Source organism: Mugil cephalus, chromosome 11, assembly GCF_022458985.1.
Source record: "Mugil cephalus isolate CIBA_MC_2020 chromosome 11, CIBA_Mcephalus_1.1, whole genome shotgun sequence".
Classification (NCBI taxonomy): Eukaryota; Metazoa; Chordata; class Actinopteri; order Mugiliformes; family Mugilidae; genus Mugil; species Mugil cephalus.
The window spans coordinates 10,313,080-10,365,457 of NC_061780.1; the positions used below are offsets into that span (position 1 = coordinate 10,313,080).

At 42.2% G+C, this 52,378-nt stretch overlaps 5 protein-coding genes across 8 annotated transcripts; 4 read left to right on the top strand and 1 right to left on the bottom strand.

Moving 5' to 3' along the window:
* The first annotated feature begins 487 nt into the window (after nucleotides 1-487).
* Nucleotides 488-5,258, top strand: gpr20 (G protein-coupled receptor 20). Its single transcript, XM_047599120.1, has 6 exons — nucleotides 488-1,769; nucleotides 1,865-2,131; nucleotides 2,231-2,475; nucleotides 2,603-2,687; nucleotides 4,349-4,474; nucleotides 4,633-5,258. The coding sequence occupies exons 1-6, from the start codon at nucleotides 1,572-1,574 to the stop codon at nucleotides 4,810-4,812; spliced, it is 1,101 nt and encodes a 366-aa protein (XP_047455076.1). The 5' UTR covers nucleotides 488-1,571; the 3' UTR covers nucleotides 4,813-5,258.
* Nucleotides 5,259-8,301: 3,043 nt separating this feature from the next.
* LOC125016863 (solute carrier family 45 member 4-like) lies at nucleotides 8,302-19,284 on the top strand. Of its 2 annotated transcripts, none has more exons than XM_047599611.1 (13): nucleotides 8,302-8,648; nucleotides 9,883-10,773; nucleotides 13,874-14,062; nucleotides 14,151-14,330; nucleotides 14,624-15,282; nucleotides 15,509-15,658; nucleotides 15,753-16,001; nucleotides 16,132-16,251; nucleotides 16,398-16,497; nucleotides 16,583-16,663; nucleotides 16,811-16,941; nucleotides 17,273-17,341; nucleotides 17,431-19,284. In XM_047599611.1, the coding sequence occupies exons 2-13, from the start codon at nucleotides 10,548-10,550 to the stop codon at nucleotides 17,722-17,724; spliced, it is 2,448 nt and encodes an 815-aa protein (XP_047455567.1). In that variant the 5' UTR covers nucleotides 8,302-8,648; nucleotides 9,883-10,547; the 3' UTR covers nucleotides 17,725-19,284. The 2 variants fall into 2 exon arrangements, with proteins under 2 accessions (XP_047455567.1, XP_047455568.1); XM_047599612.1 differs by having other exon boundaries at nucleotides 8,310-8,648; nucleotides 15,512-15,658.
* An 807-nt stretch (nucleotides 19,285-20,091) lies between these two features.
* On the top strand, nucleotides 20,092-33,823 carry LOC125016363 (DENN domain-containing protein 3-like). Of its 3 annotated transcripts, none has more exons than XM_047598818.1 (28): nucleotides 20,092-20,246; nucleotides 22,865-22,961; nucleotides 23,175-23,328; nucleotides 23,432-23,524; nucleotides 23,782-23,897; nucleotides 24,073-24,197; nucleotides 24,379-24,490; nucleotides 24,689-24,808; nucleotides 24,900-24,998; nucleotides 25,152-25,271; nucleotides 25,463-25,578; nucleotides 25,684-25,839; nucleotides 25,964-26,060; nucleotides 26,160-26,263; nucleotides 26,496-26,683; nucleotides 26,836-26,995; nucleotides 27,143-27,338; nucleotides 27,439-27,607; nucleotides 28,407-28,666; nucleotides 28,750-28,920; nucleotides 29,085-29,208; nucleotides 29,641-29,748; nucleotides 30,376-30,515; nucleotides 30,853-31,013; nucleotides 31,100-31,236; nucleotides 32,082-32,200; nucleotides 32,325-32,462; nucleotides 32,945-33,823. In XM_047598818.1, the coding sequence occupies exons 2-28, from the start codon at nucleotides 22,875-22,877 to the stop codon at nucleotides 33,191-33,193; spliced, it is 3,819 nt and encodes a 1,272-aa protein (XP_047454774.1). In that variant the 5' UTR covers nucleotides 20,092-20,246; nucleotides 22,865-22,874; the 3' UTR covers nucleotides 33,194-33,823. The 3 variants fall into 3 exon arrangements, with proteins under 3 accessions (XP_047454774.1, XP_047454775.1, XP_047454776.1); XM_047598819.1 differs by having other exon boundaries at nucleotides 32,867-33,003; XM_047598820.1 differs by lacking the exons at nucleotides 20,092-20,246; nucleotides 22,865-22,961; nucleotides 23,175-23,328; nucleotides 23,432-23,524 and having other exon boundaries at nucleotides 23,785-23,961.
* A 134-nt stretch (nucleotides 33,824-33,957) lies between these two features.
* LOC125016364 (potassium-transporting ATPase alpha chain 1) lies at nucleotides 33,958-42,854 on the bottom strand. Its single transcript, XM_047598821.1, has 24 exons — nucleotides 42,127-42,854; nucleotides 41,840-41,941; nucleotides 41,523-41,582; nucleotides 41,200-41,403; nucleotides 40,916-41,029; nucleotides 40,647-40,781; nucleotides 40,052-40,169; nucleotides 39,646-39,914; nucleotides 39,423-39,501; nucleotides 39,067-39,186; nucleotides 38,857-38,966; nucleotides 38,069-38,203; nucleotides 37,777-37,969; nucleotides 37,393-37,568; nucleotides 37,139-37,275; nucleotides 36,885-37,035; nucleotides 36,542-36,710; nucleotides 36,308-36,462; nucleotides 35,933-36,056; nucleotides 35,543-35,688; nucleotides 35,296-35,429; nucleotides 34,484-34,585; nucleotides 34,268-34,359; nucleotides 33,958-34,147 (listed from the first exon to the last, which is right to left on the bottom strand). The coding sequence occupies exons 1-24, from the start codon at nucleotides 42,136-42,138 to the stop codon at nucleotides 34,119-34,121; spliced, it is 3,066 nt and encodes a 1,021-aa protein (XP_047454777.1). The 5' UTR covers nucleotides 42,139-42,854; the 3' UTR covers nucleotides 33,958-34,118.
* A 2,290-nt stretch (nucleotides 42,855-45,144) lies between these two features.
* tbrg4 (transforming growth factor beta regulator 4) lies at nucleotides 45,145-50,981 on the top strand. Its single transcript, XM_047599553.1, has 11 exons — nucleotides 45,145-45,259; nucleotides 45,733-46,259; nucleotides 46,338-46,652; nucleotides 46,967-47,141; nucleotides 47,332-47,489; nucleotides 47,601-47,711; nucleotides 47,813-47,957; nucleotides 49,214-49,450; nucleotides 49,585-49,696; nucleotides 49,817-49,931; nucleotides 50,455-50,981. Exons 2-11 carry the CDS (start codon nucleotides 45,837-45,839, stop codon nucleotides 50,554-50,556), a joined length of 1,893 nt encoding a protein of 630 aa, XP_047455509.1. The 5' UTR covers nucleotides 45,145-45,259; nucleotides 45,733-45,836; the 3' UTR covers nucleotides 50,557-50,981.
* The last annotated feature ends 1,397 nt before the right edge of the window (nucleotides 50,982-52,378 follow it).

Sequence of the window (52,378 nt, forward strand, 5' to 3'; positions counted from 1 at the left end):
CATGGAAGGATGAAGTAGCAGGTTAGCCTCCAACCAATTATGGGGTCGCGCTCATTGAGAGGCTACAGGAAGCAGAAAATGTGATGTTTTGGCTTGTGTGACTTAGCAGTTTTTTCTATAAGTTTCAGCGGTTCAACCTGTGGGTTTATTCCGTCTTTTTCATCTTCTTCACAATCCTCATCTCACATTGTTGCCCTCCAGTGTAAATCCTCAAATCAGCTCAGTTGGACCAATAAATTTCTGGTGTCTGTACAGTCCATTATTATCCATTGCTGTATTATAGAGTATATTATTGTTGTCTAATATTCACACCAGGTAGATTCTGTGTCATATTTACATAGCCTATTTTCCTCTACACAGCTGAATGCATGGGGTTACACCGTTAAGCATCAAATTTTGTAAAATCTCACAACATTAAGCTTTATGTTTGGGCAATCTAAGACATCATCACCAAACTGTGAGAAGGCTTCAAGGTAATCAACGCCGTCATCTATCTGTAAGTGGTGCACATGCTGCAGTGTTTACTTCACTTCTGTCTATTATCAAATATTTTAGGACGATCATAAAAGGTTTCATATGGTGGAATGCAATGAAAAATATGCAGCAACCAGCTACTGTGGGGTAATGAGTCAATCTGATGTCTTATATAGCCGGTACACAGTATGTTATTGAGGTTGTAATGGTCTCAGCGTCTGACTCAATGAATGGAAGTATTCAAATCATGTAACACAAAAACTGAGGCCCACAATATCCTGTCCACACAAACAGATTGGATCCAGTTTTCCCAATTCCACAGTGTTTATTCCAATTATAAGAAGAATTCACCATCCTTCTTAGATAAATAAACATGCACAGTCCACAGCTCTGAAATAATGAGTGATTCATGCAGCCGCGCACTACTCTCTCAATAGAGACTGGGGCTGTTTATATGAGAAGAAACCACACAATATCCCCCCATCATGATTTCATAAGAAGCCCACATAATGACCAGAATAAAGTACATGTATTGTGTCAACGCTGACTGTGCCAGTACGACTAACAATCTTAATTTTCAATTTTTAATAACAGCTTGGACTAGATATACCCACCATCCCCTGGAGATTATTGCTGTAGCAATAAACAAATACAGTAACGTTATAAACAGCTTGACTAAATAAATCAGTTTAATGTGGCCATGGCAGTGAGACTGTGCCAACAACAACAGCCACTCTCAGGTCAGAGCAGAGGGGTGAAAGTGTGTGTGTGGCAGATGCCGAATGCAAATATTGTTAACAACCTCTTTAACCAGATAAGCGATAAAGTTTCGAGAGCGCTCAAAAGTGTAACGATGTAGCCTGGATCCAGCCCGACTTCCCCTGACCACAACATGTAAATTCATGTAAATTCTAAATGACGTGGCTTCCCTGGGCTTGTGTAAAAAAACTGTGACTGTGTGTACTGAAGCAACCATTTGTTGAACATTTTAAATAAAGACATTGTGTTGTGTCTGACAGATTCAACACCCCATCCGCGCCATCCTCCCAATCTTTATCACCGTCATTAAGGAGGGTCATCGCTGTCATTTCATCATCATGATGAACCTCAACAGTACTGATTCCTGGCTTTTCATCAATACTTCATTTCCCATTGCGTCTGTAATAGCCAGTCCGACGAACAAAAGTGGCATGGAAGCATATCTCCAGAGACTGGCGCATTTAGACGAGGGACTCTACAATGACTTCTATGGCCTCTGGATTGCACTGATGGTCATAAACTCTCTCATTTTCCTGGTAGGCCATTTTTACAGAAACCCTTTACCCTTCTGCATTTCAACAAAGCTTATCTCACTTGCCTTTGCTCTAAATCTCACCTTTTTTTTTTCCAGGTGGGCATGGTGCTCAACATAGTTGCACTTTATGTTTTCTGTTTCCGCACCAAACAAAAGACCACCTCAGTGATCTACACCATCAACCTGGCGGTGACTGACCTCTTGGTGAATCTCTCTCTGCCGACTCGCATTCTCCTCTACTACAGTGGAGGAGCCTGTCTCACCTGCTCCTACCTGCACATCTTCAGCTACTTTGTCAACATGTACTGTAGTATCTTGTTCCTAACCTGCATATGCGTGGACCGTTACCTCGCAATAGTGCAGGTGAGATTTGTCTGTACTTTAGTTACCCTGCTGGTCTCAGTCTCTTCTGAAGGGGAAATAGACTGTCTCGAACACTGAAACAGTCTCATTTTCTTGCAGGTTGAAGCCTCCCGTCGCTGGAGGAACTCCAGTGTGGCCAAGTGTGTGTGCATCTCTGTCTGGCTGTTTGCCATCGTGGTCACCTACTCCTTTCTCTCCTCTGCTTTCCAGCACACAGGCTGCTGCCTCTCAAAGCTCCTTTTCCTTACCATCACAGAGTTCTTTCTGCCTCTCGTCATTATTGTGGTCTTCACGTTGCGCATTATGTGGGCCCTGGCCGACCGTCGCCTGATGCAGCAGAGCAGGTTTGTCCAATATCCAAAATGATACAATTCACATACTGAAGCTTTTGGACAGAGAGAAGCATTAAACGCACTGGAGGCCCAGGAATGACCCCATGTCACAGAGGCTGTTTTAACCGTGTTTCCTCAGGGACAGGAGAAAGAGGGCTGTTCACCTTTTGACCACTGTGCTCATTATCTTCACCGTCTGCTTCACACCCTTCCATATCAGACAGGTGAGTGAGCGATAAGTACAGCACGTTGTTTTACAAGTCCTCTTATTTTGTCACCCTCCAATGCTGAGTTGGTCCCGAGACAATTCAAGTGGCCAGAGAAGTTAAAGAAATGCAGCAGGGTTTACCCCATCCAAAGACAGTTGAAATAATCTCAAGTGCCCATGACCTACAGGAACAACATTCGTAGATAATGGGTGGATAGATGGATGTACTGTATCCCAGCCAGCATGTCCATGTGGGGCCCATAAGGGCTGCAGATAAGAGTCCCAAGGGGGTTTATCTGCAGTTTCCATGTTGGCCCCACCTGTGTCTCAAGTGCGTTCTGACTGGGTTTCATGTGGGGCCCAACTTGCTGAGTTGCACAGGACCCATGTAGGCATCATATCTTTGCCCACATGGACAGACTAGACCTTAAAATGGGGCCCAACTTAGAATTTGTCCTGTTTATGCCTCAGCCCACTTACCCCAATTATGTACCTATGGGGCTTATACAGCCGGCCCACATGAGTTTCACATGTGGGGACCACGTACCTCAAACCACAAGGGACCTGCAAAATTTACCCAGTTCAACCCCATGCCCACTCAGTATCCACATAGCCCATATTTAACCCTTGTGGGCCCCACATGGACATGCTGGCTGGGATACCAGAGGGATACCATAAGGGATTTGGGAGTTACTGCAGGGGGGTGTGACAATTTTTCATGTTTTTTTTTTTTGTTTGTTTGTTTGACAAATTTTAATTTCTTTAAATTAATATGAATGTAACATATTGTAGCACATCGATAAATAGATGTAGTAGACGATGTCTTTCAGTCAGAATAGTGCACACATTCCCACAGCAGCTCTCTCAAGCTGGACACGAGACTCAGCACAAGACTAGTCTGGACCACTGAATGCATATAATACCTGTCCTTTCACGGCTCCTGCACGCAAAGAGGAGGATCCTCCCCTGGTGATGCTGAGCCAATCATGATGCTGCATGTTACTTACAGGCTCTGTCAGGTTCCCTGTTATTAACAGAGAGCCTATTCAGTCCCCAGCTGACAAAGATCCCAGACGGCTGCAGTGTTATTGGAAAAGATGATATCATTGTAAAATAAAAAAAAATAAAAAAATAAAATGACTTTTACTTCACCCACGCATCATCTTCAAGATATTCCTGACTTAATAACACTGCAGCTCTTATCCACAATCACGAACTACTGAGGCCAGTATATTATTATATCAAGTGTATGGACATTGTTATGAGTCAGAATGGATCATTTTATAGCTCGACCAAAGAAATTCCTCAAGCACAAGAGATGCAAGATAGCCGCTAATAGATAGTACTATATATATACTGTATAATAGGGGGTCCCTGCTCAATCTCTTTTCATTTTCATTTTTTTTTTTTTTTTATGTCCTTTCACAACACAACCAAAAAAGAACTTTAAATGAAACTAAAAAAACACTTTTTAACTGAGTTACTCATAACTCATGTCCACACTCAGGTGATAATCAGTCACGAGCATTGCTTCATTTTAAGAGGCTGCAGGCTAAAGCTTTTGGATCAGATAAGATGTGTAGATAATAAAGCAGCATTCATTAATATGAATGTCTTGTTCGGTGTAAAGATTAAGGTTAATGTGTGACAGCATGGAAACTTGGTTTTGTCTTTTAGGTGGTGGTATATTTCTATCCTGAAATGCCTCATCATGTGATAGTGTACCACTTAACCGTCACTCTCAGCAGTTTGAACAGCTGCATGGATCCCATCGTCTACTGCTTTGTTACAAATAATTTCCAGGTAAGTCACCTCTCTTAGCACGCCCCACCACCGTTCCTCATCCCACGCATCCCGATATCCCTCCTGACTGTCACCTATCCATCCTTCCCTCTAGCCATAATTTGTCCATCCATCGCTCATTCATTTTCTGAATAATTCACTGCCCTTTCTGCCCCCAGGCCACTATGAGACATCTTTTCCGACGTGCAGAGCCAGAGCATACCAGCGGTGACATCGTCAGTATGCAGCACAGCTCCAAGGCCTCAGGAGGGAACGCCAACACTAATAATGTGATTATGATGACAAAGATTCCCACTGCATTGCAGAGAAACAACCTGGGGAATAACAACACACAGTAAAACTACTTCTTTACAAGGACTGCATGGAAGTAAAGTTACAGAGACATCACAGCCACAGAGATGTTTCTGGACCCTGTAACATGCTGACCAGTGACAGGAGCATCTTTGTGTAATGTCACATAAAGTGCTAAGAACTGTGACTGCTGCCATTAATTTTCAGTATTGAACACCAAACAGTTCACGAAATGCAACACAGTTGGCTCTGGGACCTAAACACTTACACTCTGTACTTGAATAAACTTTAACATTGACAAGAGACATGTTGTGTCCGCAAGTAAACTTCCTCATCATGCCAAGAAACATTCTCGTTATTTTGGACCGGTGTCTTTTCTCCTGTATATACAATAGATTAAAACGTCTGGGTCTTAATAGGAATCGCACAAGAAAATTATTCTTTTAAACTTGCCTTCACATAAGATTAAACTACGCAATCCACAACTCAGACATGTATGTTTCCTTTTAAAGTGCTTCAGAAAGGCCCTAAACAGAGGTAGTTTTAATGTGGCAAAAGAAGCAGTGACTGCTGTGAGTTATGTATTGCAGAAGATCTGGCAAGAGTGGTGCAAAACACAAGGGCTGCAAATGGAAAAAAACGAGGATGGGTGTTTTCTAGATACCTGCTCGGGTCCACTTTGTCATAGAAGTTGTACTGGATCCACTTTTTACAGTAAAATAAGAACAGGAGGAAATTCATCAATATACACCCGTAACAGTTTGAAGGAGATTGGTGTGTTTTTGACTGCATTAAACGTCCATCATAAGCTAAGAGAGAATGACCAGGTTTGTGCTGCAGGCGGCAACATTTCCTTTCAATCCAAGACCAAAGGAAAAGTTATATCACTCACATGGAAGCTGCTTAGATGTCTGGAAGCAGGAGTCAGTACAGTCTCCACTAGGGGGCAGTATCCGCCCACCTCATTCCCTGTGCCCAGTCACCTACATAAAGCATGACAGTGTTTTCTCTGCCATCATCTTCAAAGGATAACTGAGGTGATATGAGGGAACATTTTTGCTCTGTAACAACCAGAAAATAATGTTCTGTCATAAATTACACCGACTGCTCTTTGTTTTGAATTTATAAGTAGTTCCTCTCGGACACAGACGACTCAGACTGCCCAGATCCGTCTGGACTCACAGCTCTGGAAATCATCGCTGTGACCCGGCTGCTAATTATGACAGGATCTTGAGGAGATGGCTCCTCGGGGCCTCCGATATGTTATAACACTGACATACATTTCCTCCTCACAACATTGTGTCTTTGATATGTCCCAGAAAAGTTACTGTATGTTTTTCTCAACACGTTAAAGTCCGAACCGACAGCTCTTAAACGCGAGTGAAGCTGTTACCTTACTCATTTAGCTGCAGGAAATGTGCAAATAACATCATAAATTTCATCATAAATCTGATGTACATACTCATAATCAATGTTCATTGACGTTCAAGAAAGAAAACATTCATGAAGAAACCTGGTTTATTAAAAACTTATTTTGGTTGCATTGGTTTCATCAAGTGAAACATTGAGAAGTAAGACAGAAAAAAAATTGTTCACATTATTTGATCTGTGGCAAATATCTTATATTTGCAGAAACTTCATTTAGATTGGATCCAGTAATCTGGTGGATAAAGTCTCTGAGTGGCTGAATATTCATGTCTAATCTGTGTTCTTATGCTGGTGAATTTAATTCTTCCTCTGATGCGCCTCCTCTGTAATATATAAAGTACATAAAACTGTGGATGTACTTCATCAGGATCCCCACCGAAGGTTGCAGCTCAGTCACTAACAGTTATTTTGGCTCTTCTGTTTCATTCGACGAGAAATCATCTGGCAGCGTCGGGTTGTGGATGCTTGTCTGCTTTTTCTCATGGAATATTTTGTTTTGATGTGTATTAATCACTTAGAGTGAAAATATTCATCCATGTCATCCATGACATTAATAAACCCTTTTAACGGCAGCCGTTTTGACCTGTAGGGTAAACACAGGCTTGATTGATGACATTAACCCTCATACCTGATTTTAAAATTGTTCCGTTGTTACCATTAAGGGACAAAACTGTCCTCTACAAAAATGCCCTGAAAATAGTATATGTTAAATATGCGAAATATTTTAATCCACTTCAATACTAATCACAAATACCAAAAATTTGATATTTGTCTGATTATTTGTGGAAAGTAGATTTGCAAAGTTCACGCATTCCTCTCCATGGGAGTAAACTGAACTCACACACACGTGCGTGTACTACACATGCATGTTTGTGCACACACTTTGAAATGTTGTTTACTAAAAATAAAATGTTACTGTTGCCCTACTGCAGCTGAGATGATGTCACCCACGAGCAGGTTCATAGTGATCTCTACATTGGCCTGGGTTTGCATGAGTGTGTGTGTGTGTGCATTTGCATGCATGTGTGTGTCTATTTGAGGTTTTTTGAGGGTTATTCAACCATATCTTTTGACATGCTACTTGAAAGACAGAGAGAATGAGTCTGAATGTGGAAAAAAGCCAAAGTGCAGCTTGCAGAAGCAGTTTCAGTGGGTTTTCAATGGGTTTTTAATGAGAGAGATTTTTTTGAATTGGGCAATATAAAAAAATAAAAATCCATCAAAATCATTATTGCTACTAATCATTGCCATGTCCAAGGCTCTAATAATCCACCCAAATAAAAATTCACTTTGCATTTAGATTATTGAAATCTTTTAATTTTTTGAAAAAAAAATCGATGTCATCACAAACACCGGCATATATAATAGAACAAAATCATGATTCATGTTATCAGTGACACCTATGATTACCTGCTGTAAGATGTCAGAGTGGCTGAGCAGATGAAAATGTTGATGGTGCAATGGTCCCCCACTTGATATTAGAGATAAAACACTGGTGTTGTGTCTTCATACAAAATATATGGCTGTCTATCCAAAAAAGTGGGAGCCCCAGCATCCCCTAGCATCCTAGTTTTTTGAGCTCCAGTGTGGAGACATCTGGCAGCGTTTGTTTGTGGAGCCTCCGGCTGTTTCTAAAATTAGTTTTTTTTTTCTGAGAATATTTATGAGTGTTTTGATTTGTGTCTGTTTTTCATCTGCACCACCTGTTGTATTGTGTAAATCCCACAGATCCAGAGCAGAACTATAATTACGTCAAGCTCTTGAAGTGATCTAACTGCAATGAACAAATGACATCGTCGTCAGACATCTGGCAGCATGGACAGTTCCTGTACTACAGAGACATATAGACACCCTTATGGACTCTTTATGTCATACTGTCCTTCAGAGTAATTACACACGGCCCATTGTGGTGGACATAAAATGAAGTCAGAACCCTCTCGGTTTAGTTTAGCATCTAGACATTGCCTCACAGTACATAACAGTGCAGGTGTCAAATGAGCAATAAGTGCATTGGATTTGCTTTATCTCCTCTGCCGGTCTGTTTAGTCTCGGTGATGAACTAAGAATAAGTTATAATGTATAATTTAATAAAGTTATTAAATGTTCAATAATTAATATACATATTAATATATCTATGCACATCAAATATTAATCCATATAACTAAATGTATATAATATAAATGTATTGATGAAAGAAGTGATGATCCGATATCTCTTGTAATTCCTGTCGTAGGTAAAGTAATGGGTGACGTCACATGCGTTATCTTTTGACCACGCCCCGCTTTGTTACTGTGGAAACCAATGAAATTGATGAGCGTGGTGATCCAGATGGCACCTCAGTTAGCTGGCGAAGTTTAGCTGTATTGCTAGCTCAAAGCAAGACTTTTTTTTTTCCCCTGCCGACCCCACATCGCGGAAGTGGCTGCGCTTTACCACGGCGGAGTAACACCCGCAGGTATGTTCCGTCTTTGTGCCGTTAATATGATATAATAGTATACGCGGGTCACCCTGTCTTAACTCGCTAACGTTAGCTGCCTTAATAAATTAGCCAACCTAGCTCGCTAAGGTAACGTTAGCCTCACAAGTAAAAACTCTGTAAAAGTAAGGTCAACATGCATGAATGTGCGCTGAGTCAGGTGTTGGTAAGCTCTACGGAGGAGAAGACTCGTCCGTCTCTCCGTCCTCGCACGCTTATTGAACGATAATGTCTCGTTATCGTAGTATAGACAAGTAGGTAGCTCAGCTCTACAGGTATGTCCGTTCAGAACAAAACATGTCCTAACTCGCTCCACAGCCCTCCAGACACACACGAGTTTTACATTCCTGAGAAACACGCATGCTTCTCCACTTAAAGGATGTTCACATTCTATTTAAAACAATAATATGTACACGTGTGTATATATATAATCATTATATAGGAACGGTACGTCTTTAAATATTAACTTATACATGAGGAAGCTTACCCATATTTGGGCTAACCCCAGATAAGTCAGGGAGAGAGTAGAGACAGGAGAAAAAGTTGCTTGCTCTCGACTATGTCCCCCGAAATACCATCACATGGCTGTTACACATCCATTGTAGAGGTACTTACGGAGATGGGATGTGCCTACTTTAACTGTTGAGGCTTACGCAAGAGCTGTTGTAATAGGGGCTGATTTGTTCATGTAGCTTTTGTTCCTGACTCTGATTTCAGTTCTGTGGTTCGAAGGTTGTGGTTAGCCAGATGTCAGAGCAATCTTGCACACTCATGAAACAATGACAGAATTACTTTTTACTTTATGTCTTTCTTTGTCATTTGGTGTTAATCCCCTCTTTGAGTAGTTTTCTCTATGCCATATAATTGGTTGTATAGTGAGCTTTCACTTGTCAGTGGACCTCAGGAGTTGTTCTCAAGCCAAAAGATTTTTTTTCTTTCCTACCATGGGAGCCAAGTGCACTAGAGATATTTTGTGCACATGGGAATTTTCTAGTATTTGACCCTTTCCACTGTCCCTACTAAAAAAAGGATTATTATAAATAGACTTGAATCAGTAAGTTATCTATAGAGAATGAAAAGGGAATGAGAAGTTGTGATGGATTGTTATTTTTTTAATTGTATTTTTAGCAACTGGTCTAACTGGTGTGTGTGTGTGTGTGTGTGTGTGTGTGTGTGTGTGTGTGTGTGTGTGTGTGTGTTTTTTTGTTTGCAGTTTTCCATGTGATAGCAACTGCCTGTCTTTGCCAAAGAATTTCCAGATGTCTTATCCGGGATCGACCTCGTGTGCACTCAGGCGTACATCCAAGACGTCCTTTGACTGAGGATCTAACCTTGGACAATCCTAACTGAACGGTCGCAACCTCCAATACACAGACGGAGATCTGTTCAGTTATTTGCCGCAGCTTACCAGAGCCACCTGAACCCAAAACACACTTACACTTTCCTCACCTATCCTGCTCTTCCCTGCTCCTCCTCTCCATATACTGGTGGAGCTGCACAAAAGTTATCTGCTCTTTTTGGATTTTTGAACTACCACGCCTTCAGCTGTGAGGACACCACCCCCGTCCAGCTGAGCTCCTGAGCTGTACTGACTTGTCATTCATAACATGATGGCTGCAGGATAAAATATTCTCACCACAACAAGTTTAGTATTATTGTAATGCATCCTTCTAAGTTACTTGCAGTTATTTTGAACACTAGAATTGCTGTTTAGTCTTCCTGGGTAACTTCGGCTTTCTTCACACAGTGAGTGATCAAAATGAAAACTATGGACCTACTCTATTAGCTTATTTTAACATAGTTGTCATTACATTTATTTGTAAATAAATAATAAACCGTAATCACTGATATATACTCCTGAAGTCACACCAGTCTAAAATGGAAGGGGAAGGACAGGAAGGCGATACCTCAAGCCTAACAGGGATCAGAAAACCCGAGGAGGAACTAGAAGATTTCGAGAGAGACAAAGATGTGGAGGAGGAAGAAGAGAAAGGAGTGCGGATCCCACTGCATCGCTGGGTAATGCATGGAGCAGTGATGTTTGGACGTGAATTTTGTTACGCCATGGAAACAGCCCTGGTGACGCCAGTGCTGCTGCAGATAGGTAAGGAGATGCAATACAGTTATACAGTATACACAGAAGGACTAATTCTTGCTCACCACATGCTTGATGACATGAAAAAAATGCTGATCGTCACTATGAATATGTTTATAACTGTGCTGTATGGAAGACATTAACACAAGAACAACTTGTCCATAAAAAATGAAAGAGAAAATGACACTGCTGAGCTCACACACCAGTGTAAATATGCACTTCCCAACCACTTAGAGGTGGCGTTATTACACCTCTCCCGCATCAGGTGCACAATGGTATGGCAATGGTTCCCAAACATGTTTTCACACTGATGTTGACACAAGCTGTAATCTGTAAGCCAGGCTGTTTCCCTTGTCAGGTAGTGACATTTTTGTGCCATTGTTCTGCTGGTTAGTGTCAAGAAACTGGAAGTGTGCGCAAATTGAGCCATGCTAGCGTTCTTATTGTAACGGTTATTGACAAGGCATTGCCTAAAGTCCGCAGTTGCATCAGTAGTCGGTTGACAGCAGCAAGACTGTAGAATTGGATTGTCATTGCGTTAACCAGGCTGAATCCATGGATTTTCTATGTCATGTAAACGCCATCAGTAGCCAACTGGGGACTATGCAGTTACATGTCAAGTTTGCCACCATAGCAGAAATGGAACAAAGGCATGTTCCCCTGGCCAGGTATGACAGGAATGCCTAACCCAGCACATTTTTGTCACACGGTTTTCCTCCCTGTTGACAATATTCTAAGAAAGATTGTTTGCAAAAAACGCTCAACTGGACACCATTCAGTTTGTTTTTGAAGGACTGTCTGAGCGTGTGGCTTTGTTACCATGTCAATAGTTTCAGCTCTTTCAGCTTGTGATTTAATTTAAGGATTGCAGCCTATGTCTTTTTTAGTATCCTGAATCCAAGGCCAGGGCCTACAGGTTATGAACTGGTATAAATGGTTTTTATAGTTTTGGTACAGTCAGCAGTTGACTTTGGACATAGCCTCACTGGTCTGAAATGGTTGAACTAAACCTGTTAGCCCACTTGCTTGAGATGAATCATTTCTAAATGGATTACATATAACAAGGACTGGACAGCAAAAAAAGAAAATCCACTTGTTGTCTTTTTGCGTCTCAGTCTTGTTAACGTTTGTGGAAAACTCAGCTTTATAAACATTAACATGCTAAATCTGTATGAAGTTAGTTTTCTAATTTGAACAGTTGACATATTAGCTATGTGTTTTTTTTTTGCAGTCTACTGACTTTGCCATAGCTAACTCTTTACAGATGCATCCACAGTACATGCAGTACAGTTCATTTGTGTGTGAGCAGAGTTGCAGTGTAATATTGCCCAATAAACCTGTCTCTACTTTGGTCAATTTTCAAAGCCAGCTTTTCCAGCTCGACCACGATAACGAGACATTATTGTTCAATGCAAAGACGGATAGACAGACGAGTGTTCTCCTCCGTAGAGATTATGGAGGACCTGACCTGACTCAGCACACATACTGTTGTTTACCTTACTTATACAGAGTGTTTGCTTGTGAGGCTAACATTACCTTAGCGAGCTAGGATGGCTAATTAATTATAGCAATCCCTCTAAAATGTGTGTCATTCCTTTACTTGGTGGCACCAAACATAATCAATACATTTGCTTACTTGAAGCAAATAAAAATGGCCGGAGTGCTACTGGTGTCCCTCAAACCAATGCTGCACTTGAAAGGGAACTAATGACTGAAAAAACACCTATGTGTTTTGGCTTGCACCTTCTACACGTGTAAGTTTTTTTTATTTTCAATGACTCCAGCCTGTTAAATCAAAGTCCTTTTACATTCTCAAACCCATTTGAGTGCCTGGACCAGGATTTTTCTGCATGATTTTTCCATTTTCCTCAAGGCGTTTGCTTATTTGTTGCACACACTTCTGACATATCCCACACATGAAAAACTGCTTCACCAAAAAATTAAAGCCATCATGCACATTTAAGCCTCGCTGTGAGGCCGTTGACAAACGAGTAATGAAAAGAACGAACAGAAAACAAAGTACGAGGGAGTCATCATATGTTTTGTTGACTTAAGGAAGCAGAAACGTAGGAGCAGAGCAAGGGAGTAATACTTGTTCCCGTGAGAACCAGCCAGCTGACAGAAATCTAAAGAATTTTAAATTAAAACCAAGAACTGACTTCTTCATGAGGCTGTTGTTATTTAAATTGTAAATGACAGCTGATGCGTCTCTTATTCACTTTACATATTTGTGAGCCACTGTTCAAATGCTGAAAAGGATTAAAGAGGAGTGTTTCCTGATCTCAATAATGCTGAAGCATACTTCTGTCTTGTGACAGGACAGAGGAAGAGATTTCAACACTTTCCTGTCTGGTTGTTCCATATTTTTTGTCCGTGTTGTTCTATCTGCCTCCCGTATGATCTGAAACGATCCTGCCTGTCACCTGTAAGGCATCAGAAGAAGAAGAGCATTGGAGTTCCTGCAATGACTGGCTACAGCTGTCATCTGCTACGGTTTCAGAAACAATAGAGAAAATTTACAAAAGCTTCTCTACTCAGACTTATGCCCAAGTAGTTATTCTGACATGTCCCTGCATGATAATTGGACGAATAGGTGGGCTTAACTCATTCACAACAGAGCCTGTTAGGGAAGTAACGCATGACAGAAAACATCAAAACTCATTGTCTTCTGAAAGTGGTTTTGTTGCTCAACTTAAAAACATGATTTGCACAAACGTTTGCTACTACTAAATTCTACCAAGTTTGCTTCCTGTTCAGTGTTGCCTGAATAAAAACACAAATGGAGCTTTTAGCCTTTTCAGTGTAACATATAGTATTTGTCTTGATGTCCTTTGGCTTTATACAACTTAACAGGAAACTAAAATTTAACTCTTGCATCACACATCTTCTTGTGGCTATTATTCCATTTAACTGTTATTGTTCAAGAAAGAATAAGCCTTCAAAAAGGCGTACTGGATGTTGCTGTAATCATGTAGTTATTTAACAGTGCGGTCCAAAGAAAACTAAGGCACACAGGAGGTAAAACTTGGTCCATCTGCTCCAACAACAGTACAGACTCTTGGCTTTAGTCTGATTACATGTATTCATGTGAATCTACTGTGTTTTTTAGGTCTTCCTGAGCAGTACTACAGTTTAACCTGGTTCCTCAGTCCCATCCTGGGCCTCCTCTTCACACCTGTGATCGGCTCAGCCAGTGACCGCTGCACTCTGAGATGGGGCCGGAGGAGACCGTTCATTCTGGCTCTTTGTGTGGGTGTGCTCCTGGGAGTGGCACTGTTTTTAAATGGGTCATTAATAGGTGAGTGGAAATTTCCACAGTTAATCACATACACATTGTAATGAAGACAGTTTATTCCTATTTGTGTACATTTTGTTTGAATTTTCAGGCCTTTCCATCAGTGACAGCCCCAACAATCAGCCGGTTGGCATAGTCCTGACTGTGTTAGGTGTGGTGGTGCTAGACTTTTGTGCTGATGCCTCTGAGGGACCAATCAGAGCGTACCTGCTTGATGTTGCTGACACCGAGGAGCAAGATATGGCCTTGAATATTCATGCATTTTCTGCTGGTAGGATATTTATTGAAAGACAGATTTTATTTTAAAGATATGTATTCACTTATATTTTGGCGATTACATTCAGTTTTTCGTGTACATATATTTGCATATTCAATTTTGAACAGAACACAGACACAGTTGTAGAATTGTGTACACACAATACTCACTACGCTTGCAAATCTGAATGCATACAGAGTTTTTGTACATCCACAGCTAGACAACTCTCCACACAAACACACACTTACACTCAATATTCATTTACAGATAATATTGCTTTAATTATACTCTTAAACGTGTCTCTGTAGGGCTCGGTGGAGCAGTGGGATACATGTTGGGAGGTCTAGATTGGACTGGTACAGCTCTGGGCCAAGCATTTAAATCCCAGGAACAGGTCCTCTTCCTGTTTGCAGGCATCATCTTCATCATCTCTGTCACACTACACATGTTCAGTATCCCCGAGCGACCTTTCACACCCTGCAACCTGCATAAAGACACCGGAAGCGCGGGGTCTTCCAGCCAGCTGTCTTATAGGCCCACCGGCCACCCTGCACTTTTACTGGATGTGATTGCAGAGGAGGACACTTCTGCTCAAGCCATGTCCCGAGAGGACAGGGAATCCGATCCTGAGGAGGGGGAAATGGACTTCCTTGCTGTGGAGCGAGTGCGGAGTAAAAGTGATTCAGTCTTAGCCATGCCTGATGCTACCATTGAGTTGGATTCTGACCTTGACCCGGACACACAAACGTTCTTGCCAGATGAACACTTTTTTTCGGAAATTCATGAAGATCAAGAAAATGCTTTCAAGGCTTCGGATCACAGTTATGGGTCTTCGCCTCCTCCTGGTGGACCACACCCGGAGCCGATACCTATGAGTCCAGTTTTTCCTGAACATAAAGACCCGACAAATGGTCACCCTTCATTCCTTCCGAACAGCTCTGCATCAGAGGACTCAACTCTGAGACAGGTGAAACCAGCCGTTACAGCAACATGTGTTATTTGTGTTCAGTTTCAAGTCTGTATCGTCAATAGTCTCAATATCGGCAAGTTGATGTAAATACTTTTATATATTTCAATGAAAAATACTCTTCAGAGACGAAAGAAATCTGTTCAGTGTTTTAGATATGAGTCCAATGGCTTCAGTTTCCGTCTGGGTCTTTATTCTGTCCCTCTGTGCCTCTTTAATGTCTCAGCAGATCAAAGCCGCCAACGGAGTCAGCTCTGGTTTGCCTTCCTCCGACCTCTCTAACGCAGCCAGAGGCCACGCCTCCACCAAGCCAGGAAACCGCGCTTCTAATACTTCAGTTTCATCACGGCCACACCGGCCCACCTTCTACAGACAAGTACAGTTTCATTTGCCTTTTTTTCTTGTATTCTCTGCTCATGTTGTACGTATTCTGTTGTCACAGCCATTCATTTTGCATTTTTACTCTCCAGCCTTCCTTTACATTTTCATACTACGGTCGAGTGGGATCACAACGGTTTCGACCGCGCCGCGTGGCACTTTTCACCCCTCGGCCAATCACAACCTCCCGCAGCTTGAACGACCTGAGTGACATCGAGCAGCACCCGAACAGACCTCGGCTGCAGCTGTCAGTCGGTAGTCTGTCTTCAGAAGCCTCCAGCAGCGAAGAAGGACCAGACTTGGGTACAAGTGTACGTCTGCTTTGGCTGTCCATGTTGAAGGTAAAGAAAATTGGAAATTCCTGTTCTTCTGTTGCACTGGGTCACATCAACAATACGTCAGAGATGTGGCCTCTGTCTTCTTATGTTTACCTGAGTTTTGGCTCCCGGTCTTTATTTCCCTCCACCGTAGATGCCGAGGCAGCTCTGGAGATTATGCATTTGCCACCTCCTCACATGGTTCTCCTACATAGCTGAAGCTGTGTTTTACACCGATTTCATGGGCCAGGTCATTTTCGAAGGAGACCCCCAGGTACACACACACACACACAAACACACACGTACCATCATTTGACATTTGGTATACTGTGGAAACCACACAGTAGAGGAACACAGAAACATAAACACAGCATTAATCAGTCTGTTTGCCAAGTTTACAACAGCTTTGCTTTCTTTTAGGCACCAGCCAATTCCACAAAGCTACAAAATTATCACAGAGGAGTACAGATGGGCTGCTGGGGACTGGTGGTCTACGCTGCCACTGCAGCTGTCTGCTCTGGTAAAACACTGTTTCAAGACTCAGAAAAAAAACCCTCCCCTCTCCTTTTTTAATGTCTCTTAACTGATCATTTGTCTTCACCCAGCCATCCTTCAGAAGTATCTGGATAATTTTGATCTGAGCATTAAGGTCATCTACATCATTGGAACCCTGGGATTCTCAATAGGTGAGTTAATGTATCTGCTGGTAACCATGTAGATTTGGGAGCAAGTTGGATGTGGTTAACAAAAAAAATGTTTTCCTTCAAATGAAGGAAAATGTACTTCACATAAAAGTACTTACAGCTTTTATTCTTTTTTTTTTTTTATCTTAGGAACTGCAGTCATGGCGATCTTTCCTAATGTTTATGTCGCCATGGTGATGATAAGTGGCATGGGCGTCATCTCCATGAGTATCTCCTACTGTCCCTACGCATTACTCGGCCAGTACCATGAAATCAAAGAGGTATGATCACGCACATATCAGTGACACACAATGAAAGAGAAGAGAATACACAATTAAAACACACAAAGAAAAAGATGTTGGATATTTTCTCATTTCCATTTGTCTTTTTGTGCGATGTTGTCCTGTCTGTAAAGTTTTGTCTCCTGAAATGTTTTCTGATGGTGTAACACAAATCAATGTCAATTATTTTTCATTTTTATTGTAACACTTGGCATATGTTACAAAGTATTTAAAGAACATTTCAAGTTATGTAATATTGGAAGAAAATCAATGTATTAAGAAGAAAACTTTATAATTGAAGTCACTGTTTTGCTCATGCTCCTTTCCTCAGTACATTTACCACAGTCCAGCCAACACTCGAAGAGGTTTCGGTATCGACTGTGCCATCTTAACCTGCCAGGTGACAGTTCACTCTCTTACCACTCTTTAGGACCAAACTTAACTCTTGAATAAATCTCCAGTGGTCACAGTGTTTTGTGTCATTTCCAGGTGTATATCAGCCAGATTTTGGTTGCGTCGGCCCTTGGATCCGTGGTAGAGGCATGTCGCAGCGTTCGTGTAATTCCAATGGTGGCCTCTGGGGGCTCCTTCCTTGGCTTCCTCACTGCCTGTTTCCTCGTCATCTATCCCGATGTGGAGCCCAGCAGCTCGGAGCAGGACCAGGACATGGTGGGTTTACCTGAAGAAGAGGAGCAGAATGAAGAAAGCAGCAGTGACCAGAAGCGATCTCTGCTTAAGCTGGCAGACACTTTAAAGAAGACAGAAAACCACTCTGTTGCCTGAACATTAAAATGCAAAGAATTGTCAAAGTTTATCGTCAGCATCTGAGGATTGTACCAAATCTTCATCTTACAAATTTGACGGCCGCTTATTTCGTAAGGGCTGAGATGATGAAGGAGGGAAAACGTGATAGAAAGTTGACCAAAATCTGGTTGCAGTGGATTTGAATAGATTATTTTTGAAGAGTAGAGGACTGACCTGTGTCCTGGTCTTACCTCAAATCTAATACACATAAGTGTTTGGCTGTTCAGATGTGTACAAGTAAGCCATTAAAAGACAAATATCCACATGACCAGGATTTGGTCAGACTATTGAAAATAATTTAGCTCAGACTACTGAAGCAAACCCTTTATAACAAAAAGAGAAATGGGAAGCACACAGAGCACTTTCTGTCTCACCTCTGAACAGTACTTCGGCAACGACTCTGCACAATGGTGTACTGTTATGTGTGAAGTTCTACTTCACCGAAGCTGCTCCTTAACTCCTTAATGGACAGTCATAATGCTGTAAAAGTGTTTTCATATAAACCTGCATTACCTGTGGGCTGAATGCTGCGGGCCTTAACGTTATATTTTCATTTTATAAATGCCAGAAAATGTAAAGCAAGAAGGGCAAGTAAAGCCGTCTGCGTTTGTTAACAGATACCACACAGCTTTTATACCTAGTTGTGACGTTGAAGCTGGTTGCACAGCAAGCTAATTTATTTTTGCCTCTAGAAAATCACTACCGTTTTTTAATGCCATACTCAAACACCAAACTGTTTTCATTTACGCTATAAATGGTAGTTTATTGTGGCCTCTCAAACCTCAGGGGGTTTTGGATTTTCTTGTGATTGTATTGCTTTAAGAAAGTTATTTTAAAATTTAAATTTAAAAAAGAAAACAAAAAAACGTGTTGCTCTGGTGTAGAGATACTTTAGAGTCCCGTTGAGTTGAGCACACATATTATTTGAATTACTGGATTCACTGTGGAGTATTGACGTCACATTGCATATAATCTGTCCAAGATACCTGTCGTAGAGAAGCCTGAAAGGTAGCGTGGACCACGTCTGTGCAAGGTCAAAGACTGATCTACGCAAACCTAAAATGTTCTCATTGTCAAATGAAGTGTAAGAAAGAAAAATACAGGAGCTTCTCAGTCTGCTTTCTTCCTTTAAGTGGTGTTCAAGAGGGGAAAGTGCCATATATGAAAACATTGTGGAAAGGTTGCACAGAGTCCTTGTTTAAAAGCATAAAAGAAGTTTTTTTTATCAGTGCACCCTTCAGAGAGGGAGTGTTACCAGCAGTATCTGATGGTTTAAGTATTTTTCAGATATTTCCGTGTCATTAAGAGCTTCTCTCTCTTTAGAGCCAAACTGTGCTGGATATAAATGCACCTTGGTGTTGAAACAGTTTTGATTTTATACATTTGTTAAGACTTTTAGGATGACATTATGCATCGTGGTTTGACTTGTGTGTTTGTTTTAAGGGTGATTTTGGTTCTTTCTGCTGCTGTACAGAGTTTTGTAAACTGAACACAAGCTAATTTGTCCCATTCATTTGAGTAAAAAAACAAACACCTTCAGTTGAGTCTTTTTGTTGACCATCATCACACATGCTGTACTGTTGTCTGCATTTATTATGAACTCAATTGTTTTCATTGTTGAACTAAAAATATCAAATACAAGAATATCTATATCTCCTGAATCCTATTCCCAAATACAAATTTCTGCCAATCAGTAATATCAAGATCAAATGTAGAAGTTTGTCTCTGTAGTTTGTTCAGTTTATAATGAAACTTTTCTTTTTGACAATGAAAATATTCCAATATTGTTTTTAGTTATTGCTAATTTGACAGAGACTGATAACTGAGCTGTTCCCTTCTCTTGGAGTCTACTTGGAGGAGTCAAGGTACATTATGCTCAATTAGTCAACCATCGCCATCTGCAGGACACGACGAGTTACTACAACAGGATCAAACCAAACAAAATCATTAAAAACGTTTTTATTAAATCATTTAAATGAAATAAAATAATGTTAAATAATTAATGATGAATAAAACAATAATAATGATAATACTTAAAACACTATTATTATTAATTGGCTATGCTAATATTTTAAATAATAAAAAAATGCAATTGTTCAAATAGCAGAAATACCAGTAAATCATGACACGAATACGAATATTGAAAGTTTTTAAAACATGTTTGCAATTAATTTGAAATAATTTTGCTCGTGTAAGTCGTCGTGGAACCTGATTAAGGCACAAGTTAATAATGCAACATCTCGGAAGCTCTTACTATTATATGACTCCCTGCGTTGCGCTTCCTCAAAGTACCAGTGCGCATGTTTGAACCGTTGGTTTGAAACTCCACAAAGAGAAACAGGAAGCGGCGGACTGACAGTGAAGATGAGAGCTGTCTGGGATCAATGTTTTCCCTTCAGCGGTGCAGGGGTTTGTGAGCACTTGGCGTGTGCTGATCTCGGGACCGGTGCCTTGACCTTGAAGGAGGTGGGAAAGGGAGGCCCGCAGAAGAGTGCGAGGAGGTTAGTAACCCCTAAAGTCAACTCGGACAAACTTTTACCTTCGAGTTATATGTTTCTTTCGAATTTAGAGTCGCGCCTGAGCGACTTTTGATAAAACAATAGAATAAGATAGTTCTTTTATTTACCCCATGTTGTCCCGTTACAGCATATAGTAAGGACATAGTGATATTTTGTGCCAGCTTATAATAGGTAATGATAATACTATTGATAATTATGTTAAAAAGACTTTAGGGTTATTACCCACATACTAATATTGAAAGAAGAAAATGAAAAGACAACGATGTTGCTCTGATTAAATGATAAATGACTGAACAGTGAATGTGCAGCAAAAAAAAAAAAAATTTTTTTTTTTTTAATTTGATTAATAATATTGTTAAAAATATAAATTTGAATGTAACTGATTTAGTTATGAAATAATCAGACGTGACACTAGCCTAAATATTGCCTCTACAGGACTGTCCTTATTGCTTGGAGTGATCTGGAGTTTGTCCTGTCTTGCATAGTCATATGACTGTACTGTACACTGCATAATAAGGATCATGTCATGTCCTTGCTCCCAGTAATTGTGGGACAGAAGCAGTTTGTATGTGGTGTGCTGCTATAACGAGATTTTTGTTCGGTTATATTGGACATTTCTATTTAAACTATTGGGGGATTTTTTATTTTTTTTAAAATAAAATGTGACCGCTTTGAAGTAGCACTGATCCTAAGAAAATCTGGAATCTCTGTCCTACTTATGAGTAGTTCTCTTCGTCTTTTTTTTTTTTTTTTTTTTTTATGTGCTTGTGTCCGTCCTCCTCTGCACACATGAGCCTAATTTTCCAAGAACAGGCCCGGCTCTCTGGAGCATCAGGGGAATGTGATTAAAAATCATTTGCTTCTCGCTGTGATGACTAAGCCGTAAGGAACGAGCAGCAGATTATAGCGAGAATAAATCGACCAATGGCCGGCTGCAGGAAAATGGTGAAATGTTGAGTATCGTCATGTTTCATGCTTACATTTTCTCCATGCAGCTAAACGTCGCTCATATGGAACAAGGCGCGGGGATCAAACTTTAAACGTCAACAGTATTTTGTTCCAGACGTGGCAGTGATCAGTGTACACAGTGTGCTACAGAAGGTTCCAGGCTGTGCATATTTTCTTGATGCAGAGGAAAAAATCACCTTCTGCGTGGTTAAGTAAACATTTGCTTTGCAACTGTATTTGACCTCAGATGATAACTATATACTACATTTTGTTGATGGTGTGGTTCCTTTGATATTGCTCAACAAGGGGGCAACACAATGTTGTAGTAAAGTTGTGCATTCTCCAAAATATGTGTAATATTCTTCTTCCATTCAGAGGTGTTGGATCTGCAAAGACAACAATGAAAATGTGACACCATTTGTGACTGTGCCTTTGTAGAAGCTCTGGTTCCCTCTGTATCCTCAAAGGACCGTCCAACATCTACATCAGGCATAACATTATGACCACCTTCCTGATATTATGTATGTTTCCCTTGTGCCTCCAAAACAGCTGTGACTCATCAGAGAATGGACATGGGTCTTCTGAGGGTGTCCGTAGTGTTTTTTTGTTGTTGTTTTTTTTGCTATGGGGTGGGAGTGCCTGGTCCGGTCTAGGCCGATGGTGTATGTCCACATGAATGCCAGCAGAACATTGTATTGTCACAAGATGGTCAGTGACAATCACTTCTCCTGTCAGTGTTTTTAATGTTTTGACTGATCGGTGTATACCTGAATACTGAGGTGGCCTAAAATGGGCAGGAATCTAAGTTTCCATCACGATTTAACCGAGCGCTATAAAAAGTAAATTTGAGGATCATTTTTTAGCAGGAGACATTTGTAGCAAGAAAACCATAGCCCGGCATGTTTTAAAGGCATTGTGTATTGATCTGGGAGCAACAAGGGATGCTTTTCTCTCGCCCTCTACAGACGAGTTGTTCAGTGGATTTTCTTTTCTATCTTTTATTAGCAAATTAGATTTTATCAGTTATCATTGATAAACTCTAACCATAGAGAGCAAACATTGCCACTCAGAGTAGGAAGTTATTAGATTTGTTAGATTTATTAGATTTATTAACGGGATCCCCATTAGTTGATATGTTACATGTCTATTCTTCCTAAAAAGAAAATACATGTGAAAAAATACATGTAACATTGGTAAAGCACACCAACAAAAAAGACCTATAACAATAAGAAATTGTTTTGTGTATTTCTTTTTGCTCTGTATATGGCACTTTGCAGCAGCTATTTGCACCACATAATCGCTGATGTACTATGATGGACAATCGTAAAAAAAAGAAGAAAAAAAATCGCTTAGAGCCAGGTTCTATGTTCAGTCTCGCTGTGGCCAAAAATAACTGTCTGACTGGGCTTGAGACGTTCTCATCAGCGTCTCTGTCTTCGTGTTGTTGACAATAACAGCAGCTCTGATAATGAGCTGGAACAACGTCTCGTCATGTGGTGACTCCGAGATCAAGTTTTCACATAGATACATTTAAACAACTGTCTGCCTTATTGACACACGGATCAGTGCAACTCTAGTCGTATATTTTTCCTATTATCTGTTCCTCTCAGCGTGTATCTTTAACCTCTGCCTCATGTTTTTCTTCTCTCCAGCTAACCAGTGATGGCTGACTGTCTGCTCCCTGCCCTGCTGGAAGCCTGCGTGGTGGTCGGGGCATCTAGTGACAAACTCCAGGAAGTCTCGAGGAAGGTAACTGCCCTCCACATGCACTAAAACACAGTATGAAAGATTGTTGTTTGCAGTCCCTTTGCATTTTTATTTTGGCTCCCAAAACTAAATATTCCAGATAACAGGGAACTTGATTTAATTTAATGTCACAACAAATAGCAACACATTTACTCATAGGCACTCTCAACTGAACCCCAGAAAGGTACGCGGAATATATGACTGTGTCTCACTCAGGCCGTCAACAGCGATGCAGCTCGAGAACACTTGTCGCTGGAGCCGGAGGTGCTTCATGTCCTGTTGCCTCCCTTCGTGAGGTCATGTGGGAAGCGGCGGTTTCACAGGAAGAAGAGGGAACAATGCGCTTCAGCTGCAGCTACACCCAGCCAAGGTGTGACACACACAGACCTGAACACGTCTACACTGCCCAGTATCATTTACAGAGCTAGAGAAAATGAATCTGACCTCTTTCCATCTGTCTGCTTTCGGTGAAGGTGGAGGTGCAGCAGTGGGAAGAGGAGAAACTGAAGATGTCAGTGTACCTGAAGACATTGACCTCAGTGCTTTACCTCAGCTCTGCTTCCCTGGTAGTTGGATTGCTGCACCATGTACACACACATTTGCAAAAAGATACAATAATAAAACACACTTCAGATTACTAGAATAAACGATTGGGTTCCCCCGCCCCTCTCTCCTCCCAAGCTCCTCCCTCTCGTCCAACTATGTATACCATTTACGTTCAGTGCTTGATGTGAATATTAATATTGTGTCATGAAAGTCATAATTACAGTAGCTACAATACACCCTGTAACTGTAGGTCCTTTTATTTGCATTGTCCAACCAGGTGGTCTGCAAATAACCAGCGAACAGACAGACGAACAGTTCCACTTCCTGGTTTTCACCAACGTCTTCGGGAAGAAGACGCACGGAGTAGTAATGCAGTGTTGCCGTCCGATACCGGTACATAGCACAACGCACAGAGATAACCTAAGTCCCAGTGTGCTCTTTTAACCTGTCACACCCAGTAAGAAGATATTTTAGATAAACTTGTGCCAATGAATAGCATTTCTGTGTTTTACTGTAACGTTTATCCAACAAGACTTTAATCACTCTTTAACTGTCTGTGTTTCTGCAGGACATGTCGTCTTCCTACGAGAATGGAGTCGTGTCCTCCAAGTTTTCCAAACTCTTCTGTGCTTATAGCTTCTGCGTCATATCCAAGTATCCTTATTTCACTGCCCTCAAAGACTGCCTGTCATGGTGAGACAAACATGACCACATGGTGTTTGTTTGTAACAGCTCACGTGTGAAACATGTTCTACCATGTTTGCAACATTTCTTAAAAAATAATAATGGAATTGTATTATTATGTATTATTAATTTATTCTTCTTGTGCCATTTGTTGCATGTCATTCTCTCCGTCTCTTTCTCTCTGTTTAAGTCTTTTAATTCAGCTGAGAACGTGTCGGTTGTCAGACATGGAGGAGAGAGTGAAGGAGTTTGTAGCCAAACTGACTGTTGTTCCCATTCCACCTCCTGGACAACTACATGTGGTGTGTGTGTGTGAGCATGCACGGGTTACAACATGAAGACTTGGACAGTTGTTATTTTAGACAATTTCTTTTACCGCACTGAACATTCAAATCTGTCGCCCAGAGTAAACCTGAGCCTATGTAGCCAGTCCACCACGTCAGTGCAGCCGTTTCCACAGCTTTCTACTGAGATAACTCTGTGTCTTCTGCATTTTCCAGATGTTTACGTTACGTCCTCTGACCATCATGTTACCCTCTGGAGAAGACAAGGACCACCCAGCTATAGATTTAGACCTCCATCTTCCTTTCCTGTGCTTCAGGCCTCAGGAGCTGCTTCGGGTACAACACACACATTTTGTGTTTGTGTTAATCACGCTCTCCTTAACTCCAGTGTCTCTGTCTGTCCGTCCGTCTGTCCTTGTCTCTGTAGACTCTGTCTTTTCTCCTGCAGGAACAGCGGATTGTGTTATTTTCCGATGACTGGGCCAGACTCACACTGGTGGCAGAGTGCTTGTTGCTTTTTCTGCAGGTCTGTAAAATGATTTTCTCTCGGATTGAATTATGTTTTCCCTTAGTTTTTCCCTTAGTTCGGTTGTGGAGCCTTCTATAATACTTCTGTAAGCCTTAGATTTTCTTTAATCATTTAATCCGTAATATGTCTTTTTATTACATCCTGTTCCAGCCTCTGTCGTGGAAGCATCCTTATGTTCCTGTCCTGGCCAGAGGCATGCTGGACTTCCTGATGGCTCCCACAGCCTTTCTCATGGGCTGCCATCTCAGCCATTATGAAGAGGTTGCTGTTGTAAGTACATATCCTTACACATTAAATGTTCTAGTACAGGAAACAGGAATTACATCTTTGGCCAGCCTTCCTCTTTTCAGTGGTCAAATCCTGTTAGCAGTTCTGTTTTATTCTGGTTGTCAGTTGTTCGGCGTAATAAACGCAGATGCTTTAAGGACCAGACAAATCTTTTTTTTTTTTTTGTCCCTCAGGAAACAGATGATCTGATCATGATTAATATCGATAATGGAAGTGTCTCCACGTCTTCCTCCGATACAGTTGACCTTCCCGACATCCCTCCAGCTGCTGCAGAGTGCTTCACACAGAGGTGAGCCAAGAATAATATACACTGATCAGCCACAACATTATGACGGGAGAAGTAAGTCGTGGAGATGGATCAGTTTTTTGTATGCACTTTATACCTGTTCTGCAGGTGTCAGTCCCTTCGGGTCCATTTTGACTTGGATCAGTGTCGCCATGCAAACTGCTCCGACATCAATGAACACCGGGCACAGAGGAGAGCGTGGCAACGCAACCTCAACCACGACATCCAGAGGATTACACTGGAACTAGTTGTCAACATATTCAGGTTTTGTGTGTCCCGACATTCACGTTAATGTTAGTCCTATGTATGTTTACTTTCATGTTTTAAGACATTTTGTGTGTGTGTGTGTGTGTGTGTGTGTGTGTGTGTGTGTGTGTGTGTGTTACAGGGACGTTAGCAGCCATCTGAACTATGAACATCGAGTGTTTCACAGTGAAGAATTCCTCAAAACCAGAGAGCCAGCCGAGCAACACTTCTACAAGAACGTAAACACGAACATGCTACGACAAGTTTTTCATGATAGGATGACAATGGAATATGGGATCCGCTGTTATTCTTTACATATTTTCACGGCTGGGTTGCAGGTGTTGGACACGCACATCTTCCATTTCTTCCTCAAGGATCGCCTCAACAGGAAAATGGATAACTTTGCCCGAATGGAGCTGAGCACTCGTTCTGAGATACAGAAGTACGTTGTTAAGTCTGTCTCATGAGCCTCACAGCAGCCGATAATATCCATAAAATGCAGTACAGTGTGACACATCTGCGTAAAAATGAGTGCAATTTATCTCATAGATAGCGTAAACACAAATGCATGTCGGATCACGCTGCATACACAGACGGTAATATGTTTTAGGAAAACAATGGACGACCTTTTTGAAGTGAACAGCCCTCCATTGTTTCTGTCACATGTCCTGTAGAATGAAGGCCACGGTTGACATCCCACGCAGACCCACCATGCAGGAGATTCAAGTCAGGAGAAAGAGCTCCACCACAGAGGTCAGGCTGAGCATGAGACTCGGGATGAGCCTCCCTAACTTGGGCGACGACCAGACTATCAGCATCATAAGAAACAATAGTCTCACCAGGATCATCACGTCTGACGCTGGTGAGACACTGATTTATTCATGGAGCCGCACACTGTCAAGATACAGACAATGGAACAAATTGAATATCATGTTCTGTTTTCCATTCTTTTCTTTCCGTCTACTCTTCTTTCCATCATATTGTCATCTCTCTCTGCTTCTATTTAAACTCCAGCACTGAAAGCGTCTCCTGGGCCTGTGACGGTGTTCAAACTCCCAGACTTCCCAGCATCTCTGTCCTTCCACTCCGTCCAAAATTATTACAGTGAGCTCATCCAGCAACTCGGAAAAGCTATTTTCTCTGTGCAAAAAGACAACTCTACGCTTCTGGCCAGGTATTCTGTCTCTACACTCCACTTCCAACTTTTACAACCAACTTTATTCCTTACTTTATATTGTATATATTGTACATCTACCCTCAAACTTTTCTGGTTGCTCGTTCTGACTGCAGACACTTGAATAAAGCCTTCGTCCTTTTTCAGATACTATTACCTGCGTGGGTTCATCAACATGTTGTGTTCTCGGCGGCTCGATGCTTTGAGCGATTTCCAGAGCCTCTACAAGACAGACACCGCAATCTTCCCCACGCACTTGGTGACGTGGCTCGTCGACTCACTGCACCGAGATGAGACACAGCAAGCCCACAGGCGTCCTGAACTCAGGAGACTCATCCTCAAGGTCTGTCGGCTCTGACTGTCACCGCTCCGGGAGAAGTGCCAGTTGGACATCAGTGCGTATGTTTTTAGCGCCTCAGGCTTTCTTTTTTTTTTTTCATTAGGTAAAGACAGATAACGAGAAGCCTCTGGTGCAGCCTAACGACCACGTCAAGAAGTTTAAACTTCCCCGCGAAAATCTGGATCAGGATGAGTTTGTGCGCTGCGTTCAAGAGTGCGGGATCGTTAAAGATGTGGCAACCATACGCCGCTTATTTTATGCTCTCACTGACGGTAAGTCTGCCCCTCAGATCATCTTGTGACAATTCAGCGTTCTGCTCTTCTGCAACTTTTGGATCTGGCATTCATGTGGATGTCACTTAGACCAGACCAGGCACCCCCACCCCATAGCAAAAACATTTTAGGAACAACTCAAAAAAATATGCAGAAAAGCACAAGGTGTTGACCTGGCCTCCAAATTCACTAGATCCCAAACCGATCAAGTATCTGTGGGATGATCCACAATATTCTGTTGCCAGACACCACTGGACAACCCTCAGAAGGCCAATGTCTATTCTCCAATGAGGCACAATACTTACACAATATTAGGAACCTCGCCACAACGTTACAACGTCTGATCGAGGTCAATCACTGGTACAGACAAAGACTTTTTTCTAGGTCCTTTTTATATGTGGTATGAGCTGACATGTTAGACACAGACGTGACTTCCCAATCCTTGTCTGTAACATGAAGAGTTCTTTTTCCTGTTTTTTCCTTCAACATATTTTTTTTACTCACCTTTATCTAGATTTTTATCTGATGTTAAAGTTAATCGTGCACAGATAGATGGAGGAAACATTAAAATGAATGCTTTATGATTGTTCACAATCCTTGGTTGATCCATGTGAACTTTCTTAGTGAGACAACACATGTTATTCTGAGATATTTGACACCGAATGTGGAACTAACTTTGGTTCTTGTTTTTTGTTTTTGTTTTTGCAGTTTCTCAGTTCTTACTTGTTTTTTTTTTTCTCGTGTTTCTTTTAAATCTATTTTTCTTTTTGCTCCTTCTTGCACATGCTTGTTGTCCCAGGCCAGCCAGAGCACGTGGACCCTGAGCTCTTCAGAGACTTCTACACCTTCTGGAAGACCAGAGAGGCCGAAGCACAAGACGTGAACCAGCCCTCTGAAGTCATTGACTATCTTGACAATAGTGAATGTGTCTACAAGTTGTCGTCATGCGTGAAGACCTCCCATGGTGTTGGTAAAATTGCCATGACGCAGAAACGTCTGTTTTTGCTCACCGAGGGTCGTCCCGGCCTTGTGGAAATCGCAAAGTTCAGAGACATACAGGTGGAGTGTCGTCGCTCCTTTTCTCAGTATCATGTTTTCTGCACTCGTTTAACTTGATGTATAACTCTCCCTTCTTTTTGCAGGAGGTGAAGATTGCCTTAGCCCCTTTTCTACTTGTTCGCGTTCCTTCCCTTCGTATCCTGACCTCCGACAGGCCTGAGGCTTTCGAGGCCAACTTGAAGACAGAGACTGAGCTCTGGAACCTTGTGGTTAGAGAGATGTGGGCTGGACGGAAGCTGGCAGGTCAACATAAGGTGCGAATTAATCTGCTGAAGGGTATCAACTGTGACCACACTGTTACTTCTTCAATGGGCTTGTGTGGTCTATGTCCAATTTAATACTGTATATAATATACTGCGTGTAATGTATTATTTGTAGCTGTGTTAATGATTCAGTAACATTTTCTATGTCTCTGTAGGATCCTCAGTACATGACTCAGGCTCTGACCAATGTCCTCTTAATGGATGCTGTCGTGAGCTGCCATCCCAGGTCCATCACTGCTGCGTCAAAGCTGGCTTACTTTGATAAGATCAAACACGAAGGTCTGGCCTCGCTCCTGTCTCCAATAAAAAAAATAGCATCATGTTATTTTAGACTTTTAAAATGAAAAAGTTCCCTTTTAGCATTTGTAGATTAGTAACGAATCTCACTGATGATTCACTTAGATTAACTTTGATTCTTTCCGTGCATTGTCATTTTTATAGATGCAAATTTGCTGTTGTGCAAACAACAGTCCAAAGTCAAAGACGATCGTCGGTTTTATTATGCAAAGACGTGCACCAGTCCCTCACTGTTGAGAAGCCAGACCTAGAGAATATTTGGCTTTCATAAAACATAATAAATGACTTAACTGACTAATTTTCTGTTAGCAAACACTTAGTAACTAATTGTTTCATTTTACTTTCTTTGTCTTTCTCTTGATACCTGTCTCCACCTTTAAAATTAATGCATTCATTGTGTTTGTTTCTGCCCAGTGCCTATGATCGTTCCCAAAACTACCTCAGAGACTCTTAAACACAAGATCAACCCGTCACTGGACCTGGCTGAACCTCAGGCTGTGCATGTGCTGCTATACACTCCAGGTATTAGCTGTGTGTCTCTTTAAACTTCTCGTCATGCTAGGAATCGTCCATGTATGACCGTGAGTTTCACGCAGGATATCTCAATTATAACAGACCGTCACAGTTTTTAAACCAGGAAAAATAGAGAGGTAATCCACTTATGTGCTGAATTTTAATGACTGTTGACATTGTTAAGTGAGGAGAGATTGTCATGTGACTCAGATTTGCTTTACTCTCCCTTTGTGTGCGCTTTGTTTGCGTGGGAGCAGATGTTCCAGTAAATCTTATCCTCACGGTCTGATTAGTCTTGTTGTTCGGTGTATTAATAGGCAGGATGACAGAGCCCTTATTTGTTCACAGTGTGACTGAAAACTAATGCTTCTTCAAGCTACTGATCAGGTTTGAAGAGAACTGGGTTCAAAGAATTTAACAGAGCACATAAACAACACTGATACTAGGCATAAACACCAGAATGAAGGGTGAAGTCCAGTTTACTGTGAGATAAATAAAACAATGGCCTACTGGGTTTTTTTAAGTTTTCCTGAAGATGTTTCATCATTCATTCAAGTGCTTATGCTGTTATTTACAATGGCCTCACTGAACAGTGTGTTTCAACATCTCCTTTTGTCCTCATCTCTCTCATTTTAGGTCAGTTGACTTGCAGTAAGTCGGAGAGTGAGACGACGCCAAAGCTGTGGGTGGCTCTCAGTGGGGGGAAGGTGGTTGTGTTTGATGCTGCTAGCTGGTCCATGCTGCAGGACTGCATTCAGCTGGGAGAGTCGCAACTGGTGAGAGCAGACGTGCCGCACTCGATTGCTGGGAGTAATTTTACACATCTGTTCGCAGGTCTTGTAGAAACACTACATATATACAGTGTTGATTGTGTTGCATTGTGGGTAATGTTACACCAAAGTTTGATGGAAAACAACAATGAGTGGAAAATACGCGACTGAGCGATTAAATGATTAGTATCTCAACATTTTGTGATCCCACACCTGTAGTAGCTCTCAGTTCTGGGTTGTCTATTTACTGACGTACAATAAATTGCACTTACAACTTCAGTGTATTTGAGTGTTACACTTTTGTGAGGGAAGTGAGACTGACATCATAACATCTTCTGTGTAGAACTGCATGATGGGATTAGTCCAGGGGCAGGTGTGGGTCGGCTCTCAGGACTCTGTCATCTACATCATCGACACTTGCAGCATGTCCTGCAACAAACAGCTGACTGAACACAGGCATGAAGTGACCGGCCTCTCAGCGGACACCAGAGACCAACACAACAGGTAGAGACAGGATAATCTGCAGTTCACACTAAATTTAAAGGTGTCTTGTGACGCTGAGGTGAAAAGCAGTTTTCTCTCGTTCCCAGTCAGCAGACGTACTCCTGCAGCTGTGACGGCACAATCCTCCAATGGGACTCCTCTAGTCTTAAAGTGAAGCGACAGTCCCACCTTAAATGTAGCCGTCTGTGCTCCATACAGATTCACGATGGCTATCTGTGGTGCTGTAAGTACACACTGACTGTTTTTGATTTCAAATCATTATCAATCTCTGGCTAATAACAATTCCCTTCTTGTGCTTCACTGAACTTTTGCTGCCACCTGTCTGGGATTTTCTGTCAACACTTTAATGTGGTTTTTCATTCCACCTTTACAGTTGCAGTCACGGTGTCATGTGAAGTGTATGATAAAGAGATACATGATGTGTATCTGTAAAACCTTTATTCCTGGGACTTAACCTCCTGAGACCTGAGTTATTTGGGACCAGTAGGACCTAAGACGTATAAAAACTAAGCATCACCTTTGAACAGGAAGTAGTAGTTTTTGAAAAAACAATGTCCTCATATGTGGACACTGGGATTATTTCATTATTTATTTTCACCAATGTGTGACAAAATATAAAACAGTTTATTTTAATACCTGAGTACTTGCTAATTAGCGAGGTTGTAGCTTGTTGCTACTAATATAATTTGTTAAATTTGCGGGTCGAACTAGAAACGTTAATAAGCATAAATAAATAGGTTTTAACCGTAGAATTTGATGGAGTGTTGTTCCTCGTCCAGTTTTGTCCTATGATTGTCTGTAGAATTACTTTTTTTTACCGACTAATGTATTCATTTTTGCTACCACTAGATGGCAGACTAAAGTGTCCTCCAACAAGACGAGCAACGGGTTTAAATGAAGCAGAACAAGCTGCAATAACATCTAAAACTTCATGTCCCCATATGAGGACGCATGGTCTCAGGAGGTTAATGAAACCAACAGCGTCTACATTTCTCACTGTGCCTGTCCAACAGCAACGAAACAGTCCTGATGATTACTTCTTTGACAGACGTTTGCATGTTTGTGCAGGCTGTGGTGACAGCATTGTGGAACTGAAAAAAACTGGGACACCGCACAGAAGGCTAGAGCTTCCTGACGGCCTCCGGGACATGCCCAGCGTCTTCAGCTGCTTCATCGTCATCCCAGAGGTGACCTGACAAACCCCTCAGCTGAGCCTTCAACGACAGAGGCCATTCGGTCTCGCAGTGTAGTAAGTCAGTCCGTGAAGGAGACAGTCATATATGTTTTTACTTGTTTGTGTGTTTTCTCCAGCGGGGGCAGTTGTGGACAGGCTGTGCAGAATCGTCAGAGTTGTGCCTGTGGCACATAGAGAACCTCAGACGCCCTTACAAAAGGATCGCGCTGCCAAGCAGTTCAGGAGTCACCTGCATGATTCGGGTCAAAGATCAGGTGAGCTATGATACCACGTCATGATCATGTGACACTGTCAAGTTCTCTTTATAGTTTCTGTTTGTCCTTGATGTTCACAGTGTGTCTTATGGAAGATTTGTACAATTTTACTGGAATTTCTTTTTTCTTGGAGCTGCAGCGCAGTCAGTTAATTAATTAGATGGCCGACTAAAAAAAATTAGCACTATTTTGATAATTACATTACATAATTACATCATGGTTTAACCAGTGAACATATGAAGGATATCATCTGGAGATTAATCACTGTCTATTGTAGCCTTTATATGCTACGATGTACTCTGATCAGCCACAGCTTTACGGGGAGGGCAGGCACAGGGAGACCTACAAATAATAGGAAGGTGGTCATAATGTTATACCTGATCAGTGTATATTACTGTAAACAGGAGAATGGAGACATGTGCTGTTTACTCCTGTTCCTCTGCTTCTTGTGAACTTTCCTCGATGGCCTCTGATGGCCTCAGATCTGGGCGGGCTGCCGTGGATGGAGCAGCGTTGGTGGTCAGTGTGACGGTCAGCTGAGAAGCCAGGTGGTGGTGGTGGACCCAGAGAGACACACAGTGGCAAAGGAGCTGCAGGCCCATTCAGACAGCATCCAGACACTCTGCTCTGCCGAGGATCGCTACGTCATGAGCGGCTCCGCACGACGTGACGGCAAGATTGCCATCTGGAACGTCCAGCAGGAAGCAGAGACGGAGGAAGCAGGGGAATGAAAAGAGGTGAGGCAAGAGGGGGCTGGAGCACAAGGGCAGAAGAAGGAAAGGAGGTACTCGTGAGTACGAAGACAAGACCTGACTAAGGTTTTCCATTTGGGAATTTGCTCGATTGTGACAGAAACATAATTCTGTCAAGTATTCAGGGTGACAAGAGGACGAAGTGTCTGTAGGTCCATAGACATTTTCACATTTGTAACAATATTTCTGTGGTAACTGAATTCTTTCAGGAGTAAAAATCCCTTCAAACGTTATGTGAAAAGTAGTTCAAAATCAAAATGCCTTAGAGATTTAAGTCATTTTTATTGATGAAAAGTAATAAATACCATTTTCTGGTGTTTTCATGTTTATTCTGCATGTGAGCCTTGTATGTTTTCTTACCTTCTTGTTGCTAAAAATATGCTGCATTCCTTTTACACCCTTTTCCTGGTTGTGAGTTCAGCCACTGTTAAAAATAACTTTCGTTTCATTTAATAATGCAGTCGTTGACCTTGTTCCACTTGTTCATGTGCAGATTATTATTTATTTATTCTTCTGAAGCAATCAAAACACTCTGTGAAGAGTCTTATTGCACACTCTGTACATTTGTGTATCAAATAAATTGCGAAACCTCTACATGTTAAACCTTCACCTGGAGTGAATCACATGTTCAGTGTTAAATCAAATCTGCATATATACGATTTCCACAATATTCCAGCAAAGATCAAGTGCAAAAAACTCAACAACATACAACCTTTATCACATTAATGATCTGTGGCTATTGGTGGTCATAAACATCTTTATTTGTTTGAGCACAATTCAGCCTCAGTCAAAAATGTGGAACACAACATACAGATGAAAGTTGAAGTAGGTGAAATCTTTTGGTTTTGCAGCAGTCTGCTTGTGACATGTGGATGAATGCGTGAATGGAAGAGGCTCCCTGGTCTCAGTAGTATAATTCCTGATCCCACCAACCTGGGAGATTACAAGTGATTGGTTAATGAAGGCTGACTTGATGTACAGACGTTAATGATGATGATTTAAACAGTAGATGTTAAAAGTTTAGAAAGAAAGGGTCATTTATGGTTCACTTACTTCCTGGATATCTTCTTACTCCTAACTTTCTGATCTCGTCGTAGACAAAGATTAAAATACCGTATGGAAGAGGAACAAACCACCACTGGACTCTGAAAGGAAAATACCAGAAGTGTGTTAATGGACCGAGCTACAGATTTTACCTTTTACTTTCAAATCCATTCTAAGCTTCTGTTTGGAGATGCAGACCATGGGGATGAGACTGTGTGCTTTTACCTGATAGGCATGAAATTGAAGATATTAGGCATCCCAGGGCAGTAACAAAGCAGGTTACCAAGAAGGAGCTGGAAAACTATAGCAGTCACCAGGACACGGTTCCTACACACAACACAAACACCAACAAAAAACAAACAAACAGATGCTTGTTACAATTAAAAGCAGATTAGGCCTGTTTGAAGAGTTTCCATATAAAATGAACGGATAAACAAAAACCACTGCCCTTTTTCGAAAATGCATGATTTAGATAGAATCTTATAACATAAATAACGTTTTTCTGATTCAGAGAAATGAAGAGCCGTTGGGGAGCCGTATGAGTCGGCTCTTCTCAGGGAGACAGGCCAAAAGAGCTCAGTCTGTGAAAAGAGCCGGACCTCCCATCACAGCATTAAAGTTTGAAAGTGTCCGACTTAATAAATGTGTCCCTTGTCCCTGATGTCTGTGGGATTTTTCTCAGCCTGGGGTTTTCCAAGAACAGAACCAAAATCTAACTCATTGCTGATGGAAATAAAAATAGTTATTTGGCCAAAGTTCTGATCAAATCTGGTGTTAAATAAGGTCTGTGTAATCAGTTGAGTTCCAAAAAACAAGCTCAAATGTGGTTATTTTTATTTTGCCATTTTCCTGACTCTGGTGTGAATGCTCAAGTTTAGTATGATAGCTTTCCTGTTCTTTCTAATCTGTGCAAACGTTGCAGCTGAGTGTTGCTCATTTTCATATAATAGAATTACCCAGTAATCAATGTCACTACTATATCTTTAACCCGTTAAAGACACTGTGCTGCACGGATTAGGGACAGCGTCTTTGCTGACCTGAAGAAGCCCTGCTGGAACACTGAGAGACGTCGGGTTTTCCTGATCAGCACATCTGAGATCTGACAGATCTCTATACTGACGAAGAACACAGTGTAGCACGTGTATTCCTGGTACAACCTCTGACTGAAGGTCTGCAGGCAGAGGAGAGGAAACAAGGGAGGGGTTATTCGACCTCTAAAATATTCTTTCTGCAGGTTTTAGCTTGTAGAGGCTAAATTAGAAACAGTCGTTCCCACAGACTAACCCATTCTTGTCCATAACTATCTTGTAAGTCTTGAAGATGGACGTCTTCCCACTGAGACCGCAGGCCGACACACAGGAGTGGAAACCAGCCCTCCTGCGCCATGGCTGTGAAGTAATCTGTAAAACCTGCAAAAGACTGAATGGCCCCTAAAAACAGATACAGGAAAGTGGGTCAGCATCAGATGCTAAATTTATGAAAGTATTTCAATCGAGCGCATCGACTGTCTTCAGAGAATATGTAGCTCAGCCTTCTCTAGAAATGTCCTGACTGCAGAGCAGTTATCGCCTTATCTGCGGTACTGCACAGCAGTTTGTGGACTACGAAAGTATTCACAAAAGCAGAGATACAAAACTGAAGAAGCAAGGTTAATGCAGTAAGCTTAATTCTCACCTATCTGGAAGTATGAGTACGCAGCCAGGGGCTCGTTTACCAGGCGATCACGCCGTGGGTTCCTGGGCTTCAGGTGCATGATGTCACTCTCTGCTTTCTCATAAGCCAGAGAGACAGAGGGGAACTACAGCAGAGGCAGGAATAAATAACATATCACTGAACGGCAGATGTTAGAGTGAGGAGCATATTGATGCCGCTAATTAACGATTAATATCACCAAATTATCTGTTTTAAATGATAAAGCCCCTCTGTGGGCGATGCCAGCAAATATTAGACACAATTATCACCTGTTGTGATAACAAATTGCTAGTATAATGACTGTAATTACGTTATTTGGTTCCTTGGGGGACTGTTACTGATGAGATAATTACTCACAATGTCAGTGGCCAGTTCGATGAAGAGGATGGTAATGCAGCCCAGAGGAAGAGGCACGCTGACGGTGATGTAGATCAAATACGGAGTCAGCTCAGGAATGTTTTTGGTCAGCGTGTAGGCAATGGACTTCTTTAGGTTGTCAAAGATAAGACGGCCTGCGGATACACACACGCGCACATGACTCATCGCACATAGCATTTAAAGTTGTCGAAGCATCACCGGGTTAAGTCTCACCCTGCTCCACTCCAGTGACAATAGAAGCGAAGTTGTCGTCCAGTAGGATCATGTCGGCAGCGTTCTTGGCCGCATCTGAACCTGCGATCCCCATGGCGATGCCAATATCAGCCTTCTTCAGAGCGGGAGAGTCGTTCACGCCGTCGCCTGTTACAGCCACGATGGAGCCCTGGGGCGATGGAAGACGAAAACATGGCTCACAAATCTGCATGTCTTCCATAACAATCTCCTCCTTCCTCTTTCACAAACCTTACAGGAGACCACGCTGGAGTAAGACATTGCATCTATCCTAAAAAAGATCATACGATAATGATAACACACTGGGAGTAAAGTGTGTATTTACCAAACGCTGACAACTCTCTACAATAATGAGTTTCTGCTGAGGGGACGTTCTCGCGAACACCATCTCCGGGTGGTTCCGCAGCGCCTCGTCTAACTCTTCGCTCGTCATGTCTTTGAGCTGACCACCACTGATCACACAGGCGCGGGCGTCCCTGTGCACAAACAAGAGTTTTACACCAACAGACAAATGCACGCAGACGAACATTAGGCTCAAATCAAAAGATCTGCTCTATGATTTGCAGTGGGAGCTGTCACCTCTTGTTGACTTGTTCCACAGGTATGCGTTTCCTCTGGGCGATGTCCTCCACTGTTTCACTGCCTTCTGAGATGATGCCAACGTTGGCCGCTATGGCTCTTGCTGTGATTGGATGATCCCCGGTCACCATGACAACCTGAATTTCAAAAGTGGGACATATTCATGAATTAGTTCTGCAATAATAACAAATGCATATATAACTAAAACCAGCTCAAACAAGGTGTTCGCGGTGTGTGACGCAATGTGAACTCACCCTGATGCCAGCAGTACGGCATTTCATCACGGCGTCGGGTACGGTGGCTCTTGGGGGGTCAATCATGGCGATGAGACCGGCGAAGCACAATCCTGACGTGGTGAAATTCATCTCATCGGCGTCAAATTGAAAGCCACGTGGATACTCTTTCTCATTGAGGTAGAGGTGGCAGAAACCTGAGAGGCAGGAAGTGGCACAAGGTTGTTAGAAAGTCACAGCTCAGGTGGTGTAATACTCCACATCAGATATCATATTTTGTAATTAGCTAAATGGCTTGAACACATCTGATTATTACTATCAAAAGTGTCTGGAGTGTTTTCAGTGTATGGAGAAAAAAAAAAATCTCAATTACAGCAACATAAGGCTATATCAATGTTATCTCACCCAGCACTCGTTCTCCCAGTCCTCCCAGGTCCATGTAAGCCGTCTGAAAAGATTCCTTCCACTGCTCATCCAGAGGTAGCTCCTGGCCTTTTATCAAAATAGTGGAGCAGCGCTCTAGAATTCGCTCTGGGGCTCCCTTCATCACCAGCAGGTAGCGCAGGTCCAACGGATCCTCCAGTTCATGTATGGACAGCTGGAGAGACAGACAGGGGGTGTATTGATGAAGCTGTGCATCTGAGGGTGAACTTAAGATGAAAAAAGAAAAAACTTATGATAGAGAGCTTCCTATCACCTGGAACTTGTTGGTAGAGTTGAAGGGCACTTCCACCACTTTCTTGAAGCGGTTACGGTAGTCTATGATGTTGCCTATAGTGAGCTCAGTGAACTTCAGTAGCGCCGTCTCAGATGCGTCTCCCACCACGAGCCGCTGTGTGAGGTATTGACAGTGATGTATTATTTTCATACAAGGATTTAACCTCCTGAGACCCGAGCTTTTATTTGGTATGAGTTTTTAATTTATCCGTGGTATAGGGAATCAGTAGGACCTAAAACATATAAAAACAAGCATCATCTTTGAACAGAAATGAGTAGTTTTTGAAAGAAACAATGTCCTCACATGTGGCCACTGGGATTATTACATTATTTACACTGTAAAGAAGTGACTAATGTGTGACAATGACAATGTGACAAAAAATAAAATTGTTTATGTAAATACCTGAACATGGCTGAGCAAAGCAAAATTTGCAAACAAGTCCCTGTGTCCTCAAACGAGTACTTGCCAATTAGCTATAATTGCTAATTTGTTAAATATGCACATCATATCAAACTAGAAACATTAATAAGCATAAATAAATACGTTTTAACCTTTGCTACCACTAGATGGCAGACTAAAGTGTCTACTAATAAGGACAGTGGGTCTAAATGAAGCAGAACAAGCTGCAATAACACCTAAAACCTAATGTCCCCTCTCAGGTGGTTAAAAAGACTTAAGAACATGAATTACACTGAAAATCTATTGTAAACCTTGAGCCAGGTGTAAGACTTCCAGGTGTATCGAATGTATGCTCAATGAGAATGCACCTTAGGGATAGGTATTCCTTCCTGGTCAGGTCTGAATACTGCTCTGTTGCACAGAGATGCCACTCTGGCCAGAGAGCGCCACGTTTCTGATGACTGGTCGAAACTCTGACCTGGGAACCACAGATTGAAATAAATAAAGAAGTTGTTTTGCGCCAACAGTAATGAATGATTTAAAAAAAATGAACTGCTTTCATCAAAGTGCATATATACCAGACTGATCTTCAGTGGTATCAGCAGCATGAATCTTGTTGTCAAACCAAAGGTGAGCCACAGTCATCCTGTTCTGGGTCAGTGTTCCCGTCTTATCTGAACAGATCACTGATGTGGAGCCTAAACACACATAGGTTAAGGGTTAAACTGATGCTATACATGCGGGCTGGAGAACAAACTTAAAGTTACAGCTTTGGTTGCAGTTGTATTTGTCAATATTCATGATCTAAATGCTGTCTTTGGAAGCCAAAACCGATTAGGGTGTTAAATAAATATGAATCTCCAATTTCCCCAGATAATTTAATAAGCTGTCCCTGAACAGGAACAGGATGTGTCTGCTATACAAGCGTACTAACCTAACGTTTCCACGGCCTCCAAGTTCTTCACCACACAGTTCTTCCTAGCAAGTCGTTTAGCAGTCAGAGATAGACACACCTGTTGAGAGAGAGACAAGCTGGTACATGTCACTACAAAAGAATGTTAACATTTATCCAACACAATGAACTACATTCATTCATCACTTATACACAGGACATGTTTTTGCACTGACAGCTGGCAGAAATCTGACATTTAACTTACAGTAACTGTAGCGAGTAGTCCCTCCGGCACATAAGCCACCACAATAGCCATAAAGAAGATCATGGCTTCCAGGAACGCATAACCGATGAACATGGCAACCACGAAGAAGGTGAACCCGAAAAAGATTGCGAGGCCGGCAATGATGTCCACAAAGTGCTCAATTTCTATGGCAATGGGCGTCTTCTCGTTGCCGACGCCGCTCGCCAAGCTGGCGATGCGACCGATGATGGTGCGGTCGCCTGTGTTGATGATTATACCAGTGGCCACACCTGGAGAGGAGGGGAGTTTATTTATTACATCCATCGCCCCTGAAACGGTTACTGTCACGATTCACACAAGCTGCTCACGCATTAAGTTGTAATTTTACTCAGTTTTACCCACAAAATGATGAACATGGTAACTGTACCTTCCAGACAGGTTGTAGAAAAGAATGCAATGTTTCTGGTCTCCAGTGGGTTTTCATGAGTACAATCGGGACTCCTGGTTTGTGGTTCAGACTCTCCAGTCAGTGATGAGTTATCAACCTGCACACAATATATCGAAAAATGATTACTAGATATTTACACTGATCAGGCATAACATTATGACCAGCTGCCCTTTGCCTTTGCTTCCCATGAGTTGAGATAATCAGGGGATCAGGCTTGTTCCAGTGCTTCCCATAGATACTTTATCAGTTTGTGATCTAGTGAATGTTCCTAAACCATTTTGTTTTGTTTGTGTGCCTGCATCCTCCTGAGGGTGGCTGCTGCCATCAAGGAGTGTCATTGTTATGGAGGGTGCCTGGTCTGGTCTAGGTGGGTGGTACAAGGTCTAAGTAACATCCACATGAACACCAGGTTCAAACGTTTCCCAGAAGAACATTTACTTCAGATGGTCAATGTTATTCACTTCTTCTGTCAGTGGTTTTAATGTTGTGGCTGTTCAGCATAGGATTTGACAGTGGGTTTAAGGTTGACTGACATTACTTTGTGTACAATACGTGCAGGATGTGTGTATTTTACCTTGCAGCCCTGAGCGGTGATGATCCGAATGTCAGCAGGAACTCTGTCTCCTCCTTTGATCTCCACCAAATCTCCCACCACGAGTTGGTTGGCGTTGATCTGGTTCTTCTGGCCATCGCGTATCACCATGGCTTGCTATTTTGAGTGAGGAACACATGGCGAGAGACGGAGAGAAACAAGAGGGAGACAAATGTCAGGCCTCCGATTGCCAGCAAAACCACTGATATGACACAGCGTTGCTCTTGGTTCACTGCTTATGTGCAACTTACTTGTGGCACCAGATTCTTGAAGCTGGCAATGATGTTGGTACTTTTGAACTCTTGGTAGTAGCCAAAGCATCCAGTTACCACGACAACAGCAATTAGGGTGATGGCCAAGTACAGCTGGAGCAAGAGAGAAAATGCTTCCATCAAACAAGTAGCTAGTCAGGACCATTTTACTTTTACCCGCCTCACGTCTCTTCTGCTCAAAATCCACATAAACCCTAGAAACAGTCTGTCAGTTTTTTTACACAAACTACACTAAAATGGAAAGCAACTGAAACCCGACTTACATCATCAAAGCTGGTGAGGTTCCCTCTTGCCAGTTCAATTCCAAAGGCGATGAAGCAGATGACGGCTGCGACCCACATCAGACACTGCAGGCCTCCAGCCAGCTGCCTGGCAAACTTCACGTACTCTGGAGTTCCTTTCGGGGGCTTCAGCTCATTAGGACCATCTCTCTCCAAGACCTGACCGGCAAAGGTGGAGGTCAGACCCTGTCGGTAAAGGAAAACAGAAGAAATAAGTTACTGTGGTGACAATTAAACCCATGTTATCTTGCAATGTAAGGGATATGGTTAGAACAAACAAAATATAGCTACAGTAAATATCTTACCTTGTTGACATTTGTGGTGTACCTCATTTCTAACTCTTGAAATGTAATCTCATGGTCGTCCTGCGGGAGGGCAGATAAGAGGGAATCAGGGTGATTTATTCATAGGCGATCAGTGGAAACTAGGTTTAAACTTCAGTAGCTAGAATCAGGCTTCTGTATCCATAAAACAAGTAATGTCAGTTTGATCTGGTTCAGAACATTTGCAGAAGTTAATTAAACTTAGACTTGAATGATCCACAAGGGAAATTACTTGGTCACAGTGCCAATAGCTCTTAAAAGAAAATAAATTAAAAAATGAAAAGCAACTCATGACTCACTATATCCATTTCCTTCTTCATGCCCTCCAGTTTCTCCTTCTTTTTCATCTTTTTCTTCTTCTTGTCCATCTCCCCATTCATCTCGAACATGTCGTACGTATCCTAAAAGCGGGCAGAATGAAAAAAAAAAAAAAAAAACATACACATGGGATGCTGAATCTTATAAAACCTCAAGGCATATGGGTGCATTGTTCACACCATTACAAAGTCGATGCCAGTTAACTAAAGCACATATTACACAAGGAACAAAGTTTTCTGGTCACCACCTAACCTACTGTGTCCCCTACCTTTTTACTCATGGTTGCAGGTGTGACAGGGGACTGCTCTCCTAAATCAATGGAGGTCCAGACCACTCGATCCTTCTTCACCCCCGGAATTTTGGCAGTCAGCGTCCGCTTCACGAATGCACACCGTGTATCTCACTCACACACACACACAGAAACAAGACAGATTTTCAGGAAAAGCCTTTTATACCCGAAACTCCCCTTTTTCATATGCACATGCGCACACTCGCCTCTGGACACACGCATGCACATTTCAATTAGGCAGCCTGCGTAAAGTGTTAACTCAAGTAGCAACAATGTCACCCCTAGCCAGGTCACACACATAACTGCAGTCTCACTGCTATCACGGACCATGCGTAGACTGGTGTATCTCTTATCTGCACCTGCACGTTTCTTTTCTTGATAAACTGATTTGAATTAAGAGCAAAGAACAGTGAAGGTTAAAACAGACCAATGTCATTCCTGCCAGTCTGTGTCACATCTACATCATATGTCGTACTAAACAGCGACATTGTTTGCTACCAAGTCCTTTTACATAAGACAATGGGATGGACTGACTTAGCACAGCAAACATTAACAGAGAGCTAATGGCTTGACAAGTCCAGGGAAAATTACAAGTGGATTATCAAATGAAGCCATGAGAAAGAACAGAGGAAAGGAAACAGACAGACGGGAACGTCCCACAGCAACACCCAGCCAAATACGAAGGGAGAGGACGTCAGAGAGAAAACTGCCTGCAGCTGGAGTTAATCAACTTTCACACCTGCTGCTAGTCCGAGCTCAGTGGAAGTGCAGCAGCAGGTAACCTCCATCACAGAGGAAGGTTAATGGTGTCAGCACGGCCACCGAGGTTTTTTGGCTCCTGCTGCAGGCTAAATGGCACAGAGACAGACTCAGATGACCACATATCTTACCACGATATCCAAGATATGCTGCTACCTACTGAAAAACTCAAGTCATGTGAATCTTTATACATGCACAAAAAACCCCTTCCAAGCAATCTGTCAACCTTGAATCATGCTTTGGGTCTTGATAAGTTATATACAGCGATCAGGCATAACATTCTAATATTGTGTAGGTCTCCTTTGTGCCTCCAAAACAGTTGTGACTCATCGGAGAATGGACGTAGTGTCCTGTGGTGTCTGGCAACAGCATGATGTCAGTGGGGGCGTTGGGTCCTGTGGGTTGAAGGGAGGGGCCTCTGTGGGTCAGACTTTTTCCGGTGCATCTCACAAACACTTTGGGATAAGTGAATGTTCAGGCCAACGTCTTTTGAGTTGTTCCTAAACCGTTTTTGTGTGTGTTTATGTCAGGCTGCTGCCATCAAGGAGTGTCATTGCTATGGGGTGGAGGTGTCTGGTCTGGTCTAGGTGGGCGGTGCATGTCTAAATCACATCCACACAAACACCAGGTCCAAAAGTTTACCAGCAGGGCATCGCATTATCCACTTCTCCTGGTCATGATGTTGTGCCTGATCAGTGTACATGTGAATTCGCGGTGCTTTTCCAAACAGTTTGAAAACTCTCTAAAACGAAACATGTGGAGGAATGTGTGTGTGTTTCTAAACCCTGCTACGCACAATATCCAATCTACTGAGGGCTGTAATACATGAGTGAAAGCTGCTGTTTAGAGTAAACAGTCATAGCTCCTTCAACTTTAATCTAAAATGGAGGCACTGCATCTAGTAGTTTACTTTTATTTTGAAATATTTCTGAAACCCCATTTTATCATCTGATAACAAATAACGTCAGTTTATTGAAAGACATTAAAGAGTCCAACTTAGCCAGTAATGTAATTAAAATTTTGGATTTTTGGGATTTTGGATGACGGTGTTAAATGAGTCAGACACTCATCGGTTCTTCAGTTCTCTATTGTTTAGTTCTCTATTAGTACTCTAACACACTAACCCATTCAACTGGCTGTCAAAGGACATGTGTTACATGGATCTCTGGTGATGACCTTGTTTAAAAAGTATGTCATTATGAGTACAGGAGCAGATACAGCGAGATTAATATAAATAATTAGTAATAATGCCAAACTGATATCTCACTGAAACACACACATATAAACCACTATTTCTGAGTTTCTAAAACCACTGTGCTCTGAACTGCTGTTACTAAAAGTGGAGTTAAGGTCACCCTGTCCCTTAACTGTTCCTACCCAGAACTTGTCGCATGCTGGGTAAATAACAGCCAAGTATGATAAGTTCCATTTAAGAGAGTAAACATTATACTGTTTAACGTGGAATGACAGTGGCTGCGTAATCAGAGTTATCGGCCTGATTTTATCAGTCCCATTTACACATTGTAGGGTGGGGGCAGGTGGGGAGGAAGTGATGAAGTACAGAGAGAGGATGGGCTAACAACAGTGAGACTAAATGAAGTGCAACAAACCTAAACAACGTCCAGCCTGTGGATTGTGTCCTGGAGTATTATCCTCTCCCTGGAAAGAGATTTTTTATGTCTCTCTTTTTTTTTTTTAGATGTCTCTGTTTAAACTTGGTGGTTAAAGGTCAAGGTCGCCTTGAGCTAAGAAGTCTGTTTTTATCATTAACTCACCATGTCATGTGCTAACTATGGCAAATCTTGTCATACATGAATGTCTAATAAAATACAATACATTTTATATCATGGAGGTCAAAGGTCAACTTGAGTGTGCTGTCAAGAATTGCACACACGTTTTCTGTATAAACAGTATCACCCTATCACTGAATCCCCTCAGGTCCTTAAACCACTACATATTATTTGACAATCGAATCTGGGCAACTATGGAAGTGAATAGCAACATTTTGTAACTAGGTGAGTCCTGTATTATTAATCCACATTTAAACTTTAACAACAGCCATCTGGGGTTGTTATCTTACAAATCAGACACCAGCCTAAAACTGTCGCGTACCTCCATATCTCCTAACCATTGCTCCTAACCCCTCCATCCTCCACTCGATATGCAAAACATTTAACATTTAACGTAATTTATTTCCTTGAAACGAGTCGAGTCCGGGGCCCCATTTCTAGCCAATTACAGCAGCGTCCGCGGATCACGTGATCGCACTTGGTGTCGTCATCTTCACGCGACGGTCTTCGGCAGACTTCTCCCATGTGAACGGCTTTTATGCAAAAGTTATTCTAAATCAAAGGTAAGTCGTCTTTGGTAATGTGGTGGCAGGCGACATGCTGCGTCCCGGTGGCGTGCTGAAGTTAAGTTGTGTGAAAAGAGGCGTAGCGAAGCGTTTGCCGGTTCGGTTCGCCTCTTCCTTTCCACGGCAAGGTCAGGATTGAACGTTACATGACAGCCACGATACCTCTATTTACCAGAAATGCCAGAGAGCTATATTTTCAATCACAGTCACAACACCACATATTACTGGGCTCGATCAAGATCCTGTATTGATATTATGTATCTGCTGTTGGTTACACAATGCGTATTTCCGGATTAGCATTTTATTTCCTTATGACCAGAAGCGAGACATGGTTTTAGCATTAAGTATCGATAGGTTTTCTGACAGTGTGTCATTGTTGTTAAGTTATTGAACGTTCAGCTCATAGATTTGTTGCTTCTTGTAACCTGCCGACCTTTCCCCCAATCCTTAATTCTCTGTTGACTCCTTAGGTTGGATGATGTGGGAAGGTGACGCCGACTGCTGAGATTGTGAGGAACCTGTTCTCCCCTTCCGTATCCTTGGCCTCTGCCTTGTCACTCAGCACCCAGACCTGATGGCCAGCCGCCTCCTGTGTAGATATGCCCGTCTTCTCTGCAGATCCTCCTCTCAGGCTCCTGCTGCTTCTGCTGCGTCCCACCTACCTTCACTCGTAGCTGACCCTGGCGAGGTGCAGCGGGCAAAAGGCTGGCCATGGGTCACGGAGAGGTTGATGTGTGACCGAACGAAAGTTGCAGTGCAAGAGTTTCCGTTGCTGCCTCCACACACCGAACTGGATGACTTGGTGGAAAAGGCAAAAATGCCTGAGGATGTCCTGTTGGCCTGGGCAGAGCATAAAGGAAACGGTCACCAAGCTGCTAAAGCCCTGATGAAGTGGACTAGGTTGGTGCTAAAGACCCAGGTGAAATTTAAGGAACAATCCCAAGAACTGATGAAGGATCCAAGGCTACAGAATATGATGAAAACCATATCTCAGCAGGTAACGAAGCGAGATTAAACCAGCACTGTTGTCATGTAAGTTATGGAAATACTCATTTCTGCATGTTTCTTTTTTCAGGTATCAACGGTGTGGAACAGCACTTTAGTGTCTGTCTTGCAAACTCTCTGGATTATGAGGGTTCCCGCGACTGATGCAGTACTCAATTCTGTCCAAACAGAGGTACTCTGGAGGATCCGAAGGCTATCGCAAAAACAGCTGAGCTACCTGGTAGACTGGGGAACATATAGGAAAGACCAGCAGGCCGTAGTGAACAGTGCATTAAAACAAATAGAACTCCGCTGGACTGAAATCGCCGAAGCCAAAACTGTCAGTACGCTGATATCTAAAGGAGAATGCATGTCCCCTACCTTGATGGACAAACTTGAAGACAAGGTACTGAACTGCTGAACTAGACCACACAGATTGGAAACAGAACACAAGTTGCTGTCTTTCAAACGCTTTCTTTCTCAGAAATAATTGACATATCATGAGATTGGTAAAAAGAGAGATCGTATGCAATGTAGCAGTGAAATATATGAGCAAATGTGCCGGCTAGAATAAATCCTTATTTATGCTCTTGGGCTGGGGACTGGGCTGGTGAGATTATAATAGAACAATCAAAGAAACAAGAATAATAAGTAAATATTGGTCAAATCTATTCCTAGTCCCAAACCATATTGATAATCTTCTGTTTGTCTCTCTTGCAGGCTCTGGAGCTCGCAGAGAGCTTTTCAACTAACGACATCCGCAAAGTCTGCGTGTCTTTGGCATCTCAGGGGCGCAGAAGTGTCCCACTGCTCAGGGCCCTGTCCTACCACCTTCTGCAGAAGCCATCGTCAGAGCTCACCCCTCCACTGATACTGGACATGGCCTTTGCTTACGGTAATAGCACCGTGGCTCATAAGACTTACGCTAACAACATTGGTAATCAAGCAGTCGGTGTTCATTTTGTAATAAGAAGCTTTTACAGGTGCTAAATGAAAAGTCTGGATTTATAGATTATTTCAGTCTGGGCTCAGTAACACACTCTGTAATACTGACACTAACAACTTTGTCTTTGGCTCTTTTGTAGGCAAATTGAATTTCAACCATTCTCAGGTATTCCAGCGAATGGCCGCAGAGTTGTTACCCAGACTCCCTGAGCTCAGCCCAACTGACGTGACACGCTGTGCTAAGTCCCTGGGCTTCCTCAAGTGGCTCCACATCCCTCTGTTTGAGGGCTTTGCTGAGGTCAGTAATACACAAGGCTGCCTCTAGTTTTTCATTTTTAAACGTGCTTCATCTGCGATCTCTAATGAATCTATCATTTGAATATTTATTTATGTTTTCTTTCTTTTCCAGCACTACATTTCAAACCATCAAAAGTATAGTGTACTCCACCTCTGCAATCTGGTCATGACTTTTGCTAGACTGGGCTTCCAGCCCAGGAAAGGAGAAGACTTCTACAGCAAGGTACCAATGACATAAAAGACTGTTTGCTGATGATACACGATTGCTTCCACTTCCTACATTGATTTTACATTGTCTTACATTTATGTTACATTTAACTTAAGGTTCACCTCGTGCTGGAAAAGTCTCTCTCGGGCTTGGAACCTTTTTTGCAGACAGATGTGGTCTGGTCCTTGTGCATCTTAGAGCAGGCTAAGCCCCAATATATCATCCCCCTAACGCAACCGAATCATATTACCAAACTATCAGGTAAGACACACGGCTGTGTACTTGTTTTTGATAAGCAGGAAATGAAGAAATATTCAGACTCGCACTCTGGATCAGTGAATTTAATCTCATATGTATCGGCTCCCATTTAAGGGGGAACATGGAGTAAAACACTGGTTCCTCGAAACTGGAAGAGACTGAAAAAAGTGGTTCAGACATCTGGTTATGTATGGATGTCATATCATCTGTTAACAAAGTTGACCGGCGTGTAGCTTGGCATAACCAGTGTAGACTGTTAGAATATAGTCAAGAAAGAAGAAGCCAGTAACTTTGTTGTACAACAGATTTTAAACATATTTAACTGTTATGATAATCTATTATCAATTTACATTATTTAACCAACCAAAAGGCATTAACTGGTGAGTCTATAAGCAACCATTAAAATGAAAATGGAAATATTGTCAGTGATTTGTGACTGAAGAGAAAAGGCAGAACCAGTAAGGCCTGCAGCAGTTTGGACCGGTTAATTCTGAGTAAAATCAAGAAAGATGAACGACAACAATCTTTGGATATGAATATATTTTCAGATACAGCTCATTTCTCATGCCATTTGTGTGAGTAATGGATGCACAGAGAGAGTGATAACAGTGGAAACAAGTCATAGTTCAAGGAATAGGAAACCTTGGATGAAATTTGCTAACAATATGCACATAAACAGCAGCAATTGGAGATAGTTCAATTCCCCATAAACCTAAATCCATCTTGGATCTGGTAGTTTACGTAGACAGCATGGCGATGGGAACTGGTCTGTGCTTATGACATAATTAAATGTAAACTTGCAAAAAAAAAAAATTAAAAAAAATTTACAAGTAAATTGTTCCGCAGAATAAAAGAGTCATTGCATACCAACTACAGTATGTAATTTTCTTATCCAGTTAAAAGAAATCAATAGTGTTACGTGTCTAAATACAATTACTTCATGCTGAAACTGAGTGAGGCCAACTGAGTACAATTAAAATAACAGACACATACAAATAATATCCATTAAAGGTACTAGAACTGCTGTGCTCTCTGTCCAGACTCTAGTTTGACTGCTAAAATATCATTATGGCTCAATAGGTGGCAGTACAGCACAGATAGATTTCTGATCAGACAGGCATGTTAAAGCTATTTTCTCAAAGGCATGAAACATTCCTTGGATTGCTAAAGCCTCCTTGGAATGAATTTGAAAAGCACTGCTGTAAGTAGTCTGCCAGCATCCACTTACTGCCTGTTTCTCTTGTCTTTACTGTCTTTAGGTGGCCCCCCCATTCGAGAGGAGAACTATAAGCTGAAGCTCTTGCATATTGCAGCGACTCTGCACTTGGAGCACCCGGGTTCCTCAGGTGGTCAGTTCCCTCTGGATCTCCTGTCAGCCAGCAAATCCACCCTGACTGTCCTGCAGAGCACTCTAAGAGAGGCCTTACAGAGTTTGGTGGGTGAGAAGATGGAGGCTCTTCGCACTGGTGTTACCACCGTGTATGGATGGACTATTGGTAAGGGGGCCTATAAATATACCGTCAGATAACACGTACAGTCACTTTATTACTGGAGTTTTAAAAAAGCAATATTTAACTTAATTAACTTAATAAATTTAACTTTAATTTAAGCTTTCGTTCTTCTGAAACAGAGGGTGAGCTGGTAGTGGATTGTGACAACAAACCGGTTGGCCTGACAAAGCTAGAAGCCCCTCACCTACCAAGCGGAGGGGGGAATCAGGCTTTACCTGCAGGGGCGCGACGGTGAGTCACAGGGGAAGAAAGCATGCAGGGTCTGCCTGAAGTTTCAACTTTTGCTTTTGTGCCTTTCAGTCTCTTTTGCTTTATCTAAATTTAATGTTCTCCTCTATTCATTTTTTGTAGGATAGCTTTCCTGGCCTGGGATTTTCCCAACTTTGGCTCGAAGAGTAGAGACCTCCTGGGACGTTTTGTCATGATGAAGCGACATCTACAGTTGGCCGGCTTCATCGCAGTGGAGGTAGGTAGGGAGAGACGGGAGGTGGGACGGTCCAGTGCTCTTGCAGTGTTGGTCACAGTGATTAACCGGCGCAGGCTTTCAACAAAATAAATTTCTCTATATTACAAACACACTAAAGCACTAAATGAAACAGGGATTGTCCCAGTATGTTGTGTTTGCTGTAATGATGAGCAGCATTTCAGTGAGCAGAGGCAGGGATGCGGGGCTGTATCTGACAGGCTAGAGGCATGGAAACAATGAAGCTTATACTTTCGTAGAGCTGAGAGTCAGGTGGGCCCCGCTGCAGTGGTATAAATAGAGCTCCATCCGCAGTTCTGCCTCATCTAGGCCAATCCAAGCTCTGTCTCTCTCGCCTGATCTAGGACGATCTTTTTGAATAATAGTGGCATCACTTGCCTCTCAGGTTTGCAGTGTTGCTCAGTGACTACCAGAATCTACCTGACCAAAAACACTCTTCTTCCCTCAAGATGCCATTAAGAAAGAGCAGGCATTCAACAAGAATCCATCCTTTTTGTTCTTTCAGGTGCCATATTATGAGTGGCTGGAGCTGCAGACGGAGTGGCAGAAATTGGCCTACCTGAAAGATAAAATGGGGAAGGCCGTGGCTGAGGACATGGCCAAGTGAGCTGTGCGACGTTTGCAGGCTCAGCTAAATCGGAGCTTTCCCGATCACAGAGGACCACGGGGAACGCACACTCATACACACCTACGTTCACACTCGGAGCGGAGCAGCGTTGCAGAAAAGCAGACAAAAAAAAAAAAACATATTTTCAGTCGTTCCCGTGGCAACGTGTGGGGCTTTCCCTGTTTCCATGGTGATGAGGAGTAAGAGATGCCAGAGAGATGTAAAAAAAATAAATAAATAAACACAACAGCAAGATCTTCTGTAAAAATGATATAATCATGAACTACGTTTTTACTCACGAGGGTAAAAGTGCTGGGTTGTTTTGAAGTGTGCTTAATGTCAGCATGTTAATATACTGGAGCAATGTATTCTCTCTCAATGTATGTCATCTTCTGAAGGAATAAATAACTATGCTGTCATTTTTACCAGTTTTGTCTTTAAATTCTCACAGCGTTATTGTGAATGTGGCCGACGGTGTGTGGTATTCAGACAGAGGGCGCTTCATTTTGCATCTCATAGCCAACTGTCACGTCTCTTAGCATACAGCTAGATGTGTGAGCGCATCATTATTAGTAGCAAACAGTTACTGGATCCGCAAAGTGGGGTTGATGACTAATCGTGCAAAAATTCCAGCTCATTTATTTCATTTCAACAAATCAACTTTGATCTGTCGAGGCATTAAATACCTAAAAATAGCAGGGGACACGTTTGTGTTTCCTTTTCTCTGAGTTTAATTTGAATGGACTTTGACAATTTCATCTTTACGCGTGCTTGTTTGTTCAAGGCCGACAGCAGTGTCATGAAACAGCCAAGGTAAGACTCTGAGATAAACACTTTGCAGAAACTGCTTACACAACCTCATGGGCAGCAGTGCTAGGCATCAGAGCGTGCTGTGGCTCGTGGAATAAAACTAACGCAGACCTGGGAGGTGAAGAGAAAAATGCTGAAACTAAGAGCAGGACAAGGGATCATACGATGCCAGAGTTGGCAACAGGAAAAGGGCCAACGTTAAAATTAATTGTTCACAAAAGCCTCCACATGATCCACTGACACGGTGCTTACCTCACTCCTCTTGATAGTTAGGGATTAATGGATCGATTGAGGGGCTGATGACGAAGAGCCATGCTAGCACTTCCAGTATTGAACTCCTTACTCATAGGATCTCCTGTGATGGCTTAATGGGACTCGTCAACAGATGATGTTGAGGGTATTTATAAACCTTCTGGCCGCTCCTCTGTTTCTGACTGAGAGGTGCGAGCTGGAACCTCAGAGACACCTTTTTTTATCAGCGGCTGTATTTGTTGAGGTCAACCGTATGTCGGAGATGCTATTAGAGGGTATCCAGTAAAGCAGCCATCACTTCTGCTGAGCTGGCACTCCGTCTTGGGAAGTTTTGGGTTGCCATGGAAACTACCGTTGCTGATCATTTGGCTTGGTGTTGCTGCCCCCTCTATCTCTATCTATTTACATCCCTTGCCTACAGTAGAAACAGCGGTTGAGGTGCCGTTAACAAACCTCCAAGGTCCTCTTCTGATTTTCTTGTCAGATGAGCTGATTACTCTCATCTCGATAGGAGACGAGGGCCATTGTTTTAATGTTCGCAGAGATAATATCGAATACAAAACTGTGCAGTTCTGTGGAGATTTGAGCCGCCGCAAGCTGGCACAATTCCCCACACTGGATTTAGTTATTAGCAAGGGCGTTGGTATTTCTGACATTTCTTGTCGGGGGTCTAGGTCTTTGTGATCATTTCTGCATTTTCTGTAATCTCCCCACGGTTGTTTCCTGTAAACCAGACAAGCTACTTAAATGAACAAATTAG

Coding starts and splice junctions, on each gene's coding strand:
- LOC125016363 (XM_047598818.1), top strand. CDS start 22,875: ATGGCTGACTGTCTGCTCCCTGCCCTGCTGGAAGCCTGCGTGGTGGTC. Junction 22,962..23,174: donor TCCAGGAAGTCTCGAGGAAG/GTAACTGCCCTC, acceptor TGTCTCACTCAG/GCCGTCAACAGCGATGCAGC. Junction 28,667..28,749: donor CAAAGTTCAGAGACATACAG/GTGGAGTGTCGT, acceptor TTCTTTTTGCAG/GAGGTGAAGATTGCCTTAGC.
- LOC125016863 (XM_047599611.1), top strand. CDS start 10,548: ATGGAAGGGGAAGGACAGGAAGGCGATACCTCAAGCCTAACAGGGATC. Junction 15,283..15,508: donor AGGACTCAACTCTGAGACAG/GTGAAACCAGCC, acceptor TTAATGTCTCAG/CAGATCAAAGCCGCCAACGG. Junction 16,252..16,397: donor TTTTCGAAGGAGACCCCCAG/GTACACACACAC, acceptor GCTTTCTTTTAG/GCACCAGCCAATTCCACAAA.
- gpr20 (XM_047599120.1), top strand. CDS start 1,572: ATGATGAACCTCAACAGTACTGATTCCTGGCTTTTCATCAATACTTCA. Junction 2,132..2,230: donor GTTACCTCGCAATAGTGCAG/GTGAGATTTGTC, acceptor ATTTTCTTGCAG/GTTGAAGCCTCCCGTCGCTG. Junction 2,476..2,602: donor CGCCTGATGCAGCAGAGCAG/GTTTGTCCAATA, acceptor GTGTTTCCTCAG/GGACAGGAGAAAGAGGGCTG.
- tbrg4 (XM_047599553.1), top strand. CDS start 45,837: ATGGCCAGCCGCCTCCTGTGTAGATATGCCCGTCTTCTCTGCAGATCC. Junction 46,653..46,966: donor TGGACAAACTTGAAGACAAG/GTACTGAACTGC, acceptor TCTCTCTTGCAG/GCTCTGGAGCTCGCAGAGAG. Junction 49,697..49,816: donor TTACCTGCAGGGGCGCGACG/GTGAGTCACAGG, acceptor CATTTTTTGTAG/GATAGCTTTCCTGGCCTGGG.
- LOC125016364 (XM_047598821.1), bottom strand. Junction 41,404..41,522: donor ACACCACAAATGTCAACAAG/GTAAGATATTTA, acceptor CTTTACCGACAG/GGTCTGACCTCCACCTTTGC. Junction 38,967..39,066: donor TACCACTGAAGATCAGTCTG/GTATATATGCAC, acceptor TGTGGTTCCCAG/GTCAGAGTTTCGACCAGTCA.